The 72089-nt window shown below is 31.7% G+C and overlaps 2 protein-coding genes and 2 long non-coding RNA genes across 4 annotated transcripts in view; 2 read left to right on the top strand and 2 right to left on the bottom strand.

The window, feature by feature from the left end:
- Positions 1 to 7371: 7371 nt before the first annotated feature.
- LOC145955064 (uncharacterized) lies at positions 7372 to 8811 on the top strand. The gene is made up of 2 exons (XM_083069770.1): positions 7372 to 7803; positions 8095 to 8811. The coding sequence occupies exons 1-2, from the start codon at positions 7372 to 7374 to the stop codon at positions 8809 to 8811; spliced, it is 1149 nt and encodes a 382-aa protein (XP_082925896.1).
- An 8133-nt stretch (positions 8812 to 16944) lies between these two features.
- Positions 16945 to 36329, bottom strand: LOC109787724 (uncharacterized). Its single transcript, XM_083069769.1, has 10 exons — positions 36314 to 36329; positions 25086 to 25164; positions 24966 to 25008; positions 23629 to 23713; positions 22704 to 22788; positions 19231 to 19333; positions 18883 to 18939; positions 18460 to 18522; positions 18253 to 18359; positions 16945 to 17392 (listed from the first exon to the last, which is right to left on the bottom strand). The coding sequence occupies exons 1-10, from the start codon at positions 36327 to 36329 to the stop codon at positions 17293 to 17295; spliced, it is 738 nt and encodes a 245-aa protein (XP_082925895.1). The 3' UTR covers positions 16945 to 17292.
- A 1755-nt stretch (positions 36330 to 38084) lies between these two features.
- LOC145954383 (uncharacterized) lies at positions 38085 to 39694 on the bottom strand. Its single transcript, XR_014431586.1, has 3 exons — positions 39399 to 39694; positions 39284 to 39358; positions 38085 to 38399 (listed from the first exon to the last, which is right to left on the bottom strand). It is a non-coding gene; the product is annotated as an uncharacterized LOC145954383 (long non-coding RNA).
- Positions 39695 to 70469: 30775 nt separating this feature from the next.
- LOC145954382 (uncharacterized) overlaps positions 70470 to 72089 on the top strand; it is a 3827-nt gene continuing 2207 nt past the window's right edge. Inside the window, exons 1-2 of the long non-coding RNA XR_014431585.1 lie at positions 70470 to 70583; positions 71557 to 72089. The exon at positions 71557 to 72089 is cut by the window's right edge and continues 257 nt beyond it. This is a non-coding gene — a long non-coding RNA (uncharacterized LOC145954382). The remainder of the gene's footprint in view (positions 70584 to 71556) is intronic.

Raw genomic sequence — 72089 nt, 5'->3', positions numbered from 1 at the left:
AAGAATCTTCAAAATTTAACTATAAGTTAAAAATAATAATTATATAAAAAAAAGTAGACAATTTAGAATTTCATGGTTATGAATTGAATTTTCTATTATTTTAAATGAAATAATTTTTTATTTATGTATACCTTTGCATGTAGTTGTGTTTTTTTGGAATCATATCTTATAACTTTATAAAAATAATATGATAAATTACGTTTTGTCTTTTAAAAACAATTAAACAATCATTTCATCTAAAATCTATAAATAAATTTAAATTTTGAAATATATATATAACTTTCAAAAAATTTGACTCTTAAATCATTTGATTCAAACTAATGACTTGAATCAAGCTTTTTATGATATTGAATCTAGTCGAATTCAAGCAAAAATAAATGTTCATACCAAACTTGAGTTGAACTTCAAGTTGAGAAAAATATGATCAAGCCGAGTTAAATTAAATCAAACTTGACTCATTATCAATTTATCATTCATATTTTTAATTATATAATAAGGCATTTTTTAAGAGGATATATGGACTTCACTTATACCCTTAATTACTTAAAAAAAAAAAAAAGAGGTTGAGTTGATAGTGAGATTCATTTCAATTAAGTTAAGTTTATAATTAGATTTACTCATAATTAATATATTGTATTTATATGTAATTTTCACCTATACTAATTTCTATCTATCTAAGGCTAGTTCAATGGATTTCTTTAAGCACTCTATCTATATCTATTTCTCATGGTCAATATCTTTGTTTGAAGACAAATAAAGATTTATTTATTTGATGTGTCACATTTTAGTTGTATTTTATTATCCTTTCATGCACATTTTTTTTAGGATATTTAACAATATTGGCTTAGAAAATTAAGTAGTTCTACATTTCTAGTATACATATTTCACTAATTTACGTTATTTTCTTTTATAGGGAAACGGAGCTAATTAATTGAGATTGATTGAATGGAAGAAATAGGAAATTAAAGATGCGGAGTTGAATATTGCTCAACATTAACTAACGGGGCATTAAGAAGATATTTTTTTATTCATCGAAAATAAAAAAGAGAAGATACTTATGATACTTTTATATTTAGACTACAATTAGGAACAATTTTTAATTATGTGGTGTATTTTCGGCTTTAGTAAAGGTCCCTTTTAGCATTATAGTATTAGGCCTAGTTTCTAATCCTAATAATAATTAATAAAAAAAACCAATAAAAAGGATTTGGAAACATTTAGGAAGAACGCCTGCCATTCTTGTGGTTTATTATAAATGCTAGGTTAGAATTTTTTTTCTCTAATTTTCTTTGTGTTTTTTGTATTTCTATGGCCCCCATGAGGAGCTAAACATCTTTTCCAACAAGAAAATAAATGTGGTATATTTTGAAATATTTTTAAAAGTTAATTTATTTATAAGATTATTTTAAATTTATATTTAAAATAATTATTTTATTAATTACATATTTTAAAGCCTAATTAATATTAATTTAATAAGATATAATGATTTAACCATTATAATTTTAATTAATTTTAAATAATCAAAATTTTTAAAATTAAATATTTTTAATTCTCTTCATTAATTATAACTATAACAATCACTGTTGATAATCAGTAAGAGATAGTCATGATTAAGAAGGATGCACACTGAATTACTCATAGTGCACAGAGAATGAGAAACAAAGAACAAGTTTTGTAGTGACTATTGATCATAATTTGTTGGGATAAATTTCTTAAGCCAAATAAAAAAAAATTCATTAATCAATATTAAGAATCGTTGTCTCAGATTATAGAGTTAAGGTTAGTAACACATACCTGTATCCATTGACATTCATCAAAAGTTGCAGCGGAATAGTTTTTTGGTGTAATGATCTTCCTTAGCCAAATCACTGGATTCTTTAATGAGACTTGATGTTACCATAACCGTCTTTACGATTTTAAACATGTTAGGATTTCCATTGATTTCTGCTTATTTGAGTCCATATCAATTTTTCTGGTTGGTAGTCTAAAGACTCATTAAAATTAGATCATTTTTATTGAGTCCAACTAAATGTAAATAATAACTAATATAAATACTACAAATAATATATGCAACTCACAATAATTATTAGAAATAAAATTTCTAACATAATTGGCATCATATCATTATGGTGGTGTTGCTCGTAGGTTTCGTAAGTGTGAGTTAATTACCACCATAATGCGCTTCTACCTCATTGTTTGGTTCCTCGTTTTCTCTTGATTGTATTGGCAGAATCAAGAATCTCACGCCTTTTATGCTTTCAATAACCAAGAATCTTGGTAGCCATTAACGAATTTTTCAAGCACTACAATAAAATAGACTTTTAGTGGCATTTAATATAACTTTTAGTGGTAATAAAAATTGTTACAAAATATTTTACCGGCATTTCCATAATAGCTAGCCATTGTATGCAGTGTCGCTAAAAAATTTAGCGATAATTATTTTGAATGTTGGTAAAAATTCTTATAATAGTCGAAAAAAGTGTATAATATTTTTAGGCATTTTTTACTTTTTAGTCGATGTGAGACTTGTAAGATGAGTACAAATACTCTTTAATTATCTTATCTCTAGTCGATGTGGGATTTGTAAGATGATGGTTGTCTTATACTTATATATTCTTTAATTTCCTTATTTTTGTAATTGACTTATTACCTAATTAATTATTTTATCAATAGTCGACGTGGGATTTGAATTTTTTCGAATACATCCCCTCAAGTTTAGGGACTAATGAGTTTGGTAATGATGAGTAATCTGATACCAACTTAGAATAATAAATTATAGGTCTAACTCAACCATATAAAACAATCTTGTAAGGTGAGAATTAGTGTAACACCCTGAATTTTCTATTAATACAATATTAATTATTATTTATTTTTATATTTATGAAGATTATTTTCTTATAGTTATTTTAGTTAATTAAAGGACTTTTATAGAATATTGTAAAGGTTTGTAATAATTTATATTATTTATGAAATTTTTTATAAAATTCTATTTTTTTAGGCCAAAACGGGCTGTTTCAAAAAGTGGAACGGGCCGTTCCAAACGATGAAAACAAAGTATTTTTGAAGTAGTAGAACGGGTCGTTCCAAAAGTGGAACGGGCTGTTCCAAATTAGTAAAAAGGCCCATTTTGGTTATTCTAGAACGGGTCGTTCCCAAAGTGAAACTGTCCGTTCCAAGATTCTAAAATTGCCTAAAAATCCAAGTTAGAAACGGACTGTTCCAATGATGGTCAATGTGTGTAAAATTGAACCCTAGAATGGGTCGTTCTGATTTTAGAACGGGCCGTTCTGATTTTAGAACGGGCCGTTCCAGTTGAAAATTTTCCATATATTTGAATGGTCCAGAACAGGCCGTTCCGGATTCAGTATGGGTCGTTCTGGGTACCGCTGAATGCCTATAAATAGGAGGCATGGGGGTGAAAAAAATTATAACTGATTGAGAAGGTGAAAAACTTAGAGAGAGAGAGAGAAATATAGAGAAAGAAAGAGAGAGTCTAGAGGAAAAGAGTAACAAGGTCTTGCTCAAGTTTCAATTCCTGCTTATCCAGGTAAGGGGGGAGTGGGAAACCTCGCTCGGGGATATGGGAATAATTGTTGGATAGTCTAATTGTCGGATTGGCCCCCAATCCCTTGCCTGTTGCATGCTTCTAAGAACATGCAAAGTATTAATGTGTTCTATTTTATTTTCTGTTTGTTCTACTTTGTTCACTGTTGGAAGTAATAAATGAATATGTAATTAATGTTAAAAATAAATAAGTTTTAATATGAATAAGAATGCTCTTTGTGGATTCCTGTGCAAACCTTATGAGGAATAATTATGACATGACTATGTGAAATATGCACAAATGACATGAGACATAAGAATGGACTATTGAGACAAGCTATGATTATGAGAACATGAAAAATGATAACATGATGTACTAAATGAAATTATGAAATAAGTTAAATGTTGAGTCAATGAAATAATGAATGTATGACATGCATCATATGCATATATAACTCTAGGTGTGCCGCTTATACCGCATACTAGTGATATATCCATCTAACAAGGTGTACCTTAGGGTCACCAGTGATGTAACATGCTAACAAGGTGTACCTTAGGGTCACCCACGACGTAACATGCTAACAAGGTGTACCTTAGGGTCACCAGTGATATAACCAAGTGTATCTTAGGGTCACTAGTGATGAAATGTGAAACTTCCATATGGCGCCACATGCATGCATTTATGAGTCGAGTCCATGACATCATTGCACGATAAATGAGTGTATATGTGATATTGATTATGTATGTGTATTGTTTACATGTGACTTATATTAGTTGTGTGTGTGTGTGTTATCTAACCTTTATTTCTGTACCTGAAACTGAGTGAGATGTTCACCACTCTCTTGTTATTCTTGTATATGTTTAAATTATGTTGCAGGTGATCATCATCATGAAGATGTTGGTGATGAGGCTTAAGGCTTCAGTTGGACAATAAAAATTAAAGATTTGTACTGAAAGTGTATTTACTTATTTCGTGTAATATTTATTAGTTTTCAATTTACATATCTTAACCGGTGTCTGGTTAACAAGACTTGTGTATATATATATGATGTGGTTGTTATGTTTTCAGCTTTGTGTTTAATAATAAAATAAGGATCAGTTTGCATGTCCTTTAAATAATCATTTGATATGTACCGGCATCATGACAGTGAAAATGGATGTAATATTTAAAAAATTAGGGAAGTCGTAGTCTTACAAAGCTAAACCACTTTGTTGGTTATTTTATTGTCCTATTCTGAAATGTTTCTCAATTAAAGGAATATAAAATATAAAATAAAAAAAAAAACTTATTATTTCATGTAATTTTGTATGTATTTATTGACTAAGTGAATCTGTGAAGTGTATTCCTTTATGTCATGTTTTTCGTAACACTGAAGCCAAAATGATATATATTGAAGTCACGAAAACAAACCCTTTATGCTTTCTAGCTCTGACATCAAATTCTCCAGCCTTTCTCCTTCCTCTTAACCGTTGTCAAACGTCTTTGCAGTGACACTGCTTTCATGGGGTTCGTTATCGTCATTTGTATAAGTCTCATGTTAATAAAATAACTCCTTAGTGGTGACAAGTTTTGTGCTTTTGTGAATAATTGAAGATAGGAAGAAAGATATTTTTATATACAAAAGATTTAGATGACTATGGCATCTAATTAAATATACTCAAAAGCAAGGAATTGAAGGAATCAAATTATAAAAGTTTCACGTTATTCTTTATCCCTTAATTAGTTAACACTTCACTAATTATTCTTACTTTCTTTTACATTTCAGGAAAATACAACAAGTGCTCTTAGTGTATTGGTTAGAAAATTAAAAGTAAATCTTTTTATTAAAAATGTATCTGCATATTCTTCTGTGTAACTTTATTTTAATTTTTATGAAAACTTTCTGCATATTAAAAAAGTAGAGAAAACAATTGATATTTATTTGTTGTTCAAATTTAACAAATTTACACCTTTAAAAATATTTTACAAATATTAAATTTTTTAACAATCCTACTATTATATGAGTATATATGTATAATTTCTAATAAGGTAAAAACAACTTAATATTTCACCATATATATTACTTTAAGTTTAATATTTAAATAAGTTATTTAAAGTGCAATGATTTTTATTATTAGATTATATCGACAATGTGCATATTATTGGGATAATGTCACATAATGGAATAATTAAATTAGTGAAAGTTAACATTTATTAAAAATTATTAGAAGTGTACACACACATTAAAATTTTGTCTCAGTGTTGCACTTTATCTTGTAGTGCAACATGGAGCAAAAATCAAAAAAATGCCAAGAATATTTGTCGGCAATTTGAATCCTTACTATGAGTAAAGGGTACTGTATAGTTTGTGCCTTTAGAACTGGTTGAAGTTATCAAAATGCTTAAATATATTTTTTATTTTTTGAATTTAAAATAATATATTTTTAATACCTTAAATTTAAAATTAATCTTTTTAATTTTTATAATTTTTGAAAATTTTATTTTAATTCTTATATTTAATATTTAAAAAATTGTTAAATATTATTATATAAAATTTATTAATTAATATCTTATTAGTAAAAATATCACGTTAAATTTAATTAATCATTTAAAATTATCTTAATCTATTACTTTTAAATATATTATCAATGATTTAAAATATTAAAACAAAATTTTTAAAATTAAAAATTGTACTAACCGTACTTCGCACCCGGGCTCCTAGCCCGGATTAGCAATGCAAAAAGGCGACCTCGGGCACGCGTTGCGCGATGTCAGCCCGGTATCTGAGCAAATCACACCTGATCCCGAGGATCTCGCCCCGGATCAGATCCGCCCTTCAACTATATCATATCATATCACATTACATTATATCATGATATATCTTATCTCAAGCCCAAAAGCCCAAGGCAAACCTAGATCACTCCAAGGTACGTGCATTATATATATGAGACTATTATTCATGCAAATCCTAACTTTAGCATCAGAGTCTCTTTTGCAGGTACCACCCCCATCTTGGAGCATCAACGTACTAGCAAAGGAGGCTCGCCGATCTTACTGGACGGATCACCTCTACGACCAAATTCCGGTAAGAACATTTGGCGCCCACCGTGGGGCCGATAGAGACATCCCTCATCGGCCACCTGTATGGTTTCTACCAAAAGCCACACCAGACGAGTAATAGATGAGGCAGACCACTCAACTACAATGGATAGTGACGCTGCAACCTTGAGGTGACTGATCGACCAAGTCGAGCAGATGCGGCAACAACACGATGCCGATCTTCGAAATATGCGTGCCCAGCACAAAAGCGACATAACGGCGATACGGACCGCCAATGAAGCAGACCTCGCAGCATTGCGAGCCGAGAATGAGCGCATCCGCGCCCAGCTCCCTCGACACCACTCCAATCAGCCTCCACATGAGAGCGACACTCATGAGGAGGAGGAACATTCGGCCTCCCAATCCCGAACGACGACCAAGGCACCAACTTCACGGCCTACCACGCACCGATCTCACGCATCGACACACAAGTCGGGGTAGGGTACCAGCAGGGCCCCCACTCATGTTTCAGAAGGACAAGAACCTTTTCGCCGTCATCCTTTTGTAGACGACATTATGGAGACCCCACTACCCGTGCGTGGAAACCCCTCCACCTCGATCGCTACGACGGCACAACGGACCCCGACGAACACATCGATTCATATATAACCCAGGTAAACCTCTACACTAACAGTGACGCTATATTGTGTAGGGTTTTTCCGACCTCACTCAAGGGAGCCGCACTTCATTGGTACACCCAACTGCCCACCGGGTCCATCGACAGTTTTAGCACACTGATAAGGCGATTCATGGCGCAGTACGCCACCAGCCGACCTCACCACACAACCTCGGCCGCCTTAGCCAACCTCAGACAGAATGACGACGAACCTCTGCGAGCTTTCATGGAACGCTTCTCCAGCGTCTCGGTGAGAATCCGGAACCTGAATCCCCAGGTCGCCCTGCACGCCATGCTCATGGCACTCAAACCTGGGCCATTCATTGATAGCCTATGTCGCGACGCCCCCCGCGACATGGACGAGCTGCGGGCCCGCGGCGCAGGCTACATTCAGATGGAGGAGCACTCTGCCTTCCGTGACCAGGTTCGCGGAAAGGGCCCCATGAAGCCAGAACAGGGTCACAAAGATAAGGTAAAAGTCAACAATGATAGCCAATTCAAGAAGCCGGCTAGAGCAAACAGAGGGGGGAGATACGACTTCTACACTCCCATGAACGCACCTAGGGTGCACATCCTGGAGGAAGCCAACAACAACAACCTGCTCGCCCTTCCACCACCGGGTCACACTCCCAACAGCGCCGACAAGTCCAAGCACTATTGGTACCACAGGAACCATGGTCACACCACGGAAGAATGTCGCACGCTCCGAGATCGCATCGAGGAGCTCATTCAGGCGGGCCACCTCGGCCAGTACATCCAGCGACAACAGGGTAACAGAGGCGGTTATGGAGGTCGAGGACGAGGTAGGGGTCGAGGTTCAGGAGCTCGCGCTGACTCACACCCGGGCTCCCAACAGAATGCTAACGGTGCAATACAAGCCGAGATAAGCCAAGAGACAGAGTCGGCTCCCTTACGGGGAATAATCAACACAATAGCAAGTGGCTTTGCTGGAGGAGGCGCCAGTAGCTCGGCCCGAAGAAGACACCTGCGAAGCATCAACTGCGTCCACTCCACCACCTCGGCCCCACACCAAAGCTCGCCGCCGATCTCCTTCTCCGATGAAGACTACGCCAGCATCAGCCCTAACCAGGATGACCCTATGGTCATCATGGTGGAGATTACCAACTGGAAAGTGCAGAAAACACTCATTAACCAAGGAAGCTTGGCCGACGTCCTGTACTGGCCTACTTTCCTCAAGCTAGACGTCCCCCACTCTCTCATTCAACCACACACGGAGCCCCTAGTCGGCTTCGCAGGAGAGCGAGTTCACACTCGGGGGTACGTGGACTTGCTGACGACTTTCGGAACACCACCGGATACAAGGCGGGTTATGGTCCGATACCTCCTCGTGGAAGCCAACACTTCCTACAACATCATTATCGGAAGGCCAACCCTGAACCAACTCGGGGCAGTAGTGTCGACCCCGCACCTTACCATGAAGTTTCCAGGTAAGGACGGTAAAATCATCTCCGTCAAAGCTGATCAGAAAATAGCCCGGCAATGCTACGCCGAGAGCCTGAAGATCTCGTCCAGCAAGCAAACCAAGGGAAATTCCCCCACTATAGCTCCTTAGGTTTCATGTCTTCTTTTTCTTCCAGAATGAACAAAGTTGTGCACTCTTTTCCCGCCCCAGCTTTTGACTGAGAGGGTTTTTAACGAGGCACACAGACATAATAAATAAAATTACTCATCTTTGCTCAGTTCATTTTCTTATTTTTCTGTTGAAGGACGAAAGCGAACCTTAAACATATTTATCCGAGGTCGAGTTCGAACCTCGACATATTTATCCGAGGTCAAGTACGAACCTCGACACTCTCACTAAAGGTCGAGTACGAACCTTGAACATATTTGTCCGAGGCCAAATCCGAACCTTCATTCATCTCACTAAAGGTCGAGTACGAACCCTGAACATATTTGTCCGAGGTCAAATACGAACCTCGACGCCTTCGTAAAAGGTCGAATCCGAACCTTCATTCATCTCAACTTGAGGTCTAGTACGAACCTTGAACACATTTATCCAAGGTCGAGTACGAACCTCGACACTCTGACTAAAGGTCGAGTACGAACCTTGAACATATTTGTCTGAGGTCGAATACGAACCTCGACGCCTTCGTAAAAGGCTGAATCCGAACCTTCATTCATCTCACTAAAGGTCGAGTACGAACCCTGAACATATTTGTCCGAGGTTGAATACGAACCTCGACGCCTTCGTAAAAGGTCGAATCCAAACCTTCATTCATCTCAACTTGAGGTCGAGTACGAACCTTGAACACATTTATCCAAGGTCGAGTATGAACCTCGACACTCTCACTAAAGGTCGAGTTCGAACCCTAATCAAATAGTCCATTTCAAATTTGAGGTCGAGGAATTCGAACCCCGACATGCTAGGGTCGAATGCGAACCTTGACGCTACCGCTAAAGGTCGAGTTCGAACCTTAACCAAATCGCTTCACTCGAATTTGGGGTCGAGCCCGAACCTCGATTAAATCATTCCAATCAAACTTGAGATCGAGTACGGACCTCAAACGCACAAATTCTGAGGTCGGTTCAGAACCTTGATATTCTCAGGCACGGACCCTTAATTAAGTCGCCTTACTCAAACAGGAGGTTATATGCGAATTCTCACCTAAGGTCGAGTCCGAACCTTAATAAAATCGGTTCGCCTACCGCGTCAGGTAGAGTTCAAACCTCCATCAAATTATTTCATCCCGAGGTCGAACACGAACCTTGATGCTCTCGCCAAAGGTCGAATCCGAACCTTAATCAAATAGTCTATTTCAAATCTGAGGTCGAGTCCGAACCTCGACATTCCAAGGTCGTATGCGAGCCTCGACCCCCTCGTTAAAGGTCGAGCTCGAACCTTAATAACTTATTCTGGGGTCGAGTCCGAACCGCATATCCGAGGTCGAGTTTGAACCGTGGCGAAACATACACTTAAGGACGGATACGGACCACCTATCCAATTCACTATACTCCGGTTCGAGGCCGACTCAGAACCTCGGCGCTAGTAAATCAAAGTCTTCAAAACTTCACAGAAACGCCCACCCAAACAGAAGTCCAAGGTGGAGCCCGAACCTCCCTTAACATGTGAGGTCGAGTACGAACCACAACATCCAGACCCAAGGTCGAATACGAACCTCGCCAAAAATTCGTCTTATCAAAAGCCGAGGTTGAGTACGAACCTTGACAAAATTGTAAGGCCGAGAACGAACTTTAACATTCGAGGTCGAATACGAACCTCGCCAAAAACTCGTTTTATTCAAAAACGAGGTCAAGTATGAACCTCGATGTCCCTGCTTAAAAGTCGAGTTCGAACCTTAGCTAACTTATTTTGCTCAAACCCAATATCAAACCCGAACCCCACCAAAGCCTGAGGTCGGATACGAACCTCTGCACTTTCGATAAAGGTCGAGTCCGAACCTTAATAAAATCAGTCAAATTCGAACCACAACAAAATCAGTTGCCCACAATCGAAGCGTAAAGGCGAATACGAACCTCAACACATTTATTTGAGGACAAGTCCAAACCACTAACCTGAGGATGACTTTGAACCCTGGCAAAGCACACCCCACTCTCAATACCGGGGTCGAACCCAAACCGTGAAACCTAGACGGTTTGGGACACCAATAGAACGGAAACCTCGGCAAACCTCCAAAGTAGAACACCTCATCTTCCAGAGTGTCAACACCCACAAGGGCGACCCGGAAAAACTCCTGCTTGAAATTTTTATACGATTGGGAGTAGGGAGTAAACAAACCCCCATCCCTACTCCCGCTCAAAGATAGAATGCCATAAGGCGGAACGCCTATCTTCAACTGATAAAAATGAAGAAAGACGCGAAGAGACACCTCTATACCCAAAACTGTACACAGGACCTGAAAAGCCCTCAAAAAACCCCAACTATTGGGATGCAACTAGCAAGGAGCCGAGTTGATAAATTTCAAAAAATTGCACTCAAACTGAGTGAAGGGAAGACAGACACCCAAATCCCTAAAAAAGCATTGATACACATAGAAATGGGGGGGATCAGTAGACCTCCCCATGCACACGCCCTCATCGGCCTGACAGGGTTCAAGCCGAATCATGTGGGAGATGGAAGAATCGCAAACCCTATGCGTTCTCCGAAACGCATTCACTTTGAGGAAAGAGCGAAAAATGCTCTGAACCTCAGCCACCTCACGTTTAACCAGTCGTAACCAGGAACGCTTGGCTCCGGGCCCCTAGGCGGCGGCGGGTCTTTCTTCTCAACAGTGACCCTTCCGGCGGCCACTGCCTTGCCACGCGCCTTGCCCCCGGCAGGCGCAGAAGATCCAGCACCGCTCCCACCAGCCATAAAAAGAGAGAAGAAACAAATAAAAAGGAAGTACCTGGTACTCCTCCTCAGAAAATAACCCTAACAAAGAAGGGGTTACCGGAAACGGCGACGGAAGCACAAAGGAAAAGGGAGACGAAAGGAAACAAGAAAGCAAGAAAAACTCTCGTACTCGAGAAGTCAGAAGGAAGGAAAAGAGTAAAGACGAAGAGGCGCGAGTGGAAGAAAAGAAAAATCTTTCCCCCAAAATTCAAAATCGACGCGACACGTGTCGGCCGAAGAACACAACTGACAACACATTTATTGCAAAATCATCATTACACAACCGTCACTTCCCTTAACGCGTCACTCAAACGCCCTCGAGAAATGAACAGTTGTGACACATGGCAGACCCTCAGGTAACATACACGAAAAGCCACACCCCTCCAATGAGCCCGGTCTTAACTCCTCGACCTACGACTTTCAGAGCTCGGGGGGCTAGTGTACTAACCGTACTTCGCACTCGGGCTCCTAGCCCGGATTAGCAATGCAAAACGGCGACCTCGGGCACGCGTTGCGCGACGTCAGCCCGGTATCTGAGCAAATCACACCTGATCCCGAGGATCTCGCCCCGGATCAGATCCGCCCTTCAACTATATCATATCATATCACATTACATTATATCATGATATATCTTATCTCAAGCCCAAAAGCCCAAGGCAAACCTAGATCACTCCAAGGTACGTGCATTATATATATGAGACTATTATTCATGCAAACCCTAACTTTAGCATCGGAGTCTCTTTTGCAGGTACCACCCCCATCTTGGAGCATCAACGTACTAGCAAAGGAGGCTCGCCGATCTTACTGGACGGATCACCTCTACGACCAAATTCCGGTAAGAACAAAAACAATAATTAAAAAAATAATTTTAAATTTAAGAGATTAAAAATATATTTATGTTTTTCTAAAACTTCCAAGAAAACCTCATGGATCGATATTTTTATTTTTCAGAGAACTTCTAATAGGTGGCAACTGCATATTATTGTAAATTTATGGAATTGCTTCTATGGGGATCAACTATGACACTAAACCCTGTGAATATATCAATTTCTCTATTGTAATATAAAATTTTGTATATAATACTAATGAGTAACTACAAGCAATAAAAAATACTCTACTTTTTTTTTAATGGGAGATAGTATAGGTTTGGCAACAATTACTCCTAGGTGAGTCCATATTCAACAAAAGGCAAGATGCTTGAAAGTTGAAACCTTCACTTATATATATATATATATATGGTTTTTAATTGACATGATTCACCTAATATTTTAAAATTAAAATTGAATCTAAAAACACTACATTAACACCTGTATCCTATGACAAATTTTATGATCGATCATTGAACCAATATGCTTGATTATCTTTAACTATATATTTTAAGTTGTCATATACAAAAACTAATGATTAGCTCAGCTACCAATCTATGAAATAAACAGAAAAGAAAATTGTAGAGAAAAAAACAAAATAAAACACCTTTCATTGCATAAATAGCTCGCTGACCAACTAAAAGAAAATAAATAATGAAAAATTGTAAGCAAATAATAGGTTTAGATTTCATAGTATAGGCTTGAGAGAAGATATAGAAAGCAAAGAATTAATAATTTAGTTTGAAAACCCCCCTTATGAGTGATCTATTTTGAGCCTACTAACATATAAATATGTTTTTATTGGTACCTTTGTTTTAATTGAATTGTATGATTTGTAGTGACTATTTAGAGTGTAAATGGAATAATTGAGTGGACTGATTAATTGTTAAAATTTCTCTTGGTATGCACAATTATAAAAATCCTTTTAATAAATTGCAACGTATATAAAGGGAAAAAATAGGATAAACATAATTAAATTATATTGACATGATTAAAGCACGGGGTAGGGAAAAAAGTAAATGAAAGAAAAATATATGAAAAGGACAGAAATTTAAGGAAAAGAATGACCGAAGAGTGAAATTTGCTCACGGATGTTTTTTGTCTTGTATAATTTTTACAGCTTCGTCAATTTATGCTCCAAAAGGATGCTTTTGATTGTCACATAGTCATGTGATGAAATGCTACTCCTTTGTATTTCAGAAATATAAAATGTTACTCTTTGTATTTCTATTTCTTTATGTATCTCACATTTATATCTCTATCCATGTTACATAATTTAAAGGAATTTTTTTAATTATTGTATATATCCATTTAAAATAAATGAAAGAGATTAGGGTATCTTTTAAGTAAGGATTCGAATAAATCAAATCAACTCAAAAATAATTTGATACTTATTTGAAAATTATAAGTCCATCGAACTTGATTTATAAACTCATTGAGTTGAATTTACATTAAAATTTAAGCTCAACAAGTAAATGAAACAAACTTGAAATACATATATCTTGACTCGTTTAATTTATAAATTAGTTTGATATATAAATATATAACTTTTATAATTGACTTCCTATTTAATTTCAACTTATTAAAATTTAAAAGAATCTTCAAAATTTAATTATAAGTTAATAATAATAATTAATATAAAAAAGTAGACAGCTTAGAATTTCATGGTTATTTTTGAATTAAATTTTTTATTATTTTAAATGAATTAGTTTTTATTTATGTATACTTTTGCATGTAATTGTGTTTTTTTAATCATATCTTATAACTTTACAAAAATAATAAAATAAATTATGTTTTGTCTTTTAAAAAAAAATTAAACAATTATTTCATCTAAAATCTATGAATAAATTTAAATTTTGAAATGTATATAATACTTTTAAAAAATTTGACTCTTAAATCATTTAATTCAAACTAATGATCTGAATCAAACTTTTAATGATATTGAATCTAGTCGAATTCAAGCCAAAAAAATGTTCATATCAAACTTGACTCATTATCATCCATATTTTTATTGATATAATAAGGTATTTTTTAAGAGGATGTATAAACTTCACTTATACCCTTAATTATTTTAAGAATAGAGGTTGATTTGATACTGAGATTAATTTTGATTGACTTAAGTTTATAATTAAATTTACTCATAATTAATTGTATTTATATGTGATTTTCACCTAGACTAGTTTCTATCTATCTAGGGCTAGTTTAATAGATTTCTTTAAGCATTCTATCTATATCTATTTCTCATTGTCAATATCTTTGTTTGAAGACAAATAAAGATTTATGTATTTGATGTGTCACATTTTAGTTGTATTTTATTATCCTTACATGCACATTTTTTTTTAGGATATTTAACAATATTGGCTTAGAAAATTAAGTAGTTCTACATTTCTAGTATACATATTTCACTAATTTACATTATTTTCTTTTATAGGAAAACGGAGCTAATTAATTGAGATTGATTGAATGGAAGAAATAGGAAATTAAAGATGCGGAGTTGAATATTGCTCAACATTTACTAATGGGCATTAAGAGGATATTTTTTTATTCATCGAAAATAAAAAAGAGAAGATATTTATGATACTTTTATATTTAGACTACAATTAGGAACATTTTTAATTATGTTTTGTATATTCGGCTTTAGTAAAGGTCCCTTTTAGCATTATAGTATTAGGCCTAGTTTCTAACCCTAATAATAACTAATAAAAAAATCAATAAAAAGGATTTGGAAACATTTAGGAAGAACACCTGCCATTCTTGTGGTTTATTATAAATGCTAGGTTAGATTTTTTTTCTCTAATTTTTCTTCGTGTTCTTTGTATTTCTATGGCCCCCATGAGGAGCTAAACATCTTTTCCAACAAGAAAATAAATGTGGTATATTTTGAAATATTTTTAAAAGTTAATTTATTTATAAGATTATTTTAAATTTATATTTGAAATAATTATTTTATTAATTACATATTTTAAAGCATAATTAATATTAATTTTAATGAGATATAATAATTTAACCGCTATAATTTTAATTAATTTTAAATAATCAATTTTTTTAAAATTAAATATTTTTAATTCCCTTCATTAATTATAACTATAACAATCACTATTGAGAATCAGTAAGAGGTAGGCATGATTAAGAAGGATGCATAGTGAAGTACTCGCAGTGAACAGAGAATGAGAAACAAAGAACAAATTTTGTAGTGACTGTTAATTATAATTGGCATGAGCATTATGGTGGTGTTGCTCGCGGGTTTCGCACGTGCGAGTTAATTGCCATCATAATGCGCTTCAACCTCATTATTTGGTTCCTCGTTTTCTCTTGATTGCACTGATAGAATCAAGAATCTCACGTCTTTTATGCTTTCAATGGCCAAGAATCTTGGTAGCCATTAACCAATTTTTCAAGGAATAAGTGCAAGTGACGTTACTCAATGAGGTATGCATATTTTATGTGCGTGATTTTTCATTTGTATGCATGTATCAAAGTCAAAGTTAATCTATGAAGTGGGAAAAAGAAGTTAGTAAAATAATTGTAAGACATCATATGAAAAATGATGCAGACAATTAATTCTTGTAACTTTTTTTTATAATGAAAAGGATAAATTATTAATATGATATCAGTTTTCATGAATGAGATGAGACACATCTAAAATCCAATATAGATAAAATACAATACATTTTGTGGCATGATGGTATTTATGTGAATTGTTAAGAATTTGAATAGTTTTACTTTACTACAATGTCAAATATGGTATTTTTCATATGAGAAATTTATATATCATGATATGTTAGACATCATAAATTTGATATTTAACATTGTAGATTTTTCATTATATTAAAAAATGCAATAATGATGATTAATTGGATCTTTGATCCAAATGAGACAACTCAATATATAGTAGTTGTATTATCAATTAAAAATAATTATTGAATCAGAATTTGTTTTTCTGGAGATAATCGATTATGAGACTTAATGGTTGAAAAGTCATTAAGAAAAATATTCCTTTGAGAATATAATTTAAAAATTTGTATGGTAAAGCTATTGTTAAAAGTATATTTTTTTTTATAGAATTTGTGGGGTAAATAATTGCTTAAAGTAAAAAAAAATTAATTTATTATTTAAAAATTAACTAACAATATGTAATATTATATTAGTTATTTAAGAGTATACGTAAAAAATAAAACTAAAAATAGATTAATACTAAAATATTTTGGTCACTCAATTTAACACCAATTCTTATTATTTAGAAAAAATTTTCTTTAATACAATTTTATTTATCATATTAAATTTTTTTCTCGTATATATAGTATGTCACTTAAAAAGTCACTACAAAAAATGTGTGATTTGTGGCGGTTATTTTGGCTCCTTGTGGCGGTTAAAAACCGCCACAAATCGCATTACCGGCGTCATTAATAACCGCCGGATCTACGGTCGCCAAAAGCCGTTTCCGGCGGATATTTTGTAAACGCTGGTTTTAAGCGCCAGAAAATTCGATCCCTTTGTGGCGGTGTGAGACCGCCATAAAATACATTTTTGTTTGACTTGTTTTACATTTTCTGGCGGTTTAAACCGCCACAAAATTCATCTAAATTTTGCTTGATTCAACATTTATGGCGATTTTAAACCGCCAGAAAATTGTTTTTTTTTTTTTACACTTTCTTACACTTTTAAATCGTCAAAAAATTGCATTTGGGAGCTATTTATTGGCCTAATAAAGTACTTGACAAGACCGATCAAATTTATCACCCATTCCAAAAACCGGTGAAATTAGCATTCCGAAAGAAAATAGCAAATAATTATACAGGGAACAAGATAACACACTTCAGGATAATTGTCACCATCAATCTTCTGCAAACGCGTAATGAGTTCCCGGGCAGACTTTTTTATAGATTGTATAAGCTATGTCCAAAACTAGCATATCATCTGGTCCAGGAAGGTAACTGCAAAATTACATAAAAAAATTACAAATATAAAATATAACATGTTTGTCAAAGAAAGAGTTAATATAACCTAGACAACACATAGAAGTAAAAAAAACAAGACAGTAGATCTGATTTATCATGCCAAAAGGTTACAGGTCAAAATAGCTTCTTCCTAAAAAAATCTTTAGAACATTCACTCCATTGCAAGTCAAACTCCATCCATAAATCTTTACATTATAAAATACCACTCTTAAATAAGTTTTCAAAACCAAACTTAGAAGCTTAGTATTGGATCACTTTATCACTTAGAAAAGTCTAGGATGATAACCTGTCACTTGATTATTAAAAGCATAATAATTTAGAAATAAATAGAGATGTCATAGAAATAGAAAATCTAATGAAAGCATACAAGATTGTGAAACAAACAAAATATCATTCAATTTTAAGTCTTAATTAACAAATTATTATTAGAAAAATATCATTCAAATTTAAGTCTTAATTAACAAAATATATACCTCAAACAGAAACATTAAGTTTTCAAGTAGAAGAATCTATAAAGCTATATGTTCCAAACAGCGGTACTAAACTACTAGTTCTTATCTTGGGCAATTAAATACAAGTCAATAAACGGTACTTGTTGCAAATGATCGTATGAAATTTATGTTTTATAATTACCCCCAACAAAATTTTGAGGCCACCAAGTCAAAAGCAAGTGGCTCTAGCTAGAACAAATTAACCCGTCATAAACCTTAGCATTAGCCACCTCCAAAATACAGGATATCACAACCTACTCAATTCATATACATGGAGAAATTATATTAATTTAAAATATAATACCATCAAGTATACTAAACAGTCTGCATTCAAAATAAACTCACATGTCATAACTTTGAGCCTCCACAATTGTATGTTCCATGTCAAGCTGCCCTAGAAATGAAGGCTTTGATGTGAATGCTGATAGATGCTGAGCAAGATTAATGTGCCTCTGGGGAAATAATTTAAAACATATTATGATTTGATACTCATTAAGAGAATCTTGTAAATGTCTCAATGAAGTATCAAAATTACAACAAAAATGTTCTTACAGTCATCTCTGGCAATGAGTTCAGCTTTTTCACAAAGTCATTCAACTCGGAAACTGTCTGTGTCTGGATGTCATGGAAAGCAATATATTATAAAGTCTTTACAAATCTATTTTAATTTTCCCAATTATATAAAAACTTTATAAAGTGCTTTTCAAATTTTTTCAACACAATTTATTCAAGCTGTAGTTTTATAGCATCTATCAAACAAACATCCAACTTTAAAATTACCTCTGACCGTAAAGTATAGCAGCAAAACTACTTGGAAAATTTAGTGTATTATAATTTCAAAGAAATAAAAGGAAACAACAGGACATCAGTGGATTCACTGCTATTACTTTCACATGAAAAGTTTGGTTACAAAAATAGATACTTTTGCAAAATTGGCAGTAAAATAAATGTCCGAGTAAAAGACCATCTACTTACAGTAGTTGTCATTTTTGTGTAGTCTTGCTTCATGGAAGTAGCTTTTTGACGTAAAAACTGCAATACTAACACAATCCATACAAGGAAATGTTATTTAAAGAAATACTATGAGCAAAAGGAAAATGAACAACAAAAGAAGTGTAAAGAAATGGAAAATGGATGTCTGAACTATGGCTAAAAAGAGGTTTCAGAGAAAAAGTCAGCCAAAGAAAATCAGCATAGAATCAATGACTAGAAAATCAGCTAAAAAGTTAAAAATCAGCCAAAAAGTCAGCAGAAAGAGACAAACAACAAATCCAATTTTTTTTTATCCCTTCACTAAAATTAAAAGTTCAGAAGATGTTTTACCTTTGAATGAAAATCTTCATTCCACACAATTTTTTTTCCATTGTCAAGAGAGCCATACACGAGTGTCCAAACTGTCCCCTTGAAGAATGCCCGGCAAGACACTCTGCAGCAAAATATATGGTTTGAAATCATGCAGAAATTTAATTGGGAACAAGGATTCATGGGTTTACAATTATAAAAAAAAGTAGCAAATTCTATGTTTTCTTTTTTATTAAATATAGTATAAAATGCAGCAAACATCATGTGTGAATTAATTCAATGTAGAACTTAGATTTCTTAACCAATGTAGGATTACTAATAGCAACCATTGAAAATATATTTATATGTACATTAAGATTTAAATAAAGTATTAGCACTAAAAGTACTACACACTGCATGTTTATAACACCAAACAGAAATGCCTAATGCAAATTTTGGGCATGCTCTATCGCCATTTCAACACATTTGAGTGGCATTCTAGTTCTGTTTCATAATATCCCAAAGATGTTTTGACAAGTTATCATACACTACAATCCAGCCCCAAACTCCAAGTAGGAATGGCCAAACTTTAACTCTAATACTAGGATCAACACCCTGCATCAAATTTAAAAATGAAATCAATTTCATAGAAAAACACCAAAACAACAAATTTAAAATCTAGATAAGCAAATTAGTAAACTCACTCCACTGCAAACTCTTTTCAAGAACTTAATTAAAAAAGTAAAATGGAGGGATATTAAGATTAAGATGCGTACCATCAACGCGCGAAGAGGGTCGGAAGCAGCGAAAATCTTGCGCTATGGTACAAATGGAGGAAATATCTGAAGATTTGAATCTAAAAAAGCAAACAAATTTGTAACTCACTAATTGGTAGCTAAAAAGCAAACAAATCCACCACACAAAAATTCGAATCGATGAAAATTTGGGATTAGGGTTTCACCTTTACAATCGGATTTGTGGTAGCGTTTCCCAATTATCAAATTGCCTTTTTCAAATTCTCTAAACAGATCAAACACATAATCCATTGCATCCATTTTCTGCCTCTCTCTTTCTCTAACTTTTATCCAGGATTTGAAGAAGAAGCGCCATATGAGGACTTCGAGATCAAATATAAGATGTTTCTTTCCATTCCTCGTGAGCCACTTATTTCTCCAAAACAAGAGAGAAAAGTGATTTTCCTCCTTTTTCCCAATAAGTCGACTGAGTTTGAATGTGAGAATCGAATTCTAAATATAATAATAATATTATGTTACGTTAAATACATAAGATTTATAATTTTTATATTGATTTTTTCATTTTATAAAATAAAATAAAATAAAATAAATGTGTTGAGCAATTAAGTTAGTGGAATGGAAAGATGTTACTCGAATGTGGATTAGGTGCCATAAAAGATAATTAAATTCTGATGTTTAAAAGCGCAAAAAAATGCAGTAATTTTTGGCAGTTAATATAACTGTCACAAAAATAGGACTTTTTGGCGGTTTTCTAAAACCGCTAGAAAACGAACGCTAACAAACTCCGACTTTTTTGTAGTGAGTTATTTTAAAACTATTTAAATAATTTATAATTTTTCATTTTAAAATTAGTTTAGTAGCTTATAATTTCGAGAAATGCATGATAAAAATTATAATGTATATTTGGAAAAAAAAATATTTTTTAGTAGCTTACAGTTTTATGAAATACCCTCTATATATTATGTGTCACTTTTCTTTACATACACTATGCATTTGGAAAAAAAAAATGTGTTTACAAATAAGTGTGATTTGATTTGGTTAGAAGTATTTTAACATTTAAATTTGAAAACCAAATACGATTTTGGAACTTTAAAATCCAAATCGCTAATTTGTGATTTTTTATCGGTTTCAATTTTTTGAATTGATTTACGTTTTTTAGTTGGTTTGACTAGGTTTTGAACATCCTTAGTCTTACATCGTTAAAATTAGAGGAAATATAATAGTTTATAAAGTATATACATACTTTATTAGTTAAAAGTCTTTTGAGTTATGACTAAAAGCAAAACTGTGAAAATTTAAAATCTAAAATAGACAATATATCTTATTATTGTAGAAATGTGTGTACTATTACCCGAATAACCCCTCACAAATAACAATAAGATACACTACAAAAAAATGTGTGATTTGTGGCGGTTATTTTGGTGGTTTCTGGCGGTTAAAAACCGCCACAAATTGCATTACCGGCGTCATTAATAACCGCCGGATCCACGGTCGCCAAAAACCGTTTGTGGCGGATATTTTGTAAACGCTGGTTTTGTGTGCCAGAAAATTTAATCTCTTTCTGGGGGTTTTTAAACCGCCACAAAATGCATTTTGGTTTGACTTGTTTGATATTTTCTGGCGGTTCAAAACCGTCACAAAATTGCAGCTCTGTTTGACTTGTTCATCATTTTCTAGCGGTTTTAAACCGCCACAATATTCATTTTAATTCTACCCAGTTCAAGATTTCTGACGATTTTTAAACCTCCACAAAATTATTATTATTTTTGGTTGTTTACATTTTCTGGTGGTTTTAGATTGCCATTTCTCGCATTTTCTAACAATTTTAAACCGTCAAAAATACACTTTATTTTACGGTAAATTTTTTTTTAAATATATTTGGAATTATTTTAAAAGCGCATTTTTATTATAAATTGACAAATAATATTCTGTATATTTTAGAAATTTATCAAATTATTATTTAAAATTATCACTAACCATATTAATCATTAAAAATTAATAATGACTATATTATATTGTTATTTAATTCAAGTAACTTATAAATAAGAATTTTACTTGTCAAATTCTAGGATCACTTATTTTAATAAATTATACATATAATTATAATAATATTTATGTGTTTTGTATGTTTCTTGTTCAAATATAATTACTTAAAGATACATTAAATTAACAACTTTTAACATTCTAAAAAAAAATCAAGACAACATCTAGTCATAGGTCTAGCATGACATATTTTTTTATTATTAAGACATTAACATCCATCAATTTTAAAACATATCCAACATATTAAGTAACTCAAAATCAAATTCATGATCAATCCATGATTTATCCATTACTACATCCATCTGACAAGGTTCAAGAAGAAGAAAAAACTAGATAAGTAAATTAATTTACTTATTTAAGCCAATTAGTCCAATATCAGTAGACTCTTTGTCTCATAAGCATAAACATCTTCAATATCATAAAAGAATCATATGAATGCATACTTGCTTTGTAAGTTTTAGTGCCACAAATATTTTGACATATAAGGAGATAATCAGATAAACAAATAGAAAGCTGCGTGTATTAAATAATACAAATCCCATACGTCTATACATATAACATGCCTAGAAAGTAGTTATAGATATCCTTAATATATAACTTAACCAATTGGTAAATATCACACCAGTTTAAAAATTGAAATACTACTAAATTAAAAGGCATATTATATTATAAGTCAAACATTTTTCTTTTTACATTTATGTCAAACAAACAGATTACCTTGCAAGTTTTGCTTCCTTAAAAATGGCCAGTTGCTGGGAGAAAAATGATTTGCAAGAACTGCACCCACAAGCAAGTGTAAAAACTGAAACATAATAAATCCATGAGCAGCAGAGATTTTTTTTGTAAGTAAAAGATACAAATAATAAATCCATAGAGACTGACATAGATTAGTTGAAATTTAATTGTAAGTAGTATTTGATGGAACTGGGAAGGGAACTGAATTTCCTCTCTCATGTGGGTTTTTTGTTATTTTGCTGAAATTTAATTGGCTGAAAGAAACCTCCACCATTATGCAGTTATGTGTGGTAAGTAAAATTTTCCTTTTTCAGATGGGCTGGCATAACACAATGAAAAGAAAACAATGTCTATGATCAATGTGTGCACTGTAAAATTTGTACTTTCCAGATGGACTGACATGAAGAAAAGTGCTGATACCCTGTCCGGGAGATTACTGTTACATAATTTTGGCAACTTAAAGAGTTAAAGCAAGGAAAACGGTAGGTCCAATTTTAAATTTATAGCATTGAATGTTAAATTAGATGGTGTATGAACAGGGTTTATCTTAAATAAATCTCGCTGGGAAAAATTATCTGTAAAACTATCCATGTATCATTTTGACTTACTATTCTTTTCATATGATATAAATATGTAACTAGATATGGAAATCTAGCAGAAGCACATGAAGTGGGCCAAATCCAAAATCGAATGGAGCAAACTATTTTTAAAAATGTGTACGGTAAGGGTGACAAATAGATCTAGGAAATTTCTGGAGAAATGAGCCCATACAAACCACACTGAATCATGAGTATGATTTTTCAATAAACTAATCAATGAATCTAAAAACTAATAACTTTTTCTTGTATTCGACAAGAGAAAACATGGTAAAGATACAAATAAAAGGTGAAATTGGGTACAAACTCACCTTCAATCACAATGCTTTTGTGCACCTGCCTTAAGTGCGTGATTGTTACGCAAGCATCTGCTTTGACTGATCCACGAGAATCAAGCTACCAAAGAATAATATTCACCAATTTGAGTTTTCCTTGCATAGATTGATTACGAGTCATATCTGCCAATTCCAATACCTTGCTTAACACCATAATTTACTTAATTGTCAAGTTTTAATTTAAGCTTAAGCCACAATTTAGAGGTCCAACAACAATAAGGCATCCATGATCCAACGTGAAAACTCTATAATGATTAACCAAGATTTGTGATGAGAAATTGAGAATAGAACAAAACAAGATTAACCAATGAATGAAATGAATTTTCATTATTTTTAAGCTTTATAATGATTTTATAATTAACAGAAAACCTCTAATCCATACAACACACCAGCATGTTTCTGGTGCTCATCCTTTACAAAATAAGTGTCAACAATGTTTCTGGTTCAGACACAGGAATTGAGGAAGAATGTGAACATAAGTTAGCTGAGGTTTGAGACAGATTTGATGAAGATATGGCTAAGGGACAGAAGAAGCACATGATACCAATTAGAGTCTATGGTTGCAGAAAAATAGTAAAAAGAAAGAGAAAACAATATTGTAGAATAGTATTATAAAGAGAAACCAAAGTTACAACCCGCTATAAATCGAAATAAAATATATTTGTGTTTCACTAAGAAAAAAATGAAACTAAAAAAGTGACATTGGAGCAATAATTATGGAGAATGCATGCATGACAGTACGTGGTTCAGTAATTAACAAAGTTGGGGAGGACCATTTTCTGCAAAGTCGCTCTCACGAGTAATATATATACATAGTTACCTATGCACATAAGCATAAAGCATGAAAGCCAAATAATTACATACGTTTAAAGTGGCGGCGTAGGAAACATAGAAAACAGAGTATCTTGGAGTTTATTCCCTTTTCCTTGCCAGTTCTAAAACAAATTGATATCAAAGAACTTTCCTCACTTCCTCTACCAAGTCAACACATAGCCTCCTTGCTCACACAAAATTACATCACCAGTACTAAATACAACCAGATATCATACTGCTACACATTCATCAATATCTAAAACTGAATATATCTAAACCAGATTGCCTTTGGGATTGCAAGAGGGTATGTTTACTTGCACGAGGAATGATGCACCTAGATCATACATTGTGACATAAAGCCACAAAATATAATTATACAATATAATTACACCTCCAAAGTATCACACAACAAATCGTTCTCCGCATAAATAGAAACCAACGAGCTCCACGAAATAACATCCTCAACCAAAAATAAATAAAGAACATTTGTATTCCCTTACCTTAAATTTGTAATCTCTGAAAAAATTGTTCCACCTAAAGCCTCTGAAGAAAAAAATTATAATGAAATATTATACAAAGGAAAAATAGGGAATCAAAATGGATATGAATCGAAAACTCACCTTAAATGAAAAATCGATCGAAGAACAGCGTAAAGAAGAGAGAGCTTTTTTTGCGAAATCACTAACCCCAAATTGAACACTTAGCGAAATGCTTTCATCGCAAATTGGCTCACGAACGATTGTGTTGAGCGTGAAATAAAGCTGAAGGTTTAACGGAAGAAGTTTGAGAGTGAAGCAAAAGGTTTAATGGAAAAAGAAGAAGCGAAGTAGAAGAAGAAGCGAAGCAGAGCTATGGATTGAAGGTGAAGCAGAACATATGAGCGTGAATGACGTGCCCTAAGTGAAGCAATTCTCCCTTCAAAAAAAAAAAGTGAAGCGATTCTAATAAATTTTTTATTCTTTTAATTCTTTTAATGAAAATAAAAATATTTTTTAATTAACTTGTACACGTGATGAGAAGAGAACCGGATATTTAAACATTGTGGAGTTTTAAAATCGTCGAAACTTTAATTATTTTGTGGCGATTAAAAACATCGCCAGAATTATAACATTTTGTAGCGGTTTATTAAAACCGCTGAAAAAAAACTGCCACTAATTAACTAATTTTTTGTAGTGATATAACTCTCCTCTTGATAAATATATCACTCCCATAAACCCTAACAAAAAACCATAACTCTAACAATGATATTAGAGTTGCTGATTGGATTCAAGGTTGGGCCAAGGACAAGGTTAACAAGTCCTTACTTTAGACCCCTTAAAAAAATATTTTATATTAATATTTATCAGCATTTCAATTTGTACAATGAAAAGGCTAAATATATTTATTATATATAGTTAAAATTTATAGTAAATTATATATGTAATTTATAATTTATTTTTAAAATATTAAAATTGAAATCATAAATAATTATGATAAATAAAATCAAAATTAAATAAAAAGTTTAAAAAATTCTAAAAACCCTCTCGTCAAAGAAAATTTTCCAAAAATACTCTCGCACAATATATATGTTTGTGTTTAATATATAGGTGTTAATAGAGATGAGAGTTGATTTGTGTTATTAGTGTTGAGGTTTTCAAAGATGATGTATGATATAGTGATGATGACTTAGTTTGAAATTGTTTCATGTTGTTAGAGTTATTTCTTTAAAGCTTTTATATTATATATATATATATATATATATATATATATATATATATATATATATATATTGTTTCTTTCACAAGATTACACTTATTTTTTCATGTGTTGTACTGTGATGGACATATTTGACATGGAAGGAAGTCAAGATTAAGTTAGAGGGCAACCTAGCTCGAATAAGAAGGCCATTGAGGAGATGAGGTTTTGTTGGTGATGTTTTGATACAACCATATAAAGTGTGTTTGGCCGATACCTACGACTTCTTTGTTTTCATTACTAATATTTGTAGTTTTATATGTGTGTGTACATGGATTATTGTAACCCCATAATGAGCTTTATATTTACAGTTGATAGGGGCAATAAATGTTTTATGTATTATGCACCTTTTACATATATTTGGAGCATGAACATTTAGATATTGTTTGCATGAGAATATTAAGTTAGATGACCTTTATGTTTGAGTTGTGCTAGTGTGGTGACATGTTGAATTTTTATAAATTACAAAGACAATAACAAATTTCAAATTTAAACTTTGTACTTTTATATCATGACAATTTTTCGTTATTAAACCAAAACTAAGTAGATGATTGTACTTTGTACTTAGTAGGGATAACAAAACTAGCCTTGATCAAAAGTAGGCTCATTGGCCCACTAAAAATTGATTGGTTAAGTTATGCATCTTAGCTTATTAGATTGTAGGGCTAAATGACAAGCTAGATCAAATTGGTCTGATGACTTGCCTAATTTTTATTTTTTTAGCATTAATTTTAAATAAGCCACATCAGATTTATTATATGAATAATTTATAATTTATTGTGTTGTAAATATATCATGCATTTGATTTATTTTATTATATGTAATTTAAGATATTTTGTACAATAAATTTGTCTAAAGAACTATTATTATTATAGTTACATATATATTATATTATGTAGCAAATTTTGATATTTATTATATAGTAAATTAAGCCAAATTTATTATAATATGAGATTTGTTTTATTATTTAAATATACTAATTTATGTGAATATTTTAGATTTTAAAAAAGAAATATGTTGAAAAAAATATTTAAAATAAATTAAAAAAAATTAAAAAGAAATTAACAACCAACTATCAATTTATTCTTAAATAAAATGAGTCAAAATATTCAACTTTTTTTAGTTAATAGATCAATTTGATCCAACCTATTTTTAGTGAGTTAAACATGTCTAAATGAATCGAGCTAGTCCATTTTACCGTATTTAATACTCAGATTATGATTATATGTTTAAAGTATTTATAGTTTTTTTTAGTCCTTTTTCTTTGTAATCATTATCATACGAAACATCAGTTATATAGTTTCATGAATATACAGTTTCATGAACTGACAAAAGTAGAATGTACAACCTTTAGCTTTGAATGTACCACCCGTGACATGCCACCACTCTTGAAAGGGGCAACCGACACCATACTTTTCTTTTTTTTTCTCACACCAATGGATTATTAATTTTTAATTGGATAATAATTCATAAAGTGTAGTGTTAATAAAATAAATCTTATCTCTTTTAATAAATTATATTACCTAGTAGGAAAAAAAATATCTCTTAATTTTTAAAAATATTAGATATAAAATATGTGACACCCTTACTACTCCAACACATATATAATATAATTTAATTAAGAAGAATAAACTTTCAAAGGGTTCGTAAAAGAGTTCATATAAAATTTCAAAACTGTTCTTTCTTCAATATAAGAAAATGACTGAAAAATAAAACTTTAAAGGTAAAATGTAAGAGTTTACAATTTTAAAATCATTTATTACAATACCAAATCCATATAAATATTCTGTCCTAAAAATCTTCTGCCCCGATGTCACATTATCAGAGCATTCCCATAATTTAACTATTGGCATTCTAGATGCCACTCGTAGCCGGATCTTCTTCACCTAAATATCCACAGTTTATACGGTGAGAAAAGAAAATATCTATATGCAAAGTACATACAAACACATCACAATATAATCTCATCATAATTCATTATTTAATAAAATATATATAGATATATATATATATATATATATATATATGTATATATATATATATATATAAATATATATATCGATCATTCATCATCTTCACATCTCAATTCACATTTAACATATCTCATTTCACATACATATCTCAATCCATCATAATCCACACCAATTATACAATTTACAACATCATTTCCATATTCATAATTCATGTCAATCTTACAATTAACAATATCATTTCCACATCCATAACTCACACCAATCTTACAATTAACAATATCATTTCCACATCCATAACTCACACCAATCTTACAATTAACAATATCATTTCCACATCCATAACTCACACCAATCTTACAATTAACAATATCATTTCCACATCCATAACTCACACCAATCTTACAATTAACACTATGTCAAGACCTCGCCACATCTGACACAAGTGATACAGGTTAATTGCCTCCCACACCAAACCAGGGTCACGCCCTCCCTGTAGCATCACTTACCCAGGGGCCGTGCCATCCCTAGTCATTAAGGAGTACGCTCGTCCCTGAAGCATCACCTACCCAGGGTTCGTATCATCCCTGATCATCCGGGAGTACGCTCGTCTCTGAAACATCAACTAGCAGGGTTCGTATCATCCTTGATCCTTTAGTGTGAGGAACCACAATCAAATTACAATCCATACAGTCTCTTACAATTAACCCTATGCCAGGGCTTCCATAATCGACATAAGTGGTGTGTGTTAACTGTCTTACTCATCCCACACCATGCTAGGGTCACGCCCTCCCTGTAGCACCACTTACCCAGGGGCCGTGCCATCCCTAGTCACCGATGTGAGGCACCACAATCACAATCATAATCACATTCATACAACATCTCATCTCATAATTCAAATTCACATCACGTACACAATTCCACCTCACATACACAACAGATAAGCCCAACAAAATAAAGGTTTACACACCCCTCAAGTAATTCACATCAAGATCATTCATTCTCATCAATCAATACAATAATAACATTCATAAATTAATATTATAAACAATGGAATTATCAATTTCATATAACTTTAACATAAACAATAAAACCCTCAATTCTTTCAAAACCAAACTCACAGGCACTTTTTTACAGTTTCGTTCTCCCTCTCAGATCATCATTCTTACAAATTAAATATATATTTCTAATCCTCAACACATACAGAATCTAATGGTATCATTAATTCCTCAAACAGAAATATTTCAATTTTTCCAAAACCTAGCCTACAGGCACTTTTCTATAATTTCGTTCTCTCTCCCAGAGCATCATTTTTACAAATAAATCATATACTCATAATTCGAAATTCATACCGAATCAAATAATGCCAATAATTTTTCAAACAGAAATAATTATAAAATTACTCATAATCCTAAGGGCTCTTCTTCTACCCAATTCCCTCATGCAACTCCACATATAAATAATCCCTTTTTCCCCCGTACCTGGATAAACAGCACTTGAAACTACAACAGGGATCTCTTGGTCTCCTCCTCTAAGTGCCCCATGGTCTTCAGAGAAGAAGAGGAGAAGAAGAAAGAACAGAAGAAAATAGGAAGTGAGAATGAGAGATGTGTGAAAATGAGAGGTGAGGGGCGCTATTTATAGGATTTCAGGCTCACCTACCGGAACGGCCCGTTCCAAAAGTGGAACGCCCGTTATGGACCCTTCAAATCTATGCAAATTTTTGAACTGGAACGGCCCGTTCCAAAACCAGAACGGCCCGTTCCCAATCCCAGCAGAACGGCCCGTTCTCCCTCTGGAACGGCCCATTCTCCCTCTGGAACGACCCGTTCTCCAAACCGGAACGACCCGTTCTCCCTCCAGAACGGCCCGTTCTGGTTCTCAAATTTTGGGCCTTAAACTTATTCCAGAACGGCCCGTTTCACTTTTGAAACGGCCCGTTCTGGGCAACGAATTGGGCCTACGGCCCGTTGAAAATTGGGCTGTTACAATACTTCCTTCCTTTATGAAATTTCGTCCCCGAAATTTTTGCAATGGTAGACTCCTCGCTTCTTACTTTCTAATTATTATACAACCTCACTACCTTATTGATATACAACTCTATCAAAAGATATCTAAGGGAAAAACAAGTAAACTTGGCAAGCCTATCCACTAAAACACAAATAGAATCAACCTCTTAAGCATCTCAGACAAACCTACAATTAAGGCCTATCCACTCATCATCTCACTTCCAAAATAGGACGTTTGAGTGCTACAAAATTCCTAAAGACTTCTAGCATACTAAACACAAGTATACAATTTCTCTACTCCTTTCTTCACCTTAGGTCACTTCACTTCCGCTGCGCTATTCAGATACATCCTCCTAAGGTTCCGATACATCTCATTAGCTCCTAAATATATATATATTAAGAGTACTGTTATGTCCTTCCTCTAAAATCATCTTCTTTAATTCAAGGTTACTATGCACCCAAGTTTATTCTTGCACCTCAAAACAACGTCGATTTCTACTCATAAATGGTTATCTATACTTCTACCAATCTTCTCCACTTGGTTCTCTAAGAAAGGATCTGACTTCTAGGCTTCTCTAATCTCATCCATTAATTCACTAGTCACTTTCAACACAATCAATTCAATGCTCCAAAGGATAATCTCATACACCAAGCATAAGTCTTTAAATTCTTCAATCAAATCCAACCCTTAAATCATCATAAAGGATATACTAGAGGTCATCATAATCAAGGCATCTGCCACAATATTGGTTTTACTTCTGTGATCATCTTTAAAGATTAAGCACCTAAGCGTAAGTTCACTAGGTATACATATCAGATCTCTAATTTCACCAATCCATCTACACCCAAGTCAAACTCTTATTCATCACCTTATCATATAGCCTCATATCTTGTCACCAAAATTAATCAATTAATTATACGTCTCCAATTTCCTTCAACAATTCACTCGTTACTCAAGTTATACCTAGTTTCATACTACTCGGAGTAATCTCATAAGTCAAACTTAAATCTTTAATTTCAGCCAAAAAGATCCATCTCTAGTCATAAGGAAAAATAATGTAGAGGGTTCCTACTCAAAGCATCAACCATCACATTGACTTTATGCAAATAACCACTAAGATTGAAATCCTAGTCCACAAAAATTCCAACTATCTCTTTTGTCTCATATTCAAGTCCTTCGGGTCAAACAAAATTTGAGGCTCTAATGATCACTAAATACCTCCAGCTTAGAATCATATAGGTAGTGTCACCAAATCTTAGTGTAAATATCATGATTGCTCACTCAATGTCATGGGTAAGGTAATTCCTCTCATGAATTTTCAATTGCCACTACAAGAAAAATGCTGATTTTCGACGGAAATTTCTGACGAAAATAGGTAAATTTCTGACAGATTTTGCTTTTTCCGACGGATTTCAATCCGTCGGAAAAAGTGGCGTCGGAAAAAAAATCCGCCGAAAATAATTTTTTCGACGGAATTTTCCGACAGAAAATTCTGTCGGAAAATTCTGTCAAAAATTTCCGACAGAAAAATCCGTCAGAAATTGCTGTCAAAATTTTCGACAGAAAAATCCGTCAGAAATTGCTGTCAAATTTTTCGACGGAAAAATCCGTGGAAATTATAATTTTTTTTTTAATTTTAATATTTATTAATGTAACAACTCTCATATTTGGCCTCTCAAGGGTTCTATTTCACAATATTTCACTGTTTAGCGTGTTTTATTCTTACTTGTGCAATTTCTGGGAGACTTCCCAGAAGGTCACCCATCCCAGTACTACTCCAGGTCAAACACGCTTAACTGTGAAGTTCTGATGAGTAAGCTACCGAAATGTCTATGTATGTTGTCAGTATAACTTGTACAAATTAATTCATTTAAGTCATCCTCAAATATACAATCTCATATTTGTACTATAATAATAATATATAATAATTTTATATTACGAATAATAATAATAATAATAATAATAATATATTTAATTATTCTTTATTTATATGTACTTACTTTTATAATTAACATCTACTTATTTTTATTTAAAATTATAATTTAAATTATTTAATTTTATAATTTATAATGATAATATAATTTATAAAATTATAAATATTTATTTATTACATACTTATAAATTAAATTTTAATATTTTAAATAAATTATTAATTAATTTAATATATTTATTTACCTTAAATCAAACATATAAAATTTAAAAAATGTATTTATCCTTATTTTTTTTCTTCTAATTATCAACTATTAATTAAATACTAACTTAAAATCTTATCTAATTATATATAATATTTTCATATCAAATTTAAAACCAGATATTAGTTATACAAAAATATTAAGATCATATAGTAAATTGTCAATAAGATTTTAGTTAAATAATTTAAAATAATTAATATTTCAATTATATTGTTAATTAGCAAATAATTTATTCCAAAACTAATTAATTTTTTATATTAATTATTAGTAAAATTTAATAACTTTTAATTTAACAATTAATTGGATCGATGAAATTTAACACACCATGAGTTATTGAGCGGAATAACTTTACCAAGAGTTATTTTGTAAGTTATCTTAAATCAAACATATAAAATTCAAATAATGTATTTATCCATGTTTTATTTTTTAATTATCAACTATTAATAAAATACTAACTTAAAATCTTATCTAATTATATCATAATATTTTCATATCAAATTTAAAACCAGTTCTTACATTTTCGACAAATATAAATTTGTCTGAAATATTCTATCAATAATATAACTTTTCTTACAAAAATTTTCTCATCAAAAATATAAATTTTTCGACAGATTTAATTTTGTTTTATAAAAAATCATCTTCGATTAATATAACATTTTGTATATATGATTTAAGAGTAAAAGATTTTCAATTTAACGGTTGAATTTACAAAATTCATATTTAATATAAAGTTATTGAGCGGTGTAACACTTAGTAAAATTTATACCATTGTAATTATAGCTCCCCTCATGTGTATATATATATATATATATATATATATATATATATATATATATATCTGTGTGTGTGTGTGTGTGTGTGTGTGTGTCTATATATATATATATGATTTAAGAGTAAAATGTTTTCAATTTAACGGTTGAATTTACAAAATTCACATTTAATATAAAGTTATTGAGCGGTGTAACACTTAGTAAAATTTATACCATTGTAATTATAACCCCCCTCATATATATATATATATATATATATATATATATATATATATATATATATTAAATGCGACTTTTACAATGTATTACACCGCTCAATAGCTTTATATTAAATGTGAATTTGGTAAATCCAACTGTTAGATTGAAAGTTCATATCTCTTATAGATTATATATACAAAACTTTATATTAATCCAAGATGATTTGATACTTCATTTTTATAAAACAAAATTAATGTAATATATTCATTTCAAAATACACTAAAATATGAACACTTGGATTATCTTCCAGTTGTTGTTCAATTTTAACAAAATTTGATATACACGTATAAAGTGATATGAACTTTCAATTTAACGGTTGGATTTACAAAATTCACATTTAATATAAAGTTATAGAGCGGCATAATACTTAGTAAAAGTTACACCGGTATAATTATAACCCCTTATATTATTTATTTATATATATATATATATATATATATATATATATATATATATACACACATACATATATATACAGCGACAGCTGCACGTTTGGAATAGTGAGGCACTTGCCCTCACTACTATTTGACATATACATAATTTTTTATCTAAAAAAATAATATATTTTAAAAAATAAAAATTATATTCTAATAAAATAAATATATAGATTCAGAAAAAATGTTTATTTATTTGATATCTGTCAAATTTTTGAAGGAAATTAATTCTCATGTGATAAAAAAATTTTCTTAATAATGAATTAATTTTTAAAAAAAGTTTAATTATAATATATATATATATATGTATATATATATATATATATATATATGTCTTAATATTCACATATATAATGTAATATATTAAAACAAATAATTTTTTGATAAAATAAAATTTGTAGCATGCATGTTTTTCTTGTGTTTTTTATTTATTGTATACGTTGATTGAAAAAATCAAAATAGTAAAATTGTATACATTGATTAAAAAAATCAAAATAAGAAAAACCATAAGATTTATATTCCATTTAGAATTGTTATTATAAGATATATTTTAAAATAAATTATCATCTAAAAATATATATTAGATATTAAAAACATATTTATATCATAAATAAATTAAACTTTATTTTTTATAAATTTAACATATAGATTTTTATATTTTTAATAGTGTTAAATTATTATAAAATAAGTCTATATGATTGTAGTTCTACCCAAATATTTAAAAAATATCTATGATAGATAAATAAGTCACACTTAAAATATATATTTTTAAAGAAAGTTAGGTTCAAACCAAGTAAATTATAATAAAATATAGTATAACCTAATTTATTTTCATCTTTAATACTAATCGTAGATATAAAAAACTTGTAATAAATAATTATAATATATATTTATACCTTTAAAAGATATATAAAATTTTTAATACTACAAATATATATAAGAAATTAAAAATAATAAATTAAAAATAAGAAATTAAAAAAGAAAGTAAAAATATAAATTAAAAATAAGATTTCTGACGGAAAATTCCGTCAGAAAATTCTGACGGAAAATTCCGTCAGAAATTTCTGACAGAATAGTTCTGTCAGAAATTTTCCGGCAGAAATTTTCGACGGATTTATTTTTTCGTCGGAAATTTCCGACGTCCGACGGATTTATATTTCTGTCAGAAATTTCTGATGGAAAATTTCCGACAGAAAATTCCGTCAGAAATTTCTGACGGAAATATAAATCCGTCAGAAATTTCCGACGGATCCATATCTGTCAGAAATTTTCCGTCGGAAATTTACATTTTTCTTGTAGTGTGCTTAGAAACATAAGCTATTACCCTTCCTCCTTGCATCTACATTACCTCCAAATTCATCTTAGAAGCATCACGGTATACCACATAAGACTTACTAAAATTCGGTAACATTATCCAATCTTTCCTTAAGAGTTTGAAACATACTCTCACATTTATTATCCCATACAAAGGCAACTCTTTCCTAGTCAATCTAGTCAAATAGTAAGCAACCTAGAGAAGTAATTGATGAAATGCTTTGGGGAGTTGAAAATAAGCATAGGTCCGGGGATCCTCGATATAGGTTAACCTTTTGAACTATTGTTGAATTCATGGGTAGGCAAAAGACAACTTAGTGAACTGAAACATCTTAGTAGCTAGAAGAAAAGAAAGCAAAAGTGATTCCTGTAGTAGCGACGAGAGAAACGAGAGCAGCCTAAACCGTGAACGACTATCTTAAAAATTTACTCAATAAATTTCCTATAAACTATCCCAATAAAACTTCTAACCTCACAAATTGACTTTTGATATCTCCCACTTAAGCATAACTTTTACCATAGGTAGATCTATGTTATATCCGTGCAAGAAATTACAAGGCTTAAATCTATCTTGGATATATCTTCAAAATTAACTCTAATATGATGTTATCACATCTTAAGGTCAATCTCACTAAACACACAACCATTCACTAATTAATCCATAAGGTCATCTATCCTCATATCCACATACATGCATATCATATTAGAACCTATTTAAACCTTCATATATATATCCTTCCCAATCATATATATAAATCTATCACTATTTTACACCATTTAACATGTGCATGAACTTAACTTTACCACATAGCATCATAAAACCTTGAACAACCTTACAATCCACATGACAACACCTCAGAACATTATAACAAAATCATTTTTATCCTTACATTGCCTAGTAACTCAAAAACATCATGATAGCATACATATCCCATCAATAACTGTCAAGGAAAATGATACCTAGAGAGTTACACTTGTCCAACGATCTCAATCCTATCTCAAAAGAAAGATAAAAGAATAAGTTATAACTCTTATGAAGACATGAGATTCTGAATAGATCCTCTTTTCAGCTAACAATTCAAAAATCACAACAGATATATTTAACGCTTATAACTAGCCTCTGATTACCAAAACAACTTAACTGGAGTTCTAAACCTTCATTTTACCTGATTCCAGTGCCATTGAAAAGATCACATCCAAGACTACAACTTCCATGAAGACCACAAAATCCAAATCTATCAATACGGTACTCCTACTAGCATAACAAAACTACAGTGAAAACATCTCCTACACTAGACAATAATAGTGCACTAACATCCCACAGAATACCTCAACCCTTCCAAACTTACTTCTTTCTACCTTAAACTCATATCCAAGCTTCCAACTACAATCCCTAAACGAAAATAATTCACCTATTCCACAAAAGACTTAGAGCTGAAATCAAATCCTCATGCAACCTAACCCCTAACAAGATTAATATGCAAGCATCAAAACTTAAGGAAATCACCAACACTTTGACCTTTCATCAAGAACACTCAAAGTTCTAATGCTCGACACATAACCTCTTGGATTCAATCATTACCACTATAGCTTTCAGAAACGCCACCAATCGTAAACTCTTAATACATTCGATAAGTCAATTTCTTACCCACATCCAAGCTTCCACTAGTTCTAGTTGGTTAGCAAGATTTCGTCTACTACCACTACTAGCACCTATGCTCGCAACACGAGCGATGCCACCCAACCACTACTTACATAAGCAAGAAGTATCAAAATAATTAAGCAATCATAAGATTAAAAAAGAGCAATCAAAAATAGCATCATCAAGTTATATAATGTCTATCAGACAAATCCTGAGAACACAATGCACACAAATAAATAACAACAACATAATCAATCATCACATTAGCACATCAATAATCTTCACACTCAATGCATTCCATCATTCATCTACCAAACAAACATAGTATACTCACAACTCACGACCGATTGGATCGACCTGCTCTGATACCACTAAATGTGAGACCCTTACTACCCCAACACATATATAATATAATTTAATTAAGAAGAATAAACTTTCAAAGGGTTCGTAAAAGGGTTCATATAAAACTTCAAAAATGTTCTTTCTTCAATATAAGAAAATGACTGAAAAATAAAACTTGAAAGGTAAAATGTAAGAGTTTACAATTTTAAAATCATTTATTACAATACCAAATCCATAAAAATATTCTGTCCTAAAAATCCTCTGCCCCGATGTCACATTATCAGAGCATTCACATAATTTAACTGTTGGCATTCTAGATGCCACTCGTAGCCGGATCTTCTTCACCTAAATATCCACAGTTTATACGGTGAGAAAAGAAAATATCTATATACAAAGTACATACAAACACATCACAATATAATCTCATCATAATTCATTATTTAATAAAATATATATATATATATATATATATATATATATATATATATATATATATATATGTATAATCATTCATCATCTTCACATCTCAATTTACATTTAACATATCTCATTTCACATACATATCTCAAACCATCATAATCCACACCAATTATACAATTTACAACATCATTTCCATATTCATAATTCATGTCAATCTTACAATTAACAATATCATTTCCACATCCATAACTCACACCAATCTTTCAATTAACAATATCATTTCCACATCCATAACTCACACCAATCTTACAATTAACAATATCATTTCCACATCCATAACTCACACCAATCTTAGAATTAACAATATCATTTCCACATCCATAACTCACACCAATCTTACAATTAACAATATCATTTCCACATCCATAACTCAAACTGTGACACCCTCTACCCCAACATAATTACAATAGATATAAACCATCTATATATAAATTCTTTCTTAGTCTAATATAAAATAATTATCTCAAGTATCATTGGGTAAAAGATGCACATTCATAATTTTCAACTGTAAGTATCAAATTGTCAAGAAATAATAAAATAAAGATTATAGATTAATCCCAGTAAAGGTGGCAGGGCCTCCTAGTTAGGAATTAACTTATAATCTTTTAGTAAAATTATAATATGACAAAAATACACACTTTCAACATAAATAACATAAAAATTACAAAAGAAAAATAATAATAATTTAACAATAAGTCTAGCTAATCCCGATGTCACATCCTATCAGAGCGAAACCCAAACAGAAGCCTAAGCTTCACCACCAACATCCTCAGCCTCATGCTAATTATCTGCATCATAATTTAAATATACACAAAAATGACAAGGGAGTGAGAAACTTCTCACTCAGTTGCAGATATAGAAATAAAAGTTAAATAGCACACACACACGCAATATAATTCACATATATAATCAATCTCACATATATGCTTATGTATAATGATTTTCTTGACTTGACTCACTAATGTATGCATGTGGCACCATACGGAAGTTGCAGAATTCATCACTGGTGACCCGAAGGCACACCTATACAATTGTCGGTGACCCTAAGGTACACCTATCATTGGTGTTCATACACCTCGTTAGCATATCGTGGGTGACCCAAAGGTACACCTTGTTAGTCGTGGGTATGCGGCCTCAGCGGCACACCTGGAGTAATATGTGCATATGATGCATGTCATACATTCACAGACTCAACCTTTAGCATGTTACACATATCATATTCATATTTCATAATTAAGAATTATTTCAATAATCCAATTTAATAGTCCAATAGTCCAACAGTCCAAACAGTCCAACAGTCCAAACAGTCCAATAGTCCAACAGTCCAACAATCCAACAGTCCAGAGGTTGCTTAGGTATCATATTTTTCAATAATAATATATTAAGATCTTTTAAGTAAAGTAGGAAGCTTAAAAGGTAATATAAGATAATAAGGAGGCTCAGCCTTCCATTTAAATAATAGATTACAAATTTATAAATACTTAGGAGGCTTAGCCTTCCATTCAAATAACAGATTCTAATATGTAAATAAATAAGATATAAAACAAAACACATCAATAATACATATTCAAAGAAATAAACAACAGGCAAGGGATCGGGAGCCAATCCAACAAACAAACTATTTAACAATTATTCCCACACCCCCAAGCGAGGTTTCCCACTCCCCCCTTACCTGGGTTTACAGAAATTTGGGCAGAATCTCCTCCTCTCTATTTTTCCTTAAAAGGAATCGGAATTAGGGCAGAATCTCTTCCTCTTTCTCCTTAAACAAGGCACTAGAGCAGAACCTCCTTTTCTTTCTCCTTCTCTCTCTCTTACTTTCTCTCTCTATTTCTCCAGAATTTCCTTCTCTCTAGAATTCTAAATTTTCAAAACCTTAAGTCCCTATTTATAGAATTTTTGAAGTTACTATGCACTATGCACTATTCATTAAAATAATATTATAAATTACTATGCACTATGCACTATTCATTAAAATAATATTATAAATTACTATGCACTATTCATTATTATATTCAAATTTATTATAAAATTTGAACCCGCGTCCCTCGTGCAGCCGCCCTTCATTGTGCAATTGCATAGTGAAATACTATTCATACATACGTATACGTAAATAGTAAAATACATATACATAAATAGTAAAATACATATACATAAATAGTAAAAATACGTATACGTAAATAGTAAAATACATAAATAAAATACTTATTCACATAATAAATACATAAAAAAAATATTTCTTTTCATTGAATAAAATTTGGGATGTTACAATTCTCCCCTCCTTTTAGAAATTTCGTCCCCGAAATTTTTGCAATGGTAAACTCTTCGCATTCTTACTTCTAATTCTTATGCAACATCACTACCTTGTTGATGTACAACTTTTATCAATTTCCTCAAAGGATTTGCTTAGGGAAAGATCTTGACGAATTTATCCACTTAAACAGAAACAAAATCAATTTCTTAAGCGTCTTAGACAAATCTTCCACTAGGGTCTATCTATTCACCATCTTACTTCCAAAATGGAGCATCTAAGTGCTACAAGATTCTTAAAAACTTCTAGTATGCTAACCATAAATATACAATTGCTTTACTCCTCTCTTCATCTTAGGTCACAAAATATCTTCTTAAGATTTTGGTACATCTTAGTAGTTTCTGAATGGATACTAAAGATACTCTTATGACCTTCTTCTAGGATTGCTTTATTAAATTCTAGCACACTAGGAATGCACAACTTATCCTTAAATCTCAAAACTCCATCCACTCCAAATTTAAACTCACTCTCCATATCTTGATTCAAGTTCTCTACTTCTCTTTCCATATTAGACCATCACGCTTCCCCTGCGCCACTCTGATACATTTTAGTAACTTCTAAATAAATGTTAAGAGTACTCTTATGTCCTTTCAAGTTTTATAACTAAACATCCAACTGTGTCCTTTCTAATCTCTTGCTTATTTGGGTCACTAATAAAGGATCTAACTCCTAGTTCCTCTAATCTCATCTATTAATCTGATAGTTACTTCCAACATAAATAATTCAATGCTACTAGGGTAATCTTACACATCAAGCATAAGTTTCTAAATTCTGCAATCAAATTCAATCCTTAAATCATCAAAATAATAATTTGGTTATCATTGTAATCCAGATATTTGCCACAACATCAACACCTAAGCATTAGATACACATATCAGATCACTAATTTTACTACTCTATCTACAACCAATTCAAACTCTTCTATGATCAATTCTAAAGATCAGGTACCTAAGCATAATGTACACTCGGTATCCATATCAGTTCTCTAGTTTCACCATTTCATCTTCACCCAAGTCATAATCATATCCATCACCTTAACCTATAGCCTTATAACTTGTTACCAAAATAAATCAACTAATTATGCTCCTATAATTTTCTTCAACAATCCATTCGTTATTCATACTTAATCTCACAATACTAGAAGTAACCTTATAATCCAAACTTAAATTTCTAATTTGAGCCAAAAAGATTCATCTCTCTAATCATAATGAAAGATAAAGATTTCCTCAAAACATCAATCACCACAATGGCTTTAGCCAAATAATAAGATCAAAATTTTACTCCTTAAGAAATTTCAACTATTTCTTTTATCTCGTATTCAACCCCTTTGGTCAAAAGATATTTAAGGTTCTTATGATCACTAAATACCTCAACCATAGAATCATATAGTTAGTGTCTCCAAATCTTAGTATAAATGACAAAGTCGCTAACAAGGTTATGGGTAAGGTAATTTCTCTCATGAATTTTCAATTTCTTAGAAACATAAGCTACTATCTTTTCTTCTTGCCACAATATTCTTCCTAAACCTATTTTCAGAGACATATTTATATATCACAATAATCTTACTAAAATCTAGTAATATTAACACTAGTCAATCTTTCCTTAAGAGTTTGAAAACTACTTCCTCAATTGTTATCCCATACTAATGTAACTCCTTTCTAGTCAATTCAGTCAAAGGTAATAGTAAGTAATTCAAAGAAGTAAGCAACAAAATGATTTGGGTAGTTAAAAATATACATAGGTTCAAGAATTCCTGATATAGATTATCCTTACGGTTGATTCCAAGGGTAGGCAAGAAACAACCTAGTGAACTGAAACATCTTAATAACCAAAGAAACGAAGGCAAAAGCAATTTTTATAGTGAGAGCAGTTTAAACCATGAACAGCTGTTAAAAAAAAAAAAATTACTCACTGAATTTTCATATAAACTATCAAACAAGACTCCTGATTTTACTAATTGACTCAAGTATCTCTCACTTAAGCACAACTTAGGTAAATCTTCCTCCGCAAGAAATTTCATGGTCTAAAATACTCACCTCATACAATCCAAATTCATACTTAGACAATCTAGTTTAAATCTATACTCTAATATGATCATCTCACATCCTAAGGTCAAAAACATTTTATTATCGCAACCCTCCACTGATTGATCCATAAAGTCATCTATTCTTATTTCTACATACATGTATATCAAATCATATTAGAATACCTTTTTCATAAATATCATTCCTAAGCATGTATGAATTGATCATTGCTTACATCCTATAACATGTACAAGAACCAACTTTTACTACTCTGCATTATATCATTTTAATAGACCTATCAAATACAAAACCTCAAAATATCATATTTAAATCTATTTTTATACCTAACAACTCAAAATATCATGATAGCATATATCTGCCTGACACACAGAGTTGTATTCATCCAAGTGATTTCAAACTTATCTCAAACGAAAGTTAAGTGAATAAGCTACAACTCTTTATGAAGACATAAGATTTCCAAGAGATCATCTCTTTAGCTAAAGATTCAAATATCACCACTAATAAATTCAGTGCTTACTAAATTTCTAATCACCAAGGCAGTCATAACTTGAAGTTCTAGATTTTTGTTTCATCTTATCCTAGTTCTATTGAAAAGATAATATCTAAAGCCATATTCTTCATAAAGACCTCAAAATATAAATTTTGTCGATATAATACTCATACTATCATAACAAACTATAATGAAAATATTTTCGACACCAAATAGCAATAATGTATCAATATATCTAATGCCACAAAATACCTCAACTTTTTCCAAATTCACTACTTAATTTCTCATTCAAGTCTCTCCTTACTTTTCTCAATCAAAACAACTCTCATGCTACCTAAACCATAAATAATTAACATACCAATAATAACACTTAAGGGAATTACCATCATTTCGATCTCTCACCAAAGAGACAACCACCTTTAGATTCAACCTGCTACAACTATAGATGTCAGAAACTTCACCAATCATAAACTCTTAGTACACTCAATATATCACCTCCCATCCAAGGTTCTAATAATTCGAGTTGGCTAACACTATCATGATTATCATTCCTCTGATTACAAACTAACTTAACAATCTCAAACTCAACAATATCAACACAGGACGAACATCATCATCATAATACACAACAAACAAGACATAGTCAGAGTACACAACAGAGTCATGATAAGCACATAACACACACGGTTGATAAAATCGACTTGCTCTGATACCACTAAATGTGACACCCTCTACCCCAACATAATTACAATAGATATAAACCATCTATATATAAATTCTTTCTTAGTCTAATATAAAATAATTATCTCAAGTATCATTGGGTAAAAGATGCACATTCATAATTTTCAACTGTAAGTATCAAATTGTCAAGAAATAATAAAATAAAGATTATAGATTAATCCCAGTAAAGGTGGCAGGGCCTCCTAGTTAGGAATTAACTTATAATCTTTTAGTAAAATTATAATATGACAAAAATACACACTTTCAACATAAATAACATAAAAATTACAAAAGAAAAATAATAATAATTTAACAATAAGTCTAGCTAATCCCGATGTCACATCCTATCAGAGCGAAACCCAAACAGAAGCCTAAGCTTCACCACCAACATCCTCAGCCTCATGCTAATTATCTGCATCATAATTTAAATATACACAAAAATGACAAGGGAGTGAGAAACTTCTCACTCAGTTGCAGATATAGAAATAAAAGTTAAATAGCACACACACACGCAATATAATTCACATATATAATCAATCTCACATATATGCTTATGTATAATGATTTTCTTGACTTGACTCACTAATGTATGCATGTGGCGCCATACGGAAGTTGCAGAATTCATCACTGGTGACCCGAAGGCACACCTATACAATTGTCGGTGACCCTAAGGTACACCTATCATTGGTGTTCATACACCTCGTTAGCATATCGTGGGTGACCCAAAGGTACACCTTGTTAGTCGTGGGTATGCGGCCTCAGCGGCACACCTGGAGTAATATGTGCATATGATGCATGTCATACATTCACAGACTCAACCTTTAGCATGTTACACATATCATATTCATATTTCATAATTAAGAATTATTTCAATAATCCAATTTAATAGTCCAATAGTCCAACAGTCCAAACAGTCCAACAGTCCAAACAGTCCAATAGTCCAACAGTCCAACAATCCAACAGTCCAGAGGTTGCTTAGGTATCATATTTTTCAATAATAATATATTAAGATCTTTTAAGTAAAGTAGGAAGCTTAAAAGGTAATATAAGATAATAAGGAGGCTCAGCCTTCCATTTAAATAATAGATTACAAATTTATAAATACTTAGGAGGCTTAGCCTTCCATTCAAATAACAGATTCTAATATGTAAATAAATAAGATATAAAACAAAACACATCAATAATACATATTCAAAGAAATAAACAACAGGCAAGGGATCGGGAGCCAATCCAACAAACAAACTATTTAACAATTATTCCCACACCCCCAAGCGAGGTTTCCCACTCCCCCCTTACCTGGGTTTACAGAAATTTGGGCAGAATCTCCTCCTCTCTATCTTTCCTTAAAAGGAATCGGAATTAGGGCAGAATCTCTTCCTCTTTCTCCTTAAACAAGGCACTAGAGCAGAACCTCCTTTTCTTTCTCCTTCTCTCTCTCTTACTTTCTCTCTCTATTTCTCCAGAATTTCCTTCTCTCTAGAATTCTAAATTTTCAAAACCTTAAGTCCCTATTTATAGAATTTTTGAAGTTACTATGCACTATGCACTATTCATTAAAATAATATTATAAATTACTATGCACTATGCACTATTCATTAAAATAATATTATAAATTACTATGCACTATTCATTATTATATTCAAATTTATTATAAAATTTGAACCCGCGTCCCTCGTGCAGCCGCCCTTCATTGTGCAATTGCATAGTGAAATACTATTCATACATACGTATACGTAAATAGTAAAATACATATACATAAATAGTAAAATACGTATACATAAATAGTAAAAATACGTATACGTAAATAGTAAAATACATAAATAAAATACTTATTCACATAATAAATACATAAAAAAAATATTTCTTTTCATTGAATAAAATTTGGGATGTTACACAAACCAATCTTACAATTAACAATATCATTTCCACATCCATAACTCACACCAATCTTACAATTAACAATATCATTTCCACATCCATAACTCACACCAATCTTACAATTAACTATATGTCAAGACCTCGCCACATCTGACACAAGTGATACAGGTTAATTGCCTCCCACAGCAAACCAGGGTCACGCCCTCCCTGTAGCATCACTTACCGAGGGGCCGTGCCATCCCTAGTCATTAAGAAGTATGCTCGTCCCTGAAGCATCACCTACCCAGGGTTCATATCATCCCTGATCATCCGGGAGTACGCTCGTCCCTGAAACATCAACTACCAGGGTTCGTATCATCCTTGATCCTTTAGTGTGAGGAACCACAATCAAATTACAATCCATACAGTCTCTTGCAATTAACCCTATGCCAGGACTGCCATAATCGACATAAGTGGTGTGTGTTAACTGTCTTACTCATCCCACACCATGCTAGGGTCACGCCCTCCCTGTAGCACCACTTACCCAGGGGCCGTGCCATCCCTAGTCACCAATGTGAGGCACCACAATCACAATCATAATCACATTCATACAACATCTCATCTCATAATTCAAATTCACATCATGTACACAATTCCACCTCACATACACAACAGATAAGCCCAACAAAATAAAGGTTTACACACCCCTCAAGTAATTCACATCAAGATCATTCATTCTCATCAATCAATACAATAATAACATTCATAAATTAATATTATAAACAATGGAATTATCAATTTCATATAACTTTAACATAAACAATAAAACCCCCAATTCTTTCAAAACCTAACTCACAGGCACTTTTCTACAGTTTCGTTCTCCCTCTCAGATCATCATTCTTACAAATTAAATATATATTTCTAATCCTCAACACATACAGAATCTAATGGTATCATTAATTCCTCAAACAGAAATATTTCAATTTTTCCAAAACCTAGCCTACAGGCACTTTTCTATAATTTCGTTCTCTCTCCCAGAGCATCATTTTTACAAATAAATCATATACTCATAATCCGAAATTCATACCGAATCAAATAATGCCAATAATTTTTCAAACAGAAATAATTATAAAATTACTCATAATCCTAAGGGCTCTTCTTCTACCCAATTCCCTCATGCAACTCCACATATAAATAATCCTCTTTTCCCCCGTACCTGGATAAACAGCAGTTGAAACTACAACAGGGATCTCTTGGTCTCCTCCTCTAAGTGCCCCATGGTCTTCAGAGAAGAAGAGGAGAAGAAGAAAGAACAGAAGAAAATAGGAAGTGAGAATGAGAGATGTCTGAAAATGAGAGGTGAGGGGCGCTATTTATAGGATTTCAGGCTCACCTACCGGAACGACCCGTTCCAAAAGTGGAACGCCCGTTCTGGACCCTTCAAATCTATGCAAATTTTTGAATTGGAATGGCCCATTCCAAAACCAGAACGACCCGTTCTCCCTCCGGAACGACCCGTTCTCCCTCCGGAACGACCCGTTCTCCCTCTGGAACGGCCCGTTCTCCAAACCGGAACTGCCCGTTCTCCCTCCAGAACGGCCCGTTCTGGTTCTCAAATTTTGGGCCTTAAACTTATTCCAGAACGGCCCGTTTCACTTTTGAAACGGCCCGTTCTGGGCAACGAATTGGGCCTACGGCCCGTTGAAAATTGGGCTGTTACAAAATAAAAATAAATAATAAAATAGATAATTATTTTTCTCTTCACATTTAAGATATATAATAATTTATTTAAAAATAAAGACAAAAAATAACTACAAACTTTAGTATCTCCTTTATAATAATATAAATAATACAAATATAATAGAAAGAACTCCACAGTTAAGTGTGCTGGACTTGGAGTAATATAAGAATGGGTGACCTTCTAGGAAGTTTTTCAGAAATTGTGCAAGTAAGGACAAAACACATTGAAAAGTGAAGTGTTGTGAAATAGAATCCTTGAGTGGCCAAATATGAGAGCTCTTACATTAATAATTTTATTAAAATTATACAAAAAAAAATTTGACGGATTTATCCGTCGAAATCATATAAAGATTTTCAAACAATTTCCGACGGATATATCCGTCGATAATTTCTGACGGATAATTATCAACGAATATATCCGTCAGAAATTTCTGATGGATTAAATTGTTTTCGACAGATTTTTATTCCGACGCCCCTTTTTCTGACGGATTTGCATCCATCAGAAATAGAGAATTTCTGACGGACATTCCTTTTTACCGACGTATTATGTCCATCGAAAATTTGTGTTTTTCTTGAAGTGTCTATTTGATGTTGTATAGTTGTACTACAAGAAAAATACAAAATAGCGACCGAAATTAGCGACCGAAATTTTTCGGTCGCGAATTAGCGACCAATTAATTTAGCGACTGAATTTTATCAGTCGCTGTTTTGCGACCGAATTAGCGACGGATTACAATGGTAGCAAGAAAATCGGTCGCTAAATCAGTCGCTGTTTAATTTTGTTTGATGAACACATAATTTGCGACGGAATTAGCGACCAATTTTGAAAAAATTATTAAAAAATCGCGACCGAATTTAATTCGGTCGCTAATACTAAACTTTTGAAATTTTTAGCGACCGATTAAATTTCGGTAGCTAAACAATACAAACAAACTTAGCGACCGAATTAAAATCGGTCACTAAATTTTTTTATTAAATTTAAATTACACTTTTCATTAAAATTACATAGCCAGGTTTTGATCCTGGGTCCTGTGTGTAATCATGGGCCAACCACGAAACCGCTACACCAATTTGATTCATTGATATTTTGCTGAAAGTAATTATATATATATATATATATATATAATACAGAAGCTTATAATTTTTATTATCTTATAATTTAATATTAGATTTCTTTTAATTATAAAATATAGTAAATAAAATCTAAAATCTGTATCAGTTTCTTTGATTAAAATATTTAATTAAATTTTGAAAAAATATTTAATTATAATCTTTTGATTTAATATTGGATTTGTTTTGATTATAATATTTTAATGTGTTTTATTTGAAATATCAGTTAAAATATTTTTTTATCTTTTCATTTTAATTTATTGTAAAATAATTAGAATATTTAATTTAGTATCATTAAAAAAATAACCATTATAAGATTTAATTTATTTAATTTCATTATTTATTATAATACTTTTAGTTACTGTATTAATAAAAAATATTTTAATTAATTCATTATCATTCACTTACTTTATTAAAAAGTGATAAAATATAATTTATTTGCAATTTATTTAATAAAATAAAAACTTTAAAATATATATTTAATAATTTCTTAAATACAAATATTTAATTAATTTTAATATATACTAAATTTAATATTAGAAAATTTATTAAGATTTTAGTTATAATTTTTATTATCTTTTGATTTAATATTGGATTTCTTTTGATTATAAAACATAGTAAATAAAATCTAAAATCTGTATCAGTATCTTTGATAAAAATATTTAATTAATTTTAATATATAATAAATTTAATATCAAATTATTTATTATGATTTGAATTATAATTTTTATAATATTTTAATTTAATATTATATATGTTTTGATTATAAAATATAATAAATAAATTCTAAAATCTGTAGCAATTTTTTTATACAAATATTTAATATCAGAATATTTATTATAATTTTAGTTATGATTTTTTATAATCTTTTAATTTAATACTGAATTTGTAACTTACCATAGAGTTTAAAAATGCATTCATGACTCACTACTAGAAAAATTAATATTTGTGACGAATTTTGTGACGGAAAAAATAGCATCGCAAATAGTGACGGATTTTGTGAGGGATTTTTAAGTTTTGTGACGGACAAGAATTTAATGACTTTTGTGACGGATTTTGTGACGGAATATATTCCGCCTCTAAAAATCCGTCACAAATTTCGTCACTGAATCAAAAAAAAAATATTTGTGACGGATTTTGTGACGGAAAAATTTTCGTCTCTAAAAATCCGTCACAAATTTCATCACTAAATTAAAAAAAATGTTTGTGACGGATTTTGTGACGGAATGAGCTTCGTCTCTAAAAAATCCGTCACAGATTTCGTCACTAAAATGAAAAAATTTAGTGACGGATTTTTCCCTCTCAAAATTCCGTCACAAATAGGTTAAAATATTTTGTGAAAAAATTTGTGACAAATTATTCCCTCTCAAAATATTAAATTTTATTTATGAAACTTTTATGCATAATTAAAGAAAATATGTTAATTTTTTTTTAAAAAAATAATAAAATTAAAAATATTTTATTTCATTAAAGGACTGAAAAAATTATGAAATTCATTTAATTAAATAAAAAATTGTCAATTTTGAACATAAGAAACTAAGACATTCATTAAAAATATTTTAAAAAAAACTTGTGAAAATAATAAAAAAAATATTAATTTAATTTTGGCTTAATTACATTTTTGATCCCTCAAGTATTGTAATTGTGCAATTTTGATCCCTAAGATTTTAATTGGATAATTTTAGTCCCTAAAGAATTGTAATTGTCCAATTTTAGTCCTTTAATTTTTAATTGAACAATTTTAGTCTCTCAAAAATCATAATTGTGCAATTTGAATCTCTCTCATTAAAAATTTAAAATTTTAATATATATATATATATATATAATAATAATAATAATTTAAAATTATACCATTATTTGCTTATTTAAGTTAACATATACTATAATTTTTATTAATGTAACAAATGATATATATTTATTATTACTAAATAAATAAAACTTATATATTATTAATAATTTAATATTGCTAATAAATTAATATCAATAATATTTTTAGTATATTTATAGATAAATTGATAATTTGATAAATATAACTTAGTATATATTAATATACTTTTACAAAAATATAAATATAGTAGATAAGATATGTATATTTATATTTTTGTAAAACTATATTAATATATAATAAGTTATATTTATCAAATTATTAGTTTATATACAAATATACTAATAATATTATTGATATTAATTTATGAATAATATTATAAATATATATATATATATATATATATATATATATATATTTTATGTATTTATTAATAATAAATATATATCATTTGTGTGACACCCTCTACCCCACATACCATAACACAAATAACAAAAATTGAATAACATAATCTTTTTCATATTTGAAATACCAAACATGTTTAATTCAAATCAAAACTCATGTATTTGTGGAATTAAATAGATATGCATACATCTCACGCAATAAGGAATACAACAGAACAATCAAAAAGCAAAATATAAACTTGCATAGTTTATTTGTTTCTCTCAGGGTTCTCTTAAGAACTCACAGAGTACTCTAATCCATACAATAAACATCTTACTCATATAATTGTCTCTTACAATTGCATTCCCTTATGGTGTGTTTGGATGAGTAATTTTACAAATTCAAGGAATTTGAAATTCTTGGTATTTGAATTACTTTGATTTCAATTTCTATCATTGTTAAAATATTTCGTTTGACTAAGTCAATTCAATTTTTTTAAAATTTTAAATTGTTAATATGGATATGATAATTTGATTCTATCATGATAAAATTGCTTTTAAAAATATATTTATATGTTGAGATTTTTAAATAAATTTTTATAAAAAAAATGTTAACCAAATTTTAAATATTTAATAATTTTAAAAACTAATTTAGATAATATTTAATAATTTTTAAAGTATTTTTAAATATAATAATTTAATTATAATATAATAAATTTTAAAAAAACTTATAAATTAAAGTAAAGAAATCAGAAGTGTCAATTTATTTTTCTAAGTTATTGATTTGTTATTTTTTAGTTTAGTTGTTTATTGAAAAATGTCTTTCTAATGTCATAATTTTATAATTTTAAAGTGTAAATTTTTAGTTAAAAAATTAAAAGTTTCTTATTTTAAGTTAATAAAATAATATCTTTTAATTTCTTTATTTTTATGTTTAAAAACAAACTATAAATTAATGTAATTTAGATTTAAAAGTAACAAGGATAATTTACAAGTTTTTAATTTTTTTTTTAACTTTAATTGCTTCTAAATGAAGGAAAAAAAGTAAGAAAACAAGATATCTTGAAACCCTTCATTGAGTCATATCAGAATATTTATTATAATTTTAATTATGATTTTTATAATCTTTTGATTTAATACTGGATTTCTTTTGATTATAATATTTTAATGTATTTTATTTGAAGTATCAGTTAAAATATTTTATTATCTTTTCATTTTAATTTATTGTAAAATAATTAGAATATTTAATTTAGTATCATAAAAAAATAATCATTTTAAGATTTAATTTATTTAATTTCATTATTTATTATAATACTTTTAGTTATTGTATTGATAATTTTTTTAATTAAAATATATTTCAAAATTTTAGTTAATTCATTATCATTCACTTATTTTATTAAAAAGTGATCAAATATAATTTATTTTCAATTAATTTAATAAAATAAAAACTTTAAAATATATATTTAAAATCTATAACAATTTCTTAAATACTAATATTTAATTAATTTTAATATAGACTAAATTTAATATTAGAAAATTTATTGTGATTTTAGTTATAATTTTTATTATGTTTTGATTTAATATTGGATTTCTTTTGATTATAAAACATAGTAAATAAAATAGGTTAAAATATTTTGTGAAAAAATTTGTGACGAAATGTTCCCTCTCAAAATATTAAATTTTATTTATGAAACTTTTATATTTAAGGATTATGCATAATTAAAGAAAATATGTTAAATATTTGTAAAAAAAAATTATAAATATTTTATTTCATTAAAGGACCGAAAAAATTATGAAATTTATTTGATTTAATAAAAAATTGTCAATTTTGAACATAAAAAATTAAGACATTCATTAAAAATATTTAAAAAAAAGTTGTCAAATTAAAAAGAAAAAGAGTATTAATTTAATTTTGGCTTAATTACATTTTTGATCCCTCAAGTATTGTAATTGTGCAATTTTGATCCTTAAGGTTTTAATTGGATAATTTTAGTCCCTAAAGAATTGTAATTGTGCAATTTTAGTTCTTTAATTTTTAATTGAACAATTTTAGTCTCTCAAATATTATAATTGTGTAATTTGAATGTCTCCCATTAAAAAATTAATAATTTTAAAGGTTTAATATATAAATAAATATATATATATATATATATATATATATAATAATTTAAAATTATACCATTATTTGCTTATTTAAGTTAACATATACTATAATTTTTATTAATGTAACAAATGATATATATTTATTATTACTAAATAAATAAAATTTATATATTATTAATAATTTAATATTGCTAATAAATTAGTATCAATAATATTTTTAGTATATTTATAGATAAATTGATAATTTGATAAATATAACTTAATATATATTAATATACTTTTAAAAAAATATAAATATAGTAGATAAGATATGTATATTTATATTTTTGTAAAATTATATTAATATATAATAAGTTATATTTATGAAATTATTAGTTTATATGTTGAGATTTTTAAATAAAATTTTATAAAAAAAAATGTTAACCAATTTTTAAATATTTAATAATTTTAAAAATTAATTTAGATAATATTTAATAATTTTTAAAGTATTTTTAAATATTCAATAATTAAAAATATGAATATATAAGATAAAATATATGAGTGAAATAAGGGGAAAAAATATGAGGAATTTCAAAGTGTTACATTTTTGGGAGAATTTGAAATTCTACTATTTAAAGAATTTTACAAATGCTCTGGTAATCGATTACCGTACTTGGTAATCGATTACAATGGTTGGAACGTTAAAAATTTAAATTCAAATTTTGAAGATTTCTTCTTCTAGTAATCGATTACATGTAATGGGTAATCGATTACGAGTAATGGTAATCGATTACCAGTGTCTTAAAAACAATAATTGCCTTATTAAAACTTAAAATATTGAAAACCTTTATTTTCAAAACCTTATTAATATAAATCATATTTGGGTTTTGTTTGAAATTCTTTATTTTAAATGGCCAAGAACTTTATGCAATATTTCTAAAGATTTTTTTTTTACATATTAAGGTAGGTTGACAAGACTTATCTAAAATATTTTGAAATTTTTGTTTCTTGGTCACCTTGCTTTAACTTGACCTCTTGTTTTCTTTAACTTCTTTCGCATCATCAAAATCCTTTAGATACGTTCTTCCACATTCTCCCCCTTTTTGATGATGAAAACATACTTTAGATGGAAAGAAACATAAAATAGTGTATATCGATCACTCCCCTTTAGTCTCCCCCTTAATAAATCATTGTTTGATGTTAATTTTTATATTGTAAAAATTTGACTTTAAATAGACAGTTGTAATGATCAGATTAAATTGTTCAATTCAAAATATCTAATATTTGATCAGGACCGTTCTTTCCCTTTTCTCTCCCCCTTTGGCAACATCAAAAGGAATGAGACAATATATAAAAAAAAATTGAATAAGATAAACAAACACCATTCAGAAACAAAAGTAAAATATGTCCTATAAGCAAAATAGTCAGAGTCAAGCGAGCAGAATTAATCTAAAACATACTAATCAAAGATCCAGAAATTGACTAAAAAGTAGTCCAAAACATAAGATAAACTAAAATAGCAAATAACAGAATCAGAGTCAACTAGCTACTCGGAAGGGCGTCTAAGAGATTTTACTTCGTCCTCAAGACGAGTCATGCGAGTGTCAAGAGAATCAAAACGTTCACCAACATAGAACCGGAGATCTCTAATTTCATTGAGAACATCCGAGAGAAGTGCTGATGAAGGATCTTGAGGAGGTGGTGACGGAGTTCGATCGTCAGTGTCTACTGCTTGAAAATCCCGCTTCCTGACCCAGGTGTTGTCCAGTGTTTTCTTTTACCCAAAGGAAGCAATTGCATTTGCTCCAATCTCAAAGACCCTCTTAACTGGAACCCAGGTTTCATCTTCCAAAGGAACTTTAAAATGTTCCAAAATAGTAGTTACAAAATGTGGGTATGGAAGAGAAGCATTAACCCGCAAGGCCTTCTTCATTCGACTCCTAATCAGATGAGCCCAGCTAAATTCCCGGCCAGTGATTAGAGCCCATATCAAAATTAAGTCCTCTTCTGAAGCCTGTGCAAGGTTAGTCGTGCGTGGAAGCAGTACCCGAACAATTATGTAATGCATGATTCTATAATCAAATTTCATTGAGCTAGCCAATAATCTTCCAGTCATGTCAACATTATCCACACAAATCATACTTCGGGCATTGGGATGGGAATATTCTGGTTTCCATGTATCCGGAATCGTGCCCTCAAACTGAGTACCTTGATCTTTTAATTTTGATAAATCCCGGAACAGAGACTGATTTATCACTATTGGAATCTTTTTAACCTCGCTGTAAAGAACTCCATTCCTAATTTCCAAATTGCTGTAAAAGACCCTAACTAATTCTGGATAAACAGGGTTTTTCATAGCCATAAAATCTACTAACCCAGAATTCTTAAAAATCGTATAACACTCAAAAGATTCATTCTCAAAAAAATCAATACTGATATATTTGGGATCAACAATATTTCTCTCAGAAAATAACTGGTAGTACTTATCTCGTTGTTCGTCTGTGGAGAACAGAGCGAGAGCACGTCCAGCGTACGGAATGGGATTCGTAGGAGTAGGGGCGTCGTCGGAGGGAGGCTGTTGGCGGCGCGTGGCGGTGGTTGAACGAGACAAAGAACCCTTATGACGTTTGGATGATTCTGCCATTTGAGTGTTTGTTTTGAAAAATGCAATCGGTAGAGTTGAAGAGACTTGAAAACAATGAAGAATGGAACAAACGGGGCTCAATTTGGTTAAGATTTGAGGAAGATATGGGGATTTGAAGATCTAAGGGCGCGGAGGGTTTTGGGTTTTCTTTCGTGAGGAAGAAGACGAACTGCACTTTTTTAAGTGTAGAGGAGTCGTGTAATCGATTACCTGACTATGGTAATCGATTACACCCTTTCAGATCCTTTACATTTTTGGCACTGGTAATCGATTACATGACTATGGTAATCGATTACACCCTTTTGAGTTCTTTTGCATTTTGGCACTGGTAATCGATTACAGTAGGTGATAATCGATTACACTATGCCCAGATAAGTGGATAAGCACTGGTAATCGATTACACTACTCCGTAATCGATTACATATATTAGGACAAGCAAACATGCACTGGTAATCGATTACATGACCAATAACTGATACTTTAAAACATTCTATAAAAGTCATTAAAATAACTATAAGAAGATAATATCCACAAATATAAAATAAATAATAATTAACTAATTTAGTTATTTATTGCAAAATATGTTTCTAATTTTATATACCTGAACAAGAGCTGTCAAAACGGGCTATCCCGGCCCGTTTGGCCCTGCCCACCTCAACCCATGTTTTAAATGGGGCAACCCGGCCCAGCCCACCAAGTTTATTATCTAAAATTTTGTAGCCCGGCCCGGTCCACGACGGGTTGGTGGGCTAAACGGGCAGCCCACCAACCCGCCTTATTTATTTAAAAAAATTATAATTTAAAATAAATTTCAATATAAAATAATATTTAATGTAAAGTAAAATTTTTTAAACTAAGTATCATGGGTACAACATTAAAATTAAATTAATAAGTGTGCAACTTTAAAAAATTAAAAAAATAAAAAATAAAAAATCTTTCATAAGAGTGATTATTCATGAATATTAAATTTTATTAGAGGTTTGGATAGATAAATTTATAGTAATGTCATATTATTTAACATTGATTTTATATATCTTTATCGATAAAAAAAATGATATCTTATTAAAATAATGCATATATAATAATAAATAGTTAAGTGAGTTGTTAGTGGGTTTAGGGGATGGGTTGGTAAGTGGGTCAGGTGGGTCACCCGGCCCACCACGGGTTCAACCCGGGTGGGCCGGGTCAAAAGTGGGCCGGGTCACATTTTTTGACCCATCATAAATTTTTCATTTATTTGGCCCGGCCCGGCCCGTTTTCAAGGTGGGCCGGGTTGACCCACGGGCTGAAGCCCACTTTGACAGCTCTAACAAGCAGACACATACTGGTAATCGATTACATGACCATGGTAGGCCACTACGCCAAAAGCTATAGCTGATAATCAGGGCGCAACTCTTTTTACTTAAGGGCGTAGAAGCCCAAGTTTGAGAACGGCCCATTTTGGGCGGCTACTTAAAAATCAAAATATTACAAAAATTGTTTTTCATAAATATTCATTATTAAAATAGTAATATTATAAAAAACCTTTAAAATATTCTATAAAAGTCATTAAAATAACTATAAGAAGATAATGTCCTCAAATAAAAAATAAATAATAATTAACTAATTTAGTTATTTATTGAAAAATATCTTTCTAATTTCATAATTTTTAATTTTAAAATTTAAATTTTGTTAAAAATTAAAAATTTCTTATTTTTTGTTAATAAAATAATATCCTTTAATTTCTTAATTTTTATGCTTAAAAGCAAACTTATAAAATAATCTAATTTAGATTTATGAAAGAAATTAATAAGCACAACCTAAAAAATGGAAATATTTTATTTTGCATGAAAGTTATTAATATCACAGGTATTACTCGATCTTGTGTTTTCAAGTATCCTAATATTGTGAATTTTATATTTAAGTAGTAAATCTGTAAAATATAGGTAATTAATAAGTATAAATATATGAGTATTATATTTAAAAATTCAATGAATCTATATATAAAAATTAGAAATAAGTAGATTGTTAATTATAAAGGTAAGTATATAAATAAAGATTAATTAAATATATATATTATTATTCATAATATAATTAATTATCAAGCGGTGTGTAATATTTAATATATAAAAGTTACACCCGGAATCAGTGTTAGTATAACCTGTTTGTCTATATATATATATATAGAGAGAGAGACAGAGAGACTGAGATAATGAATGGAAGAAAAATAATTAAATATATAGTTGTTTGATTATCTATATAGGAAAAATATATTACGTCATCTTGTAACTAATTTTTGTCTCCAAAATAATGGATAATATTATAACCCTCAATTGTTAAGAAATAAATAAATAAATTTGAATTATTAATTTTACTTTTTATTAAAAGATTTAAAGACATGAAGTGTATATAATGGTATGTGATAACCTAATTTAATAGATGAATAGGGATCCTTTTACTCCAACAGTAAGTTTACATATACTTACTTCATTCAATAACTTATGTTTAACATTAAATTTTAACGATGAAACTGTTCAATTTAAAATTGTTAACGCATAGATCAAATAATGCATATATCAAATAATATTATTAGTATATTTTTATAATATTATTGATAAATTAATATGAATAATATTATTAGTATATTTATAGATAAATTGATAATTTGATAAATATAACTTAGTATATATTAATATAATTTTACAAAAATAAAAATATAGTAGATAAGATATGTATATTTATAATTAATATATTTATATTTTTGTAAAAGTATATTAATATATAATAAGTTATATTTATCAAATTATTAGTTTATCTATAAATATACTAATAATATTATTCATATTAATTTATCAATAATATTATAATAATAATAATATATATATTTTATTTATTTATTAAGAATAACTATATATCATTTGTGTGACACCCTCTCTCCCACATACCATAACACAAATAATAAAAATTGAATAACCTAATTTTTTTCATAATTGAAATATCAAACATGTTTAATTCAAATCAAAACTCATCTATTTGTGAAATTAAATAGATATTCATACATCTCATGCAACAAGAAATATAACAGAACAATCAAAAAGCAAAATATAAACTTGTATATTTTGTTTGTTTCTCTCATGGTTCTCTTAAGAACCTACAGAGCACTCTAATCCATACAATAAACATCTGACTATTTTAGTAGTTTAGATTAGAACGGCCCGTTCCACTATGGGAACGGGCCATTCTGTATTTGCGTATTGATCATAAATTTATGTGTTAGAACGACCTGTTCTGCTTTAGTTTTAATAGGCTATTTTAGTAGTCTAGAACGACCCGTTACAGTTTGAGAACGACCCGTTCTAGCTACTTAAAAATCAAAATATTACAAAAATTAATTTTCATAAATATTCATTATTAAAATACTAATAATTATTATAAAACTTTAAAACATATTTCTTTAATATCAAAATATTTATTATAATTTTAGTTATGATTTATATAATATTTTCATTTAATATTAAATTTCTTTTCATTATAATATTTTAATATGTTTTATTTAAAATATCAGTTAACATATTTTATTATATTTTCATTTTAATTTATTATAAAATAATTAGAATATTTAATTTAATATCATTAAAAAAATAATCATTATAAAATTTATTCTTTTTTAATTTAATTATTTATGATAATACTTTTTACTTACCGTATTTACCAAAAAATTATTTTTAATTAAAATATATTTTAGAATTTTAGTTGATTTATTATCATTCACTCACTTGATTAAAACGTGATAAAATATAATTAAAATTATTTATTATAATACTTTTTAATTACCGTATTGACTAAAAAATTAATTTTTTAAAAAATATATTTCAAAATTTCAGTTAATTCATAAAAAATAAATTATTGTAAAAACTAAAATTAAATAACTTAGTTAAAAAATGACTATAGTTAATAAATTAATGTAGAATTTGTTTAAAAAAAAGTGTTTTAAAAAAAATCTGAAAATAAATAGGAAAATAATTTCCCTCCCGCGCCCCTGAAAAATCTTAACACTTTCCCTCCTCCTCTTAAGTTAGGGTTCAATCTCACTTCAATCCCACACTCTTTTTGTTAAGTCATTGTAGACGCACTCTCCGTCCTCCTCTCAAGTTAGGTTTTCATCTCATTTCCCTCCCGCGCCCCTGAAAAATGTGAACCATTCTCTTCGCTTTCAGCTGTTGGCTCCCAGGATAGGCAACACTCTTAAGTGGTTTAATCTCATTGTAGACGCACTCTGTTCATTTCGCTTTTGAAGCCTCACTTCAGCACCACGCTTCCCCCTCGAGTTACACCATTTGGTTTGAATACAAGGGCCTTCCTCTTAAGTGGTGCGTCTACTGTGACACCCTCTACCCCGCATATCATAAATCAATAAATTTAAATAATATAACTCTAATAATCAAACATGTTTACAGAGTATCACATTTTTAACAAACATAATCAGCGGAAATTACAAAGAAATAAATCTCAAAGTTTTCAAAGTAATTTAAAATAACCTTAACAACCTAATCTAATCTTATCTATACCCCGATGTCACATGTCCTATCAGAGCATAGCCCATAAAGAAGCCTAAGCTTCACCACCAACATCCTCAGCCTCATGCTGATAATCACCTGTATAACGGTTAAAGAAAAACAACACAAAGAAAAAGGGAGTGAGAAAACATCTCACTCGGCTCACAGTGTAGGAATATATACTAAATAGCCAAACACAAACAATACATACGTAAAATAACAATATCTCATATTTGCACATATATCATGCATTGGTTTTCTTGACTAGACTCACAAATGCATGCATGTGGCGCCATACGGAAGATTCTCATATCATCGTGGGTGACCCTAAGGTACACCTGGTTATCATATCGTGGGTGACCCAAAGGTACACCTAGTTATCATATCGTGGGTGACCCAAAGGTACACCTGGTTATCATATCGTGAGTGACCCAAAGGTACACCTTGTTAGTCGTGGGTATGCGGCCTCAGCGGCACACCTGGAGTGTTGTATGCATATGATGCATGTCAAACAAGACTCTATGCATTCTCATATTACTTTATCACTTTCCATGGTCATTTCATATCTCATTAACATATTATCACATTTCATATCTCATGTCTCAATCATATTTCATATTATCTCATGGTCATTTCACATCATCACATTTCATCATCACATCATATCATATTATCATCATATCATATCATCACATTCACATTATCACATCATATTCACAACTTTCACAATCATAGTCTCAACATAGTTTCTATTCATACACGTATATTAACCAAGCAATTAGAACATACAAACAATATGACATATAACAAACACAGGATTGGGAGCCAATCCCACTACCCAGCATACAATCCCACACCTAGAGCGAGGTTTCTCACTCCCCCCCTTACCTGGATGACAAGCGCTGAAACTAAAGAAGAGCTTCCTCCTCTAGGCTCCTTCTACTAGGATAGAACCACCTCCTATGGATTCCTCTAGGTCTTCAAAGAGAAGAAGAGGAGAAGAAGAGAGTATAAGAGAAGAGAGAATGAGAATTGAGGGATGGTTTGCAATGGAGAAGTGAAGGGCTATTTATAGCCTTCAAGACACATTAAAAAATGGAAAATAATGAAAAAATCTTAGACAAAACTAAGTGGAATGAATTAGTGAGATGAATTATTAAAGTTGGTGGGATGAATTAATGGAGTTGGTGCCATGTTCTTTTCCTCATCGACTTTAGCTACTGATTTGGACCTTATAGACAGCCGAATCTGAAAATATTTCCTTCATGAAAGTTGTAGGATTTTCTCTTATCTTTCCATAGCCACCAGGTTTGTATCATTTGAACAACCACCGACTAAGTTATACCCCACAAACAGAGGCTTGCCAATCAGTCCAGCGAGAAACAATTGTATCAATCAAATTCCAATTTTGACCTCCTAAACGACCGATTTTGCAAATGGCTATTTCTGTAAAAGTTGTGCGTTTTTCTCTTAGATTTCCATTGACACCAATTTTGCATCATTTGGACCATCACAGCCCAAGTTATGCCCTAAACACCGAGGTTTGCCAGTCAGCCCAGCGAAAACGATTTTATTGAAAAGAAAGTTTACAACTATCTAATTAAGCCCAACAATATACATATATTTCTAAAGCCTATAATTAAGCATAAATGGAGTATGAATTAGCTACATTTGGAATAAAAGATAACTACCAAATATCATAATAATAATAGTAACCATTTTGGAAAACTGGGGTGTTACAATTCTCCCCTCCTTTAAGAAATTTCGTCCTTGAAATTTACCTGAAAATAGGAATGGATAAACTTCACGCATCTTGCTTTCTAATTCCCAGGTAGCATTTTCTTCAAAATTTCCTCCCCAAACGACCTTAACCAAAGGAATTTCCTTTCCTCTTAGTTGTTTCACCCTCGTATCATCAATTCTTAAAGGAACTGTTTCATAGGTGAGATTATCTTTCAATTGAACGTTGTCAGACTCAATGATATGGGAAGGATCATGGACATATTTTCTGAGTTGGGAAACATGAAATACATTATGAAGATTTGAAAGAGATGGGGGTAAGGCAATTTGATAGGCTACTTCACCAATCCTTTTAAGGATTTGATAAGGACCAATGAAACGTGGAGTAAGCTTACGAGATTTTAGTGCTCTGCCTACTCCTGTCCAAGGAGTAACTTTAAGGAATACATGATCACCTTCATTAAACTCAAGGTCCTTTCTCCTCTTATCACTGTAACTCTTCTGCCTACTCTGAGCTGCTCTCATTCTCTCCTAGATCATCTTAACTTGTTCAGTAGTTTGTTGAACTATTTCAGGTCCTAAGATAACATTCTCTCCAGGTTCTACCCAGCACAAGGGTGTTCTACATCTCCTACCATATAGAGCTTCATAGGGTGCCATCCCAATACTGGAATGGTAGCTATTGTTGTAGGTAAATTCTATCAAAGGTAGGAAACTATCCCAACTACCCCCATGTTCTAAGATGCAAGCTCTCAACAAGTCTTCCAAAGATTGAATAGTTCTTTCGGTTTGGCCATCTGTTTGGGGATGGTAGGCTGAACTCAATCTAAGCTTAGTGCCTAGAGCCTCATGTAAACTGTCCCAAAATCTAGAAGTAAACCTAGGATCTCTGTCAGAAACTATACTAGTAGGAACCCCATGCAATCTCACAATCTCACTTATGTACAACTTGGTTAGTCTCTCCAAAGAGTATCTAATGTTAATGGGAATAAAATGGGCAGACTTAGTCAATCTATCTACAATAACCCATATAGCATTTAAGTTTTTCGTAGTTTTAGGTAACCCAACTATGAAATCCATAGAGATGCTATCCCATTTCCATACAGGCACATCCAAAGGTTGCATCAAACCTGAAGGTTTTTGGTGTTCTACCTTAGCTTTTTGACATACTAGACAGGCATACACAAATTCCTCCACTTCCTTCTTCATCTTAGGCCACCAAAACATCTTCTTAAGGTCTTGGTACATCTTAGTGGCTCCAGGATGAATACTAAGGCTACTCCTATGTCCTTCTTCAAGAATTGTTCTCTTAAGTTCAAGCACACCAGGAATACACAACCTATCCCTAAATCTCAATACTCCATCTATTCCAATTCTAAATTCACTTTCCACACCTTGATTCAACTTCTCAGCTTGACTCAATAAGAAAGGATCTACCTTCTGACCTTTTCTAATTTCATCTATCAAGTTATTAGTCACCTTCAAGGTTCCCAACCTAATACTCTTAGGAGTTAGCTCACACCCTAAACTCATATCCCTAAATTCCTCAATCATGTGCAATTCCCTCATCATTAAAGAAGAAATTCTCAAGGATTTCCTACTCAAAGCGTCAGCTACCACATTAGCTTTGCCGGGGTGATAGTTCAACTGAAAGTCATAGTCCTTAAGAAACTCTAACCATCTTCTCTGTCTCATATTTAATTCTTTTTGGTCAAACAAGTACTTAAGGCTTTTATGATCACTAAACACCTCAAATCTAGAGCCAAACAAGTAGTGCCTCCACAACTTAAGTACAAAAACTATAGCAGCTAACTCAAGGTCATGAGTAGGATAGTTCTGTTCATGGGTTTTAAGTTGTCTAGATGCATAGGCTACTACCCTTCTTTCCTGCATAAGTACTCCACCTAAACCTGATTTGGAAGCATCACAAAATACCTCAAAAGTCTTGCTAGGGTCAGGTAATACTAACACAGGGGCACTAGTTAGTCTTTTCTTAAGTTCTTGAAAACTCTCTTCACACTTAGAGTCCCACACAAAAGGTTGGTTTTTCCTAGTCAATTTGGTCAAAGGTAAAGCTAATTTAGAAAAACCCTCTATAAATCTCCTATAATACCCAGCTAGTCCTAGAAAACTCCTAATCTCAAAAACTGGCTTAGGTGTTTTCCATTCAAGAACCGCCTCTACCTTAGAAGGATCTACAGCTATCCCATCCTTGGATATCACATGTCCTAAAAAATTTACACTCTCCAACCAAAATTCACATTTTGCCAATTTAGCATACAACTGTTTCTCCTTAAGGGTTTGAAGAACGATCCTAAGATGCTCAGCATGCTGCTCCCTATTCTTAGAATATACTAGAATATCATCTATGAAGACCACTACAAATCTATCCAAGTAAGGGTGAAAGATCCTATTCATGTAGTCCATGAAAACACTAGGTGCATTAGTCACACCAAAAGGCATCACTAAATACTCATAGTGCCCATAGCGGGTCCTAAAAGCAGTCTTTGGGATATCCTCGGATTTCACTCGGATTTGGTGATAACCTGATCTCAAATCTATCTTACTAAACACACAAGCCCCAACTAGCTGGTCCATAAGGTCATCTATTCTAGGCAATGGATACTTATTCTTAATGGTTACCTTATTCAATTGTCTATAATCTATGCACAATCTCATGCTCCCATCTTTCTTCTTGACCAATAGAACAGGCGCTCCCCAAGGTGAAACACTAGGCCTAATGAATTGTTTCTCTTGTAGTTCCTCTATCTGTTTCTTAAGCTCAACTAACTCTTTAGGAGACATCCTATATGGTGCTATAGATATGGGTGCGGTACCTGGCACTAAGTCTATACTGAACTCAATCTCTCTCTCAAGTGGTAAACTAGACACATCCTTAGGAAATACTTATGGAAATTCTCTCACTAAGGGAATCTCATCTAGCTTACTCTCAGTCTCAACTATTAATGAAGATAAGATCATGTATACCCTTTCATTTTCCTTTAAACAAGTTTTAATGTTAGAAGCACTAAGAAATTCCGTACTCTTACATTCACCAAATGAAATGGATTTATCAAAGCAATTTAAAAGAACATGGTGAGAAGATAGCCAATCCATACCAAGGATTACATCTAATTGACTAAGAGGCAGACAGATTAAGTCAACTAGAAACTGTTTATCAGAAATTGTCAAAGGGCATTTTAAACACACTAGGGATGTAGTTACTGAACCATTAGTAGGGGTTTCAACAACTAAATCAAAATTTAACAAAGACACAGGCAATTTCAGTTTTTGGACACAAGAGATGGAAATAAAGGAATGAGTTGCACCAGAATCAAATAGTACAACAAAAGGAGTCTCAGCTATGAAACAAGTACCTTGTATCAAATTTTCTGACTGAGCAGCTTCAACACCACTAAGAGCAAATACTCTTCCTACAGTCTTTGGTCGTTCGGTTTGCGATCCTGATCCAACGACACGTGTTCTTGGTGGTTCAGGACATTGAGTGCTAATATGTCCTTTACCACTACAGTTGAAACAGGTAATCTCCTTGTCACGACATTCTGACTTGTTATGACCAACACGTCCACACTTCCCACACCTCCCTGAAAAAGTAGATCCTCCAACACTTCCAATAGTATTCACAGTGGGTTCTTTAGTAAAGGGTTTAATTCTATTAGTAGTAGACATACTCCCTTGAAATCTTGTAGAAGTGGAATAAGGCTTACTCCTACCAGAAGTACTAGGATTCACTGTACGAGTAGGACCTCCAACTCCTTTATAGAAAGCAGCACGAGCACGGTTGTCACGATCATAAATGCTGCACTTATTGACCAGAATGGGAAAATGATATATCTCCTGATAGTTAATTGCTGTTTTCACTTCAGGACGCAGACCATTTACAAACTTTATGCATTTGGCCCTTTCACCATTCTCACCATGGTAGTGTGTACAGTAGCGGACCAAAGCATCAAATTTGGCAGCATAAGCTTCCACAGTATCATTTCCTTGTTTGAGTTCAAGGAATTCCATTTCCTTCCTACTTCTCACATCATCGGGAAAATATTTCTCAAGAAATACTCTTTTAAAGTTCTCCCAATTCAAGTGCACGCCTCCATCAATTATCCTCCGAAGTGCTCCTTCCCACCAAAAGTAAGCATCAGTTGTCAGCATGAAGGTGGCTAGCTTCACTCTCTCTGTAAGGGGACAATCCATAACATTAAATATTTTCTCGATCTCTGATAACCAATTCATGGCGGCATCTGGGTCATAACCTCCTTTGAAAGTGGGTGGATTATTCCTCTGAAATTGCTCCAACCAGTTAGGAGCAACTCCATTCATATTATTGTTGTTCATAGCTTGAGCTAATGCTTGGAGAGCATCAGCAATCGCACGATCATTTCTACCAGCCATATTCTAAAGAAATAATACAATTAATAGACATAGGCAAGCATCATACCAACATAATAGATCTCACAATCAATTCATTTATCAAATAAACATGTTAAAAACATAACTCACGGCCGATAGAATCGACCTGCTCTGATACCACTAAATGTGACACCCTCTACCCCGCATATCATAAATCAATAAATTTAAATAATATAACTCTAATAATCAAACATGTTTACAGAGTATCACATTTTTAACAAACATAATCAGCGGAAATTACAAAGAAATAAATCTCAAAGTTTTCAAAGTAATTTAAAATAACCTTAACAACCTAATCTAATCTTATCTATACCCCGATGTCACATGTCCTATCAGAGCATAGCCCATAAAGAAGCCTAAGCTTCACCACCAACATCCTCAGCCTCATGCTGATAATCACCTGTATAACGGTTAAAGAAAAACAACACAAAGAAAAAGGGAGTGAGAAAACATCTCACTCGGCTCACAGTGTAGGAATATATACTAAATAGCCAAACACAAACAATACATACGTAAAATAACAATATCTCATATTTGCACATATATCATGCATTGGTTTTCTTGACTAGACTCACAAATGCATGCATGTGGCGCCATACGGAAGATTCTCATATCATCGTGGGTGACCCTAAGGTACACCTGGTTATCATATCGTGGGTGACCCAAAGGTACACCTAGTTATCATATCGTGGGTGACCCAAAGGTACACCTGGTTATCATATCGTGAGTGACCCAAAGGTACACCTTGTTAGTCGTGGGTATGCGGCCTCAGCGGCACACCTGGAGTATTGTATGCATATGATGCATGTCAAACAAGACTCTATGCATTCTCATATTACTTTATCACTTTCCATGGTCATTTCATATCTCATTAACATATTATCACATTTCATATCTCATGTCTCAATCATATTTCATATTATCTCATGGTCATTTCACATCATCACATTTCATCATCACATCATATCATATTATCATCATATCATATCATCACATTCACATTATCACATCATATTCACAACTTTCACAATCATAGTCTCAACATAGTTTCTATTCATACACGTATATTAACCAAGCAATTAGAACATACAAACAATATGACATATAACAAACACAGGATTGGGAGCCAATCCCACTACCCAGCATACAATCCCACACCTAGAGCGAGGTTTCTCACTCCCCCCCTTACCTGGATGACAAGCGCTGAAACTAAAGAAGAGCTTCCTCCTCTAGGCTCCTTCTACTAGGATAGAACCACCTCCTATGGATTCCTCTAGGTCTTCAAAGAGAAGAAGAGGAGAAGAAGAGAGTATAAGAGAAGAGAGAATGAGAATTGAGGGATGGTTTGCAATGGAGAAGTGAAGGGCTATTTATAGCCTTCAAGACACATTAAAAAATGGAAAATAATGAAAAAATCTTAGACAAAACTAAGTGGAATGAATTAGTGAGATGAATTATTAAAGTTGGTGGGATGAATTAATGGAGTTGGTGCCATGTTCTTTTCCTCATCGACTTTAGCTACTGATTTGGACCTTATAGACAGCCGAATCTGAAAATATTTCCTTCATGAAAGTTGTAGGATTTTCTCTTATCTTTCCATAGCCACCAAGTTTGTATCATTTGAACAACCACCGACCAAGTTATACCCCACAAACCGAGGCTTGCCAATCAGTCCAGCGAGAAACAATTGTATCAATCAAATTCCAATTTTGACCTCCTAAACGACCGATTTTGCAAATGGCTATTTCTGTAAAAGTTGTGCGTTTTTCTCTTAGATTTCCATTGACACCAATTTTGCATCATTTGGACCATCACAGCCCAAGTTATGCCCTAAACACCGAGGTTTGCCAGTCAGCCCAGCGAAAACGATTTTATTGAAAAGAAAGTTTACAACTATCTAATTAAGCCCAACAATATACATATATTTCTAAAGCCTATAATTAAGCATAAATGGAGTATGAATTAGCTACATTTGGAATAAAAGATAACTACCAAATATCATAATAATAATAGTAACCATTTTGGAAAACTGGGGTGTTACATCTACGATGTTTTTTTCACTCTCGCATCGCGTTGCACTCACCAATTTCTTCATGATTCGTGCAGGTATATACCCACTGGTGTTCTTTTTGATCTTGTATGCGTGGAGCCAAGAGAGGCCGTGGAATTTGACGGTAAAGATTTTTGTTTTGTTTTCGTTTGCTGCTTATCAAAATGAATATAGGTCCATGTGCTATGAGCTATTTTTTGATTTTGGGAGGGGAAGGGGAGTAGGGCTTAAAATGAAATAGTAAGATTGCTTAAAGAAATTAGGAGGGATTTATTACAACATTTTTATGCTAGCTACAATCAATCTGTATCTTATGATTTGTAGGTACACTTTAGAGGATATCCAAGTAATTTGTTGCTTCCCTGTGAAGGTGAAGACAGCGTGAAGGTGAGTCCTTTACATGGTTTATTGGTGTGGCATATACGATATTAACGAAACTACAATGTCAAGGGCTAGGTTTATGGTTTTGGATGGATATCAGTAGTGGAACTTGGTTGTTTCAAGGTTTATTGAGCATGTATCAAGGTAATGATGGTTTGCTGGGAAGAAAGGAATGATGCTAATGGAGTAATGGACCAAAATATCTGTGATAATTGGCTGCTATAAAATGTGTTTTAATTATAAAGGTTAATGGATATATGGGTTTTGTGGAAGGACACAACTTACATGTAGTTCCATAGGTACTTTTGGTGCTGTTGTCTAATAAGAATTGGACTTTTACCTTGGTAATTTGCATGATAAAGGTTTCCATTACATGTCAACATGGATTATTGAGGTCAAATTTCAATTCTTATTAGAGAACAAAATCAATTGGACCTATGGAATTGCATACAAGTTTTTTCCTTTGTGGACTACCCAAGGAAGAACCTATTACTGCTTTCAAATAAGGAGTTCTCTATGGAATCTATGATGATTTATAGTCTCCAGATCTTGGAATAATTCTGAATTCTGAAACCAGAAAACAAAATATTGAAGAAAACAAAATATTCAATAAAATGAGTTTTGTTGAATTCAAGAGAGCTTGAGCTATTATAGAACTGAAAGAAAGAAACCAGAGCTTAACCTCCCCAGAGAAAACACTCTCTGCCCAGCAAAAGGCCTAACAAACTGTGATTTCCAATAACAGATCCCCTATTCTCCAATCAGCTTATTAAATAATCCTTTTCCCACATGATCTCTCTTCCCTCTAGTTTCCACCTAAGATAATTAACTCTCCACTAGGCCCTTATTCCATCTAGAATAAAGCCTCCATATTGTAGGCCTTTTCTGACTCTGGCCCAGTATTGGGACCTCTACTTCCTTATCAGCCTTTGTACTGCAGGTTCTATAATAAGGAATGACATCTTTGAAAATCAGTAGTAGGTATACTACCTTCATAAGCTTCCCAAAATGTTTTGTTCCACTTTTCTATATACTTTTTGTACATCTCTCTCGAATAATGATATTACTTCGATGGTAATTAGTATGCCACTAGACCAAATGATTCTCCGAAAAACTTTCTTGCTTGTCTAAAATGATGACTCCCTGCCAAAGTCTGCATGTGTGTAACTACCTAATTCTTCGAAAATTTATAAACAAGCATATCCTAATCCCTATTAATACAAATTGTTATTGGATTCTTTGACATTTAAACTATTTTGAATGTAACTCTGCTTCTCATAAATTAGTATAGTACTCCCTCTAATCCTTTATTTAAGAAACAAATGACTAATTAATCAACACCAATAAAAGTAGTTAAGGTATTACATGAATAATGTCATAAATTTAATTTTATTATAAAAAAATCCTTTGAATTGAATGGTTGAAATAGTGGTTACATTTAATGACACTACTAATTCAAGAGATAACTTTTTTCTACCAATGACTGTAAATGGTATTGTTAATAGATTAATAAACACATATACTTGCATTGCATGAGAGGCAAAGAGACTTTGTTGGAATCAACACAGCGCCACTCTGGTAATCGAACCTTTTAATAAGTATTTCATTGTCTGGTAATCGATTACATGTAATCGATTACCAGAGAACCTGGCAATAAGTATTTCATTGTCTGGTAATCGATTACAATAATCGTGTAATCGATTACCAGAGAACCTGGAAATAAGTATTTCATTGTCTGGTAATCGATTACAATAATCGTGTAATCGATTACCAGAGAACCTGGAAATAAGTATTTCATTGTCTGGTAATCGATTATTATTGATGTCTTAATAAACTTTATTTGTTAATGTTCTACATTGTGTGTATAGATTATGAGCAATAACATGACTGATAGAGGAAGAGGGAGAGGCACTGGAAGAGGTATTAGTAGAGGTAGGGGAAGAGGGAGAGGTAGAGGTACCACCATTGTGCCACCACCTTCTACTTCTCAGCCAATACATTCTATTGGAGAACCCTTTCATTGTACTACACAATGTAACACCCCAATTTCTTTAAAAGGATATTTTTATTAGTAATGGCATTTCTGTAATTACTGAGGACATTTTCGTAATTTTATAAAGGTATTAGGGGCATTTGAGTAACTCGGAACGGGCTGTTCCGAAAGTGGAACGGGCCGTTCTGAGCATTAAAAATAAGCTAAAATTTTAGGTTGGGAACGGGCCCAGAACGGGCCGTTCCAACAACGAGAACGAGCCGTTCCGGAGGGAGAACGGGCCGTTCTGCTGAGATTGAGAACGGGCCGTTCTGATTTTGGAACGGGTCGTTCTGCTTTTTGGGAACGGGCCGTTCCGATTTTGGAACGGGCCGTTCCAGTTGAGAAATTTGCACAAATTCGAAGGATCCGGAACGGGCCGTTCCGAATTCAATACGGGCCGTTCCGGGTACACCAGTTTGCCTATAAATAGGAGGCTGAGGGGTGAAAAAATTATATACTGAGTGAGAAGGTGAAATCTTAGAGAGAGAAAGAGGAGAGAGAGAAAGAGGAGAGAGAGAGAGAGAGAGAGAAAGAAAGAAAGAGAGAATCCAGAGGAGGAGGCCCTGCCCAAGTTCCAGCTCCTGCTTATCCAGGTAAGGGGGGGAGTGAGAACCTCGCTCAGGGGTGTAGGGATAATTGTTGGATAGTTTATTTGTCGGATTGGCCCCCAATCCCTTGCCGTTGTGCTGTCTTATTTTGTGTTACTCTACTTTATTCCTTGTTGGAAATAATAAATAATTATGTAATCTCAATCCCTTGCCGTTGTTCTGTTTAATTTTCTATTTACTCTATTTTTTGTGGAAGGTGTCGTTGTTCTGTTTGATTTTCTATTTACTTTACTTTGTTTTTGTTGAAGGTGTCGTTGTTCTGTCCGATTTTCTATTTATTCTACTTTGTTCTTTGTTGAAGTAATAAATGAATATGGAATTAATGTTAATAATAAATGAGTTCTAATATGAAAAAGAATGCTCTCTGTGAATACCTATGCGGACCTTATGAGGAGTATTGATGACATGACCATGTGAAATATGGACAAATGACATGAGACCTAAGAATGGACTATTGAGACAAACTATGATTATGATACTATGACAAATAATGATATGATGTACTAAATGAAATTATGTAATAAGTTAAATGTTGAGTTAATGAGATTATAAATGTATGACATGCATCATATGCATATATTACTCCAGGTGTGCCGCTGAGGCCGCATACCCACGACTAACAAGGTGTACCTTATGGTCACCCACGACTAACAAGGTGTACCTTAGGGTCACCCACGATGTAACATGCTAACAAGGTGTACCTTAGGGTCACCAACGATGAATTGTGAATCTTCCGTATGGCGCCACATGCATGCATTTATGAGTTGAGTCCATGACATCATAAGCATGATAAATGAGTATATATATGTGATATTGACTATTTATGTGTATTGTTTACATGTGACTTATATATGTTATGTGTGTGTGTGCTATCTAGCAGTTATTTCTGCACCTGAAACTGAGTGAGATGTTTCTCACTCCCTTGTTGTTTTTGTATATGTTTTAAATTGTGTTGCAGATGATCAGCATCATGAGAATGTTGGTAATGAGGCTTAAGGCTTCAGTTGGGCATGCTCTGATAGGATGTGACATCGGGGCTTAGCTAGCTTAGTCTAATATGTTATTATTTTAAAAGCTTTAATTTTCTCTTCTTTTGTAATTTTGAACGTTATTGAGAAAAGACCAAAATGTACATCTTTGTCATACTATTTTATTACATGATTTGAAAGTGATATAATAATTCCTAACTAGGAGGCACTGCCACCTTTACTGGATTTAATATATATCTCCTTTATATGATTTCTTGAGTTTAATACTTATATTTGACTTTTTATGATTGATGAGTTACGAATGTGAATCTTCTACCTTACGAGATTTGAAACAATTATTTTATACATGAAAGATGTTATTAAACTATGAAAGATTTTATTTACCCAAGAAGAAAAGAAATATTTTATTGTTACATTTGTTGTATATTAATAATGGGGTAGAGGGTGTCACACACAACCTACACATGGTTCCACCTCCCAAACACCTACAACTCCCCAAAGT

This window comes from Cajanus cajan, chromosome 2 (assembly GCF_000230855.2).
Source record: "Cajanus cajan strain Asha chromosome 2, NIPB_CcT2T_4, whole genome shotgun sequence".
Classification (NCBI taxonomy): Eukaryota; Viridiplantae; Streptophyta; class Magnoliopsida; order Fabales; family Fabaceae; genus Cajanus; species Cajanus cajan.
This window is presented reverse-complemented; position numbering and strand designations above follow the sequence as displayed.

Excerpts from the sequence above, each read along its gene's own strand:
- LOC145955064 (XM_083069770.1), top strand. The coding sequence starts at position 7,372 with ATGGCGCAGTACGCCACCAGCCGACCTCACCACACAACCTCGGCCGCC. Across the intron at positions 7,804-8,094 it reads CTCCCATGAACGCACCTAGG|AATGCTAACGGTGCAATACA; the intron begins GTGCACATCCTG and ends GGCTCCCAACAG.
- LOC109787724 (XM_083069769.1), bottom strand. Across the intron at positions 22,789-23,628 it reads CAAAAGCATTGTGATTGAAG|TTTTTACACTTGCTTGTGGG; the intron begins GTGAGTTTGTAC and ends ATTATGTTTCAG. Across the intron at positions 18,523-18,882 it reads ACACAAAAATGACAACTACT|ACACAGACAGTTTCCGAGTT; the intron begins GTAAGTAGATGG and ends CATGACATCCAG.